This window comes from Vigna umbellata, chromosome 6, assembly GCF_029865625.1.
Source record: "Vigna umbellata cultivar VRB3 chromosome 6, Vumbellata_1.0, whole genome shotgun sequence".
NCBI lineage: Eukaryota > Viridiplantae > Streptophyta > Magnoliopsida > Fabales > Fabaceae > Vigna > Vigna umbellata.
This window is the reverse complement of record NC_142170.1, coordinates 33280890-33351066: the sequence shown is the minus strand read 5'-3', so window position 1 is coordinate 33351066 and position 70177 is coordinate 33280890. Positions and strand designations below refer to the sequence as shown.

The 70177-nt window shown below is 35.8% G+C and overlaps 4 long non-coding RNA genes across 5 annotated transcripts; all 4 read right to left on the bottom strand.

The window, feature by feature from the left end:
• Positions 1-27157: 27157 nt before the first annotated feature.
• On the bottom strand, positions 27158-30302 carry LOC148197293 (uncharacterized). The gene is made up of 3 exons (XR_015780463.1): positions 29728-30302; positions 29462-29549; positions 27158-27421 (listed from the first exon to the last, which is right to left on the bottom strand). It is a non-coding gene; the product is annotated as an uncharacterized LOC148197293 (long non-coding RNA).
• A 457-nt stretch (positions 30303-30759) lies between these two features.
• LOC148197292 (uncharacterized) lies at positions 30760-34058 on the bottom strand. The gene is made up of 3 exons (XR_015780460.1): positions 33484-34058; positions 33218-33305; positions 30760-31202 (listed from the first exon to the last, which is right to left on the bottom strand). It is a non-coding gene; the product is annotated as an uncharacterized LOC148197292 (long non-coding RNA).
• Positions 34059-34515: 457 nt separating this feature from the next.
• On the bottom strand, positions 34516-37770 carry LOC148197291 (uncharacterized). The gene is made up of 3 exons (XR_015780462.1): positions 37264-37770; positions 36998-37085; positions 34516-34958 (listed from the first exon to the last, which is right to left on the bottom strand). It is a non-coding gene; the product is annotated as an uncharacterized LOC148197291 (long non-coding RNA).
• Positions 37771-59609: 21839 nt separating this feature from the next.
• Positions 59610-62095, bottom strand: LOC148197290 (uncharacterized). 2 transcript variants are annotated; one of them, XR_015780432.1, is made up of 3 exons: positions 61551-62095; positions 60127-60272; positions 59610-59956 (listed from the first exon to the last, which is right to left on the bottom strand). It is a non-coding gene; the product is annotated as an uncharacterized LOC148197290 (long non-coding RNA). The 2 variants fall into 2 exon arrangements; XR_015780431.1 differs by lacking the exon at positions 61551-62095 and adding an exon at positions 61450-61537.
• Between the last annotated feature and the right edge of the window lie 8082 nt (positions 62096-70177).

The window sequence follows — 70177 nt, the reverse complement described above, 5'->3', positions numbered from 1 at the left end:
ACTACAAAAGAGAACTCATGGATAAACTCCAAAATTGCAACAACAGTCTATGTCTGTTGAAGAAAGAAACTAAGTAAAATTACCTGGATAAATTCCATCTTCATTTTTCATGAGGAGTTCACACATGCCATAAAACACGATCTAGGATGTTAAGGAGTGAAAACACTGCACAAATAAAAGAAACATCAGAATCAAAAAAATTAGGATAATAATTTCAACCAAAGAAAACATTTACCTAAAAGCAAACAACTCCCAAACTGACTTTGCATTAGGCATCTTTAGGAATGTCTGACGCATATTCTTTGTTAGTCAACAGAATATAATCTTTTTGAATTTCTGCGTGAAATCAAAGGTTAAAAATATTCAAAGGCAAGTTATCTGCAGTATAGTATAGAAAAATATGATAGGAACATACTAAATTTGTATTTTTGGGAGCCTTTCAGCTTCTCAAACAATCGCCCTTCATCCATAGCCTTTGCCCGTAAACTACAAGTCTCATAATTTTCCCATAGATAAAAAAAGAAAGGAAAAGAAAAATCAACCTTAATTATCCCAAATGCATGCAAGCAAGAAGACAGTATTTAAAAATCAAAGTATGCAGACAACAATTGTGACAAATCTCATTCATAGACAGGACATCAAATTGCATACATCATACAAATCCTGAATGGCCCTAAAATGAAGGTGGAAAATTGCATAACCCACCGGTCCCAGGATATGAGGTGTTTCGGTCTCTCTCTATAGTATGTCAATATAAGAATAACCTCAGACTTCAACATCTAGGTGTTTAACTCTCAACACATTATGCAAATTTACCCTATCATAAACTTGGAAAACTTCTAATCGCACCAATTGAATTAGAAATACACTCGAGATCAATAGGACTCCAATCAAGGCTTGTAATGTGGCCAAGGTATAGGTGAGGTAGAAAGAGATAAAAATCAAGTCCAAAATCAAAGAGAGGTGTTATGAAAAATGAATGCATAAATCATTCATGAATGCATAACATAAACAATAAATGTTCTGAAATGTAAATAAACAGCAATGCATCACACTGTGGAATACTTGAATGAAAAGCTGAAAAGATATCTCTACCATAATGTTTTGATTTTATTTGTGCGCCTCATCCTCTTTCGGAAACTTAAATTTCCGTTTCAAAAAAATCTACAAAATACAACAAGTAAGCAATGTTAAAAAGAAAACAACCACAACAACAAAACCATTAGTTGAAGCAATTCAAACTTTGAGAACAAATTTGAACTCAAATGGCAGAGCACTAAGTTCTAACCTTTAAGGCCTAAGTCTTATGTCTTAGTATACTAAGCCCTAATCCCTAATCATACTTTGACCTAAGCCTTTAAGCCCTAAGCCCTATGCCCTATGCCCTATGCCCTATGCCCTATGCCCTATGCCCTATGCCCTATGCCCTATGCCCTATGCCCTATGCCCTATGCCCTATGCCCTATGCCCTATGCCCTATGCCCTATGCCCTATGCCCTATGCCCTATGCCCTATGCCCTATGCCCTATGCCCTATGCCCTATGCCCTATGCCCTATGCCCTATGCCCTATGCCCTATGCCCTATGCCCTATGCCCTATGCCCTATGCCCTACGCCCTACGCCCTACGCCCTACGCCCTACGCCCTACGCCCTACGCCCTATGCCTCCAAATGGTACTCAAACAATGCTAAACAATTCTTGGTTCAAAATAAATAGTGTCATAAGGAGAACATAAGATTTCTTATCTGTCACTGCTACAATTGAAGGAGTAGCTCTTGGGAGTCGAGGGACACAACAGTTCCAATAATGAGGGTGGTAGCGTTGGAAACAACTACGACTTCATCGAGTAGTACATAATTCAAGCCTCCAAGCTACACAATAAAGAAAAATCATGATAAGACAAACAATTTTCAATTGCGGACAATTACTACAACTAATTATATTTGAAGACATAACAAATCAAATGCAATATTGTACCTTATCTTTCATCTTCAACCAAACATTTGTTACATTTTGATCGTTGACAGTTATTGGTGGACCCAAACACTGGGTAACAGTTTCCATTTCAGCAAGTATCTTATTCTTTCTTAAAGCCAATAAAATTCAATTAGTTTTAGAGCAATAATGAACTTGAATAATTTCATAGTGAAAAAGATAAACATAATAACTCATCGGTAGATAACGAAATTTTTTCTAAAATGAACAAGAAATATATGGAATTACAAATTTCAAAGAATACCTTTTATGAAGTCAACTACTTTCTCCGCTCCTAGTTGGGTTGCAAAGTATTTATTGCGAAGACTCCCACAAGATGTACAAATCACTTGTAACAAAACAAATAGAAAGACATAGTAAAATTATCATGGTTAATTGCACAATTGATATTATAGACAAGAAACTCTTCCTTTACAACAAGGGAACAATTATAAAACTGGTTCCATTCTACCTAGTGTTATTTTGAACTGTGACAAACACTCTTTAAAATATTATAACATATGTAATCCTTGGATAAAATAAAATACCAATATTTGTTGATAAAAAATCATTTTCAACTAAGAGCATATGTTTGTGTCACCATCACATGGAAATCAAATTAATGACATTTTTCTTGAAAAGTGGTAGCATGATATAAGTTTGATTCTCATATTTAAAAAGAACATACCATATCCTTGTCGGACATTACAAGAAGTCACAACCCGTAAGTAACCTTCCCCACATGTGCAGATAAACGTGTTGCTCCAGACAAAATAAGACGAACTCTACCTCCTAAACCCTCCTTTGCCCGATGATGATTAGCAAAGCCGTAATCCATTGTATGCACAAAACAGTTGGTACTAATTATCCACCACACCTCATTAAATTGTAGAATTTTGTACATATTATCCACCACACCTTACTAAATTGTAGAATTTTGAAAGCTGGTAAATTAAAGCTCACCAATTCCGGTAGGGATTATGGCTAGGGCATGAGCGTTTCTTTCTTATATCAAGGATGTTTTAGATGAACTATCATTCAACCCCTGCAGCCACGAAAAAGAATGAAGTTTAAGAAAAACATAATCTTAAATAATTGAACCTTCTATTAAGGTTTTACCAGCAAGTCTCAAGTTGTATGCTTATATTTAGAGCTAAGATTAGGGTAAGAGTTATGATTAGGGTTAGAGTAAGGATTATGATTATGGTCAAGGATGCGATTAAGGATTAAATAGAAAAAAAATATTACATGGCCACAAATGTTGCAACTTTTCTCACAACATCAAAGCTTTTGAGATAACAGTTCCTTGATAGCAGCAACTCTTTGTACAATAATAGATGACAAAAGTAAATTTTAATTGCATTTGAGTATAAGCATGAACATGGTGTAGAAACAAGATAACGAAGGGGTGACATACCCAAGGTATCGTATAAAGGTACACAATAAAGTCCGAGTCCATGAGCATTGCAGGCTGGCGATTTTTTTGTCAACATGATAAAGACCATTGGGTGAAAGTAGTTCAGGAGCCAAGGATACCCATAACTGGCACAATATAAGCATAGAGATATAATTAAAGAATTGAAACTCTCTGAATAGAGTAGATATTCAATATATCAAAAACAAAACTTCATTGCAGAAATATCTTATTCTCCTCTCAGCTCAATCAAGATCAAACTCTCCACCAAATAAACAACAAAATAGACATAAAAATTGTAATAAATACTCAAACCCCAAATACAAGTAAATGTCAACACATGAATACTGCAGAAAACTCCCACATGTAGGGTAACTACTTCCAGGCAAGCAGCAAAATTAAGATGGAAAAAGCACAGAAAACAAAAGGCAAGGGAATTAAAAATAAAATTTACCTCCATGCTCATAATTCATTCTGCCGGATTGGCACCCTGCAAACCAGTATATATATGAATTAAGCTCAAAAGAACAAAATGCTAGAAAATAAAAAAATTATCATATCATATGCAAAAAAACAAAATATCAAAACATATAAACAAGGATCCAATATGCAAACTTATGTACAAAAGGGGAATCTGTCATATGCTAAGCACTTCAACACATGAAATCAAGTTTTTGAATCAACTAAAAATTACCTAAAGAAAAAAAGATTAATATAGTACCTGTATTGTTCAACTGAAGATTTAGTCACAATTGGTGCAGATTTCTTCTCGCGATAACCCATGCCAAATTCTTCAGCAATTACCCATGAAGGCTGCCAAAGGAGTTAGAATTAATATGTTGAAACAAAATAAAGGTAAACTTTGTGGACAAAATAAAGGTAAACAAAAATCACGTGCTCCACTTTTGTTGTTTCAGGACAACTTTGTGCTCCTTTAATTCCATTCTTTTGGTCTGATTTTCAATCCTGCACAAATATATCACACAACTTAATATTCTCTTGGCTAAACAGATTGCAAGATACAATGCACAAGATAAAGAATTCTCCCTTTCCCGGTCTTGCACAATTGACGTGGAAAATGGATCCTAGTTGCACTTAATTTACAATCTTGTGCACTAAGCTTCCTATTCTCATCAATCCAAAGCTGCACAGATATTTAAACTTCAATCAGTAGGGTATCCATTCAATACTATCACTTAAGAGCTAAAACCGAAGCAACAATTCAAAACAAGGGTAAGTTAGACAACTTCCCTATTTGGATGGTTGTTTCTAGCCTGCTCCAAGCTCCACACTGAGGTGTTGTTGCTGCTGTCTACTCAGAAATACTTGACTCCAATTAGACTCTAATTGAGATGGAACTAAATGGCAATCAAGAATATACCAAAATCAAACTGACATCTGCACATAAATCAGCAAACAAATTTAAAAAATTGGAAGTGAATGTCGTAGTAGTAAACAATTTTAAAAGTTGAAGTAAATGCAATAGAAATTTTCTCTTTTGTTATCTTGATTGCACTCCAGTTTAAGCAATCTGCACAAGAAACAATTAGCAAGTCAGTTAGGCTTACAGGTTCATCTTAAGTTGTACTACATAGAAACTATAAATTGCACTAATCTATCACATATACAACATAAAAGCTATCTAAACATATTCAAAATGGTCAAACAGTCTAAGAACTACTACAATATCTATTTCTATCACAAACCAAAAATTTGTCTACCTAAAGCCTAACTTACTTGACAGTCTTAAGTTAAAATGCAAGAATTGTAACTACCCTATAATAAAACCTCAAGGTAAGTGCCAAAACAAGTTTTGAATGTTAAAAGGTTACAAAAGACTGAACAAGTTACTAAGAATCATTAGCAAAAAAATATACCTATACTACTAAAAATTACAGCACTAACTAATAAAATTAGGCTAATAAAACTGCACTAGTTCTAAAATATGATTTTAACACTACCTAATAACAAAGTAACTATGCACACAACTTTAAAATCAGTTAACGAACTAACTGAACTCATATTTGCTTCAAAAGGGTGAAAATATACAATCTGACTATATAAATCTAACAAACTGGATTAAATCAACAAAAACAGCACATAACAATAAGTACTCCTACAAACACAACTTAAAAACTAACTAACCTGATTCCTACAGGTTTCAAACAACTAATAAAAGCTAGAAACAAAGTTAACTACTATAATTCATGCTAGATTCGAATTTTGACCTATTCACTAAAATCTATCCACTAAAACTACGCCTTTTTGAAAGCTATGCAGAATTATGACTTACTAAACCAAGGGAAATGTAACAGAAGCTATCTCAACAAGTTCTAATAGGTAAAAATTAATGTAGAAAGCTTAAAAACAATACAAAAAAGTACTATACAAAAATTCACTATGCAAAGCTGAAATTTAAAACTAATCTAATAACTATAAATTAGAATGAACATATAAAATCTGAACAAACCTAATACTACTATAATCAACTAAACAATAACTGAGCAATTTCAAATTCATCTAACTATGTTATGACTACAGGTATTTACAAACATGAAACTAAAAATACAAAAACTAGCTTATGCCTAGACTAATGCTACTGAATAGATCAAAGACCAAAAAGATCCTGCAATTCTTATTAATATCAGATTTTAAATAATGATTTGAGCATAGCAAACACGTAGTATTAAATATCATATATATGAAGATATCCCAAAAGAATGCAGCACCAGAGATTCCAATGCATCACCACCTATGTCAAGTATTCATCAGTATAAATCAGAATAAATGTAAAGTCTCAGCAGCTCAATGAAACATACTAAGGAATTTAATTAAGAAAGCTACCTGCATAGAGATTGGTTCTGTAGGAAATCACACTTATACATTTATTCTACAACTAAATACAAAAGTGATATCTAATAACAAAGTAACTATGCACACGACTTCAAAATTACTTAACTGAACTCATATTTACGTCATTTGGGAGAAAATATAAAATCTTGACTATATAGATATATATATACATATATATATATACATATACATATATATACATATATACATATATATATATACATATATACATATATACATATATACATATATACATATATACATATATACATATATATACATATATACATATATACATATATACATATATACATATATACATATATATATATATATATATATAAGAAACTGAATGAAATCAAGAAAAACAGCACATAACATAAGTACTCATACAAACACCAATTAAAAACTAACTACCTCATTTCTACAAGTTTCACAACTAATGAAAGCTAGAAAAAAAGTTAACTACTAAAATTGATCACAGATTCGAATTTTAACCTATTCACTAAAATCTATCAACTAAAACTATGCCTATTTAAAAGCTATGCAGAATTATGAGTTACTAAACCAAGGGAAATATAACAAAAACTATCTCAACAAGTTCTAATTGGTAAAAATTAATGTAGAAAGCTTAAAAACAATACAAACAAATACTAAACAAAAATTCACTATGCAAAGTTGAATTTAAAACTAATCTACAAAATATAAATTAGAATGAACATATAAAATCTGATCAAACCTAATACTACTATAATACTCTAAACAACAACTAAGCAATTTCCAATTCATCTAACTAAGTTATGACTACAGGTACTTACAAACTTGCAACTAAAAATACAAAAACTAGCTTATGCCTAGAATAATGCTACTGAACATATCAAAGACATTTTAAATAATCAACTGAGCTTAGCAAACACGTGGTAATAAATACAATATATATGAAGATATCCCAAAAAAGATATTCCAATGCATCACCACCGATGCCAAGTATTCATCAATAGAAATCAGAATAAATGTAAGGTCCCAGCTCAATGAAATAAAAATAGACATAAAAATAATAATAAATACTCAAACCCCAAATACAAGCAAATGTCAACACATGAATGATGCAGAAAACTCCCACGTGTAGGGTAACTACTTCCAAGCGAGCAGCAAAATTAAGATGGAAAAAACACAGAAAACAGAAGGCAAGGGAATCCAAAAAAAAATTTACCTCTATGCTCATAATTCATTTTGTTGGATTGGCACCCTGCAAACCAGTATATATGAATTAAGCTCAAAAGAACAAAATGGTAGAAAATAAAAATATTATCATATCATATGCAAAAAAACAAAATATCAAAACATATAAACAAGGATTCAATATGCAAACTTATGTACAAAAGGGGAATCTCTCATATGCTAAGCACTTCAACTCATGACACCAAGCTTTTGAATCAACTAAGAATTACCTAAGGAAAAAAATATTAATATATTACCTGTAGTGTTCAACTGAAGATTTAGTCACAATTGGTGCAGATTTCTTCCCGCGATAACCCATGTCAAATTCTTCATCAATTATCCAAGAAGGCTGCCAAAGGAGTTAGAATTAATATGTTGAAACAAAAGAAAGGTAAACTTTGTGGACAAAATAAAGGTAAACAAAAATCACGTGCTCCACTTTTGTTGTTTCTGGACAACTTTGTGCTCCTTTAATTCAATTCTTTTGGTCTGATTTTCAATCCTGCACACATATATCACACAGCTTAATATTCTCTTGCCTAAACAGATTGCAAGATACAATGCACAAGATAAAGAATTCTCCCTTTCCCGGTCTTGCACAATTGACGTGGAAAATGGATCCTAGTTGCACTCAATTTTAAATCTTGTGCACTAACCTTCCTATTTTCATCAATCCAAAGCTGCACAGATATTTAAACTTCAATAAGTAGGGTATCGATTCAATACTATCACTTAAGACCTAAAACCGAAGCAACAATTCAAAACAAAGGTAAGTTAGACAACTTCCCTATTTGGATGGTTGTTTCTAGCCTGCTCCAAGCTCCACACTGAGGTGTTGTTGCTGTTGTCTACTCAGAAATACTTGAATCCAATTAGACTCTAATTGAGATGGAACTAAATGGAAATGAAGAATATAAATCAGCAAACAAATTTAAAAAATTGGAAGTGAATGTCGTAGTAGTAAACAATTTTAAAAGTTGAAGTAAATGCAATAGAAATTTTCTCTTTTGTTATCTTGATTGCGCTCCAGTTTAAGTAATCTGCACAAGAAACAATTAGCAAGTCAGTTACACTAAACTCTCTCAATTTGCCAATAGACTTAGGCCAAGTTAGCCTCACAAAACATAATAAAAATTTGATCTCCGACTGAACACAACTTTACATTGAACAAAACATTAGTAGGACAAACAATTGATAAAACTACAACTCTGTATATAGCTTATCTCAAACAAACAAAATAAATGACAAAAATAATGAGAGTGCATGATAAAAATGTCAGAGTACTAGCATAGATAGACAATAATCTACCTTGGGAGTTGTAAAACTCGAGTTTCTGCTTGAGTAAATCCAAACTGCTAAACATCCGGAGCAGAGGTTCGAATCCGCATTTGCTTTGACCCAATGTCTGTAATAACATAAGTAACATCAACAAAATCATCAAACCTTTGCAATAGAACAATTGCACAAAAAACATGATACTTGGGCCCAAGCCCATCAAATAATTAAGGTCAAATACTAGAAGCTAGCCAAGGAAAGCATAATTGCAGGCCATGAAGGTGCACCAGTGCAAGGTCTAGGAGTGCTTAGCCCATCTTCACTTTAAAGCACGTGTATATGGTGCTCATTCTAGATCTTTAGCACCCACCTTATGCTTGCACACGTGGCATTAGATCCACATTTGTAGGAATCTTTTAGCACCGTTGATACCCAAAATAGGAGCTGAATTCCTTCTATAAATTCACTCCTAGATCTCCTTTGTAATCACTTTTGAAGAATATTGAGTTTTACTCTGCTCATGCATTTTCAGCACCTTAAACTCTGTCCAAAAGTCATTCCAATGAGCTTCCCTTCTTCATCTAGCTTCCTTCCAGTGGAAGGCCGCCTGAGCTAGCTTTCAACCTCCCAAACAACTCTTCAACCATCACTTATACAACTGATTTTCACTCTGCATCTCCGCTGCCCATCTCTGGTTTCCATTTTCCGCTGCATTCAACCTGTCACTCTTGCTGGAGCAACTCATCAAGTGGTATTCAGAGCCTAGGTTCTGCATCACGCTCCAGCTAAGTGTTCTTCCCATTCCATACTGTCATAAACACTTCCTTCGTGTTTTTCTTGAATCTGTGCACTGTTTCCTTAAGTTTTTCAATTCCAGTAGATTCCATTGTGTTGATTCGTTTGTTCCAGCTTTTAATTGCTTTATTGTTCATCATTTCAATCGGATCAATTCATTGATTTGAGTCTTTTAATTTTTTTTTAAAATCTGCATTGTTTTGTCCAGTCATGTGATTTGCTTGAATTTTGTCAAAAATCCTGAGTAATTTTGGTGCCTGGATAAATCTGTGAAACTGGATGTGTTTTTCAATAGAAGCACATCAGATGAGCAATGATTAAAGAGCTCAAGTGCATCTTGAATTCCATCACAGTGCACTGCCAATTGATGTAGTTTTTGAATCTGCTTTAAATTTTCTGAACTACAACGTGTGGAAATTTGCTTTCTGGTTGTGTTTGAATTCTTGGACTGCGTTGTGTGCATACCATATGAACATTGTATTGTCTAAGACAATAAAAACTGGTTGCACCAGTCAGCAGAATCCAGAATTCATTGCTAGAGCAGTTGGACCGAGCTGCACACACTTTGATTGAGTCTTTTCCTGATTTTTGAATCTGTCCAGCTTAGAACTCACTTCTGGACATCTCTTAATGCATTTCTAGAGTCTTGTTCAAGTTTAATTTGCTGTCCTGGAGTCATAAAAGTTGTTTACAGTTTTGTTTGAATCCTCAGCTGAAGTTTGGTTGGTGAATTGGTAAAATTTGGTGTTAAAAGGCAACTGAACTAGTGAAATTTTGATTTGCTAGCATTTAGCCTCTGCTGGCAGCTTGCACAAGTCATATTTGGTAAACTAAAGTTGCTCGAACCATTAAATTGAAAGTCCAAACACGTTTGTGCAAATTGACCATCTAAACCACCAATTTTCAACACTTTTTCTGATATAAGTTGCAGATTTTGAAAATTCAGAGTTTGGTATGATTAATACATCAGATTCAATGTTAGATTGGTAGCAAAAGCTTGGTTCAATTGAATTAAAAGAAGTGCACAATTCAAATCTTACCATAAACTGCACTGTAAAAAGCTGTTTGAACCTGTACTAAGCAAATTTGAAAACTCTGATGCACATTTTTCAGCCTTCTGCCAGGCATTTTGTCAAACACTTTGCCTAGTTTAAATTTGGGTTCGAATTGATCATAGCTGCAACTTATCTTTGTTTCTTGCTTTTCAAATCCACTCTAGATCCTTTCCTAAGTTCATTTTGAGTGCCACCATTTATTGGAAACATTGATTTAAGTTGTTTGAAAATCCTGCACATAAGCTGTTTGATAAAACTACAGTTGTGCATTCTGGTTTAACAGTTTTCGGGCAGCAGCAGTGTTGATTTTCTGGCTTAATAATTGATTATTGGTGGTTTGTATGAGCTCTATGTTGGGTGCAGAACTATCTCAAAACGTCCCACAACACTGGTAGCATCTTAGGGAGTGGATTGGAGCAAGGAAAGATCAACCTTGGGGCTGATTTTTGGTGCACAGAACCACGTTCTTCACTGGTCTGCATAAAATCTGGTTGCTGCAACAGCAGCATATTTCACTTAGCAGCTGTGAGATTGAAATGATGAACACCACTTTGAGAGAAGCCAGAGCTGCACACCACTTTTACTTTCTATTCTCTTGATTGTTTGATTTCTATTTCTTGCAAAAATACTTGTAATTGGCCATTAAATAAGTGACTTGGAAGAATTCACAAGTGTTCTTCCATCACTTGCAAACTTTGCTTTTAATTGTTCATATAAAATTGGTAGACAGTGAGTGTGTCTTGGATACAAAGTTCCAAGCCTCACTTAGGAGATCTCACTTCTTTCAATTTTTGGAAGCGCATAGGCCAAGTCTTAGAAGTCCGCATTTAGGGTCTAGTTTTCTTTGAGTTTGAGTGTGTCTTTAAACATTTAATGAATTTAGAGGTAATTTTGATTTAAAGAGTTTTAGTAAGTAACTAGGGATATATTTGGCAAGGCAAGACTTCGTATTTAAGCAACCTATACGGTTCACCTCTCTTACCTGGAATATTGTCCTCAAGTGAAAAAATTCTAGTCTTTACTTCAAGAAAACTTTTAAGTTCATCAAAATGTCTGGAAGACAATCCCCTAGAATTAGTGATCCTCCCAAAGATCAATTTTCATTCCAAACTCTCGTCAATCAACTCAATGAGATTGAGAGAAAAATAAGTCAAGAAAAAGTCCAAAGAGAGCTACATAGTGCCATGGTTGAAAATGAGTTGAAACTTTTGAGAAAGGAACAAGTCCGAATTAGGGAGAGAAGTTATAGTGGAGAGTCCCAATATGAACAAGAGGCCTTAAGAGTAGGAGAATATTATCATCAACCTTCTTCATCAAGAAGACATAGGAGGGAATTTGAAAATCCTCCTACCCTTAAGGAAGTTAATGTAGTATTGCCTCATTTTCATGGAAAAGATAATGTTGAGGCTTACCCAGATTGGGAAATGAAGGTAGAGCAAATTTGTGCTTGCCATCAAGTGGGAGAAGAAAGAAAAGTCTCTCTTGCTACCCTAAGTTTTCAAGGATATGCAATGCACTGGTGGACTGCTACAGTCCAAGAGAGACTAAGACAGCGACTTCCTCCAATAAAACATTGGAATGAGCTTACAAATGCCCTTCGGAAAAGGCACATGCCCTCCTACTACAAAAGAGAACTCATGGATAAACTCCAAAATTGCAACAACAGTCTATGTCTGTTGAAGAAAGAAACTAAGTAAAATTACCTGGATAAATTCCATCTTCATTTTTCATGAGGAGTTCACACATGCCATAAAACACGATCTAGGATGTTAAGGAGTGAAAACACTGCACAAATAAAAGAAACATCAGAATCAAAAAAATTAGGATAATAATTTCAACCAAAGAAAACATTTACCTAAAAGCAAACAACTCCCAAACTGACTTTGCATTAGGCATCTTTAGGAATGTCTGACGCATATTCTTTGTTAGTCAACAGAATATAATCTTTTTGAATTTCTGCGTGAAATCAAAGGTTAAAAATATTCAAAGGCAAGTTATCTGCAGTATAGTATAGAAAAATATGATAGGAACATACTAAATTTGTATTTTTGGGAGCCTTTCAGCTTCTCAAACAATCGCCCTTCATCCATAGCCTTTGCCCGTAAACTACAAGTCTCATAATTTTCCCATAGATAAAAAAAGAAAGGAAAAGAAAAATCAACCTTAATTATCCCAAATGCATGCAAGCAAGAAGACAGTATTTAAAAATCAAAGTATGCAGACAACAATTGTGACAAATCTCATTCATAGACAGGACATCAAATTGCATACATCATACAAATCCTGAATGGCCCTAAAATGAAGGTGGAAAATTGCATAACCCACCGGTCCTAGGATATGAGGTGTTTCGGTCTCTCTCTATAGTATGTCAATATAAGAATAACCTCAGACTTCAACATCTAGGTGTTTAACTCTCAACACATTATGCAAATTTACCCTATCATAAACTTGGAAAACTTCTAATCGCACCAATTGAATTAGAAATACACTCGAGATCAATAGGACTGCAATCAAGGCTTGTAATGTGGCCAAGGTATAGGTGAGGTAGAAAGAGATAAAAATCAAGTCCAAAATCAAAGAGAGGTGTTATGAAAAATGAATGCATAAATCATTCATGAATGCATAACATAAACAATAAATGTTCTGAAATGTAAATAAACAGCAATGCATCACACTGTGGAATACTTGAATGAAAAGATGAAAAGATATCTCTACCATAATGTTTTGATTTTATTTGTGCGCCTCATCCTCTTTCGGAAACTTAAATTTCCGTTTCAAAAAAATCTACAAAATACAACAAGTAAGCAATGTTAAAAAGAAAACAACCACAACAACAAAACCATTAGTTGAAGCAATTCAAACTTTGAGAACAAATTTGAACTCAAATGGCAGAGCACTAAGTTCTAACCTTTAAGGCCTAAGTCTTATGTCTTAGTATACTAAGCCCTAATCCCTAATCATACTTTGACCTAAGCCTTTAAGCCCTAAGCCCTATGCCCTATGCCCTATGCCCTATGCCCTATGCCCTATGCCCTATGCCCTATGCCCTATGCCCTATGCCCTATGCCCTATGCCCTATGCCCTATGCCCTATGCCCTATGCCCTATGCCCTATGCCCTATGCCCTATGCCCTATGCCCTATGCCCTATGCCCTATGCCCTATGCCCTATGCCCTATGCCCTATGCCCTATGCCCTATGCCCTATGCCCTATGCCCTATGCCCTATGCCCTATGCCCTATGCCCTATGCCCTATGCCCTATGCCCTACGCCCTACGCCCTACGCCCTACGCCCTACGCCCTACGCCCTACGCCCTATGCCTCCAAATGGTACTCAAACAATGCTAAACAATTCTTGGTTCAAAATAAATAGTGTCATAAGGAGAACATAAGATTTCTTATCTGTCACACTACAATTGAAGGAGTAGCTCTTGGGAGTCGAGGGACACAACAGTGCCAATAATGAGGGTGGTAGCGTTGGAAACAACTACGACTTCATCGAGTAGTACATAATTCAAGCCTCCAAGCTACACAATAAAGAAAAATCATGATAAGACAAACAATTTTCAATTGCGGACAATTACTACAACTAATTATATTTGAAGACATAACAAATCAAATGCAATATTGTACCTTATCTTTCATCTTCAACCAAACATTTGTTACATTTTGATCGTTGACAGTTATTGGTGGACCCAAACACTGGGTAACAGTTTCCATTTCAGCAAGTATCTTATTCTTTCTTAAAGCCAATAAAATTCAATTAGTTTTAGAGCAATAATGAACTTGAATAATTTCATAGTGAAAAAGATAAACATAATAACTCATCGGTAGATAACGAAATTTTTTCTAAAATGAACGAGAAATATATGGAATTACAAATTTCAAAGAATACCTTTTATGAAGTCAACTACTTTCTCCGCTCCTAGTTGGGTTGCAAAGTATTTATTGCGAAGACTCCCACAAGATGTACAAATCACTTGTAACAAAACAAATAGAAAGACATAGTAAAATTATCATGGTTAATTGCACAATTGATATTATAGACAAGAAACTCTTCCTTTACAACAAGGGAACAATTATAAAACTGGTTCCATTCTACCTAGTGTTATTTTGAACTGTGACAAACACTCTTTAAAATATTATAACATATGTAATCCTTGGATAAAAATAAAATACCAATATTTGTTGATAAAAAATCATTTTCAACTAAGAGCATATGTTTGTGTCACCATCACATGGAAATCAAATTAATGACATTTTTCTTGAAAAGTGGTAGCATGATATAAGTTTGATTCTCATATTTAAAAAGAACATACCATATCCTTGTCGGACATTACAAGAAGTCACAACCCGTAAGTAACCTTCCCCACATGTGCAGATAAACGTGTTGCTCCAGACAAAATAAGACGAACTCTACCTCCTAAACCCTCCTTTGCCCGATGATGATTAGCAAAGCCGTAATCCATTGTATGCACAAAACAGTTGGTACTAATTATCCACCACACCTCATTAAATTGTAGAATTTTGTACATATTATCCACCACACCTTACTAAATTGTAGAATTTTGAAAGCTGGTAAATTAAAGCTCACCAATTCCGGTAGGGATTATGGCTAGGGCATGAGCGTTTCTTTCTTATATCAAGGATGTTTTAGATGAACTATCATTCAACCCCTGCAGCCACGAAAAAGAATGAAGTTTAAGAAAAACATAATCTTAAATAATTGAACCTTCTATTAAGGTTTTACCAGCAAGTCTCAAGTTGTATGCTTATATTTAGAGCTAAGATTAGGGTAAGAGTTATGATTAGGGTTAGAGTAAGGATTATGATTATGGTCAAGGATGCGATTAAGGATTAAATAGAAAAAAAATATTACATGGCCACAAATGTTGCAACTTTTCTCACAACATCAAAGCTTTTGAGATAACAGTTCCTTGATAGCAGCAACTCTTTGTACAATAATAGATGACAAAAGTAAATTTTAATTGCATTTGAGTATAAGCATGAACATGGTGTAGAAACAAGATAACGAAGGGGTGACATACCCAAGGTATCGTATAAAGGTACACAATAAAGTCCGAGTCCATGAGCATTGCAGGCTGGCGATTTTTTTGTCAACATGATAAAGACCATTGGGTGAAAGTAGTTCAGGAGCCAAGGATACCCATAACTGGCACAATATAAGCATAGAGATATAATTAAAGAATTGAAACTCTCTGAATAGAGTAGATATTCAATATATCAAAAACAAAACTTCATTGCAGAAATATCTTATTCTCCTTCAGCTCAATCAAGATCAAACTCTCACCAAATAAACAACAAAATAGACATAAAAATTGTAATAAATACTCAAACCCCAAATACAAGTAAATGTCAACACATGAATACTGCAGAAAACTCCCACATGTAGGGTAACTACTTCCAGGCAAGCAGCAAAATTAAGATGGAAAAAGCACAGAAAACAAAAGGCAAGGGAATTAAAAATAAAATTTACCTCCATGCTCATAATTCATTCTGCCGGATTGGCACCCTGCAAACCAGTATATATATGAATTAAGCTCAAAAGAACAAAATGCTAGAAAATAAAAAAATTATCATATCATATGCAAAAAAACAAAATATCAAAACATATAAACAAGGATCCAATATGCAAACTTATGTACAAAAGGGGAATCTGTCATATGCTAAGCACTTCAACACATGAAATCAAGTTTTTGAATCAACTAAAAATTACCTAAAGAAAAAAAGATTAATATAGTACCTGTATTGTTCAACTGAAGATTTAGTCACAATTGGTGCAGATTTCTTCTCGCGATAACCCATGCCAAATTCTTCAGCAATTACCCATGAAGGCTGCCAAAGGAGTTAGAATTAATATGTTGAAACAAAATAAAGGTAAACTTTGTGGAAAAAATAGGTAAACAAAAATCACGTGCTCCACTTTTGTTGTTTCAGGACAACTTTGTGCTCCTTTAATTCCATTCTTTTGGTCTGATTTTCAATCCTGCACAAATATATCACACAACTTAATATTCTCTTGGCTAAACAGATTGCAAGATACAATGCACAAGATAAAGAATTCTCCCTTTCCCGGTCTTGCACAATTGACGTGGAAAATGGATCCTAGTTGCACTTAATTTACAATCTTGTGCACTAAGCTTCCTATTCTCATCAATCCAAAGCTGCACAGATATTTAAACTTCAATCAGTAGGGTATCCATTCAATACTATCACTTAAGAGCTAAAACCGAAGCAACAATTCAAAACAAGGGTAAGTTAGACAACTTCCCTATTTGGATGGTTGTTTCTAGCCTGCTCCAAGCTCCACACTGAGGTGTTGTTGCTGCTGTCTACTCAGAAATACTTGACTCCAATTAGACTCTAATTGAGATGGAACTAAATGGCAATCAAGAATATACCAAAATCAAACTGACATCTGCACATAAATCATCAAACAAATTTAAAAAATTGGAAGTGAATGTCGTAGTAGTAAACAATTTTAAAAGTTGAAGTAAATGCAATAGAAATTTTCTCTTTTGTTATCTTGATTGCACTCCAGTTTAAGCAATCTGCACAAGAAACAATTAGCAAGTCAGTTAGGCTTACAGGTTCATCTTAAGTTGTACTACATAGAAACTATAAATTGCACTAATCTATCACATATACAACATAAAAGCTATCTAAACATATTCAAAATGGTTCAAACAGTCTAAGAACTACTACAATATCTATTTCTATCACAAACCAAAAATTTGTCTACCTAAAGCCTAACTTACTTGACAGTCTTAAGTTAAAATGCAAGAATTGTAACTACCCTATAATAAAACCTCAAGGTAAGTGCCAAAACAAGTTTTGAATGTTAAAAGGTTACAAAAGACTGAACAAGTTACTAAGAATCATTAGCAAATCAAAATATACCTATACTACTAAAAATTACAGCACTAACTAATAAAATTAGGCTAATAAAACTGCACTAGTTCTAAAATATGATTTTAACACTACCTAATAACAAAGTAACTATGCACACAACTTTAAAATCAGTTAACTGAACTAACTGAACTCATATTTGCTTCAAAAGGGTGAAAATATACAATCTGACTATATAAATCTAACAAACTGGATTAAATCAACAAAAACAGCACATAACAATAAGTACTCCTACAAACACAACTTAAAAACTAACTAACCTGATTCCTACAGGTTTCAAACAACTAATAAAAGCTAGAAACAAAGTTAACTACTATAATTCATGCTAGATTCGAATTTTGACCTATTCACTAAAATCTATCCACTAAAACTACGCCTTTTTGAAAGCTATGCAGAATTATGACTTACTAAACCAAGGGAAATGTAACAGAAGCTATCTCAACAAGTTCTAATAGGTAAAAATTAATGTAGAAAGCTTAAAAACAATACAAAAAAGTACTATACAAAAATTCACTATGCAAAGCTGAAATTTAAAACTAATCTAATAACTATAAATTAGAATGAACATATAAAATCTGAACAAACCTAATACTACTATAATCAACTAAACAATAACTGAGCAATTTCAAATTCATCTAACTATGTTATGACTACAGGTATTTACAAACATGAAACTAAAAATACAAAAACTAGCTTATGCCTAGACTAATGCTACTGAATAGATCAAAGACCAAAAAGATCCTGCAATTCTTATTAATATCAGATTTTAAATAATGATTTGAGCATAGCAAACACGTAGTATTAAATATCATATATATGAAGATATCCCAAAAGAATGCAGCACCAGAGATTCCAATGCATCACCACCTATGTCAAGTATTCATCAGTATAAATCAGAATAAATGTAAAGTCTCAGCAGCTCAATGAAACATACTAAGGAATTTAATTAAGAAAGCTACCTGCATAGAGATTGGTTCTGTAGGAAATCACACTTATACATTTATTCTACAACTAAATACAAAAGTGATATCTAATAACAAAGTAACTATGCACACGACTTCAAAATTACTTAACTGAACTCATATTTACGTCATTTGGGAGAAAATATAAAATCTTGACTATATATATATATATAACATATATATATATATACATATATACATATATATACATATATACATATATACATATATACATATATACATATATACATATATATACAATATACATATATACATATATACATATATACATATATACATATATACATATATACATATATACATATATACATATATACATATATACATATATATATATATATAATATATAAGAAACTGAATGAAATCAAGAAAAACAGCACATAACATAAGTACTCATACAAACACCAATTAAAAACTAACTACCTCATTTCTACAAGTTTCACAACTAATGAAAGCTAGAAAAAAAGTTAACTACTAAAATTGATCACAGATTCGAATTTTAACCTATTCACTAAAATCTATCAACTAAAACTATGCCTATTTAAAAGCTATGCAGAATTATGAGTTACTAAACCAAGGGAAATATAACAAAAACTATCTCAACAAGTTCTAATTGGTAAAAATTAATGTAGAAAGCTTAAAAACAATACAAACAAATACTAAACAAAAATTCACTATGCAAAGTTGAATTTAAAACTAATCTACAAAATATAAATTAGAATGAACATATAAAATCTGATCAAACCTAATACTACTATAATACTCTAAACAACAACTAAGCAATTTCAATTCATCTAACTAAGTTATGACTACAGGTACTTACAAACTTGCAACTAAAAATACAAAAACTAGCTTATGCCTAGAATAATGCTACTGAACATATCAAAGACATTTTAAATAATCAACTGAGCTTAGCAAACACGTGGTAATAAATACAATATATATGAAGATATCCCAAAAAAGATATTCCAATGCATCACCACCGATGCCAAGTATTCATCAATAGAAATCAGAATAAATGTAAGGTCCCAGCTCAATGAAATAAAAATAGACATAAAAATAATAATAAATACTCAAACCCCAAATACAAGCAAATGTCAACACATGAATGATGCAGAAAACTCCCACGTGTAGGGTAACTACTTCCAAGCGAGCAGCAAAATTAAGATGGAAAAAACACAGAAAACAGAAGGCAAGGGAATCCAAAAAAAAATTTACCTCTATGCTCATAATTCATTTTGTTGGATTGGCACCCTGCAAACCAGTATATATGAATTAAGCTCAAAAGAACAAAATGGTAGAAAATAAAAATATTATCATATCATATGCAAAAAAACAAAATATCAAAACATATAAACAAGGATTCAATATGCAAACTTATGTACAAAAGGGGAATCTCTCATATGCTAAGCACTTCAACTCATGACACCAAGCTTTTGAATCAACTAAGAATTACCTAAGGAAAAAAATATTAATATATTACCTGTAGTGTTCAACTGAAGATTTAGTCACAATTGGTGCAGATTTCTTCCCGCGATAACCCATGTCAAATTCTTCATCAATTATCCAAGAAGGCTGCCAAAGGAGTTAGAATTAATATGTTGAAACAAAAGAAAGGTAAACTTTGTGGACAAAATAAAGGTAAACAAAAATCACGTGCTCCACTTTTGTTGTTTCTGGACAACTTTGTGCTCCTTTAATTCATTCTTTTGGTCTGATTTTCAATCCTGCACACATATATCACACAGCTTAATATTCTCTTGCCTAAACAGATTGCAAGATACAATGCACAAGATAAAGAATTCTCCCTTTCCCGGTCTTGCACAATTGACGTGGAAAATGGATCCTAGTTGCACTCAATTTTAAATCTTGTGCACTAACCTTCCTATTTTCATCAATCCAAAGCTGCACAGATATTTAAACTTCAATAAGTAGGGTATCGATTCAATACTATCACTTAAGACCTAAAACCGAAGCAACAATTCAAAACAAAGGTAAGTTAGACAACTTCCCTATTTGGATGGTTGTTTCTAGCCTGCTCCAAGCTCCACACTGAGGTGTTGTTGCTGTTGTCTACTCAGAAATACTTGAATCCAATTAGACTCTAATTGAGATGGAACTAAATGGAAATGAAGAATATAAATCAGCAAACAAATTTAAAAAATTGGAAGTGAATGTCGTAGTAGTAAACAATTTTAAAAGTTGAAGTAAATGCAATAGAAATTTTCTCTTTTGTTATCTTGATTGCGCTCCAGTTTAAGTAATCTGCACAAGAAACAATTAGCAAGTCAGTTACACTAAACTCTCTCAATTTGCCAATAGACTTAGGCCAAGTTAGCCTCACAAAACATAATAAAAATTTGATCTCCGACTGAACACAACTTTACATTGAACAAAACATTAGTAGGACAAACAATTGATAAAACTACAACTCTGTATATAGCTTATCTCAAACAAACAAAATAAATGACAAAAATAATGAGAGTGCATGATAAAAATGTCAGAGTACTAGCATAGATAGACAATAATCTACCTTGGGAGTTGTAAAACTCGAGTTTCTGCTTGAGTAAATCCAAACTGCTAAACATCCGGAGCACAGGTTCGAATCCGCATTTGCTTTGACCCAATGTCTGTAATAACATAAGTAACATCAACAAAATCATCAAACCTTTGCAATAGAACAATTGCACAAAAAACATGATACTTGGGCCCAAGCCCATCAAATAATTAAGGTCAAATACTAGAAGCTAGCCAAGGAAAGCATAATTGCAGGCAATGAAGGTGCACCAGTGCAAGGTCTAGGAGTGCTTAGCCCATCTTCACTTTAAAGCACGTGTATATCGTGCTCATTCTAGATCTTTAGCACCCACCTTATGCTTGCACACGTGGCATTAGATCCACATTTGTAGGAATCTTTTAGCACCGTTGATACCCAAAATAGGAGCTGAATTCCTTCTATAAATTCACTCCTAGATCTCCTTTGTAATCACTTTTGAAGAATATTGAGTTTTACTCTGCTCATGCATTTTCAGCACCTTAAACTCTGTCCAAAAGTCATTCCAATGAGCTTCCCTTCTTCATCTAGCTTCCTTCCAGTGGAAGGCCGCCTGAGCTAGCTTTCAACCTCCCAAACAGCTCTTCAACCATCACTTATACAACTGATTTTCACTCTGCATCTCCGCTGCCCATCTCTGGTTTCCATTTTCCGCTGCATTCAACCTGTCACTCTTGCTGGAGCAACTCATCAAGTGGTATTCAGAGCCTAGGTTCTGCATCACGCTCCAGCTAAGTGTTCTTCCCATTCCATACTGTCATAAACACTTCCTTCGTGTTTTTCTTGAATCTGTGCACTGTTTCCTTAAGTTTTTCAATTCCAGTAGATTCCATTGTGTTGATTCGTTTGTTCCCGCTTTTAATTGCTTTATTGTTCATCATTTTAATCGGATCAACTTATTGATTTGAGTCTGTTAATTTTTTTTTAAAATCTGCATTGTTTTGTCCAGTCATGTGATTTGCTTGAATTTTGTCAAAATTCCTGAGTAATTTTGGTGCCTGGATAAATCTGTGAAACTGGATGTGTTTTTCAATAGAAGCACATCAGATGAGCAATGATTAAAGAGCTCAAGTGCATCTTGAATTCCATCACAGTGCACTGCCAATTGATGTAGTTTTTGAATCTGCTTTAAATTTTCTGAACTACAACGTGTGGAAATTTGCTTTCTGGTTGTGTTTGAATTCTTGGACTGCGTTGTGTGCATACCATATGAACATTGTATTGTCTAAGACAATAAAAACTGGTTGCACCAGTCAGCAGAATCCAGAATTCATTGCTAGAGCAGTTGGACCGAGCTGCACACACTTTGATTGAGTCTTTTCCTGATTTTTGAATCTGTCCAGCTTAGAACTCACTTCTGGACATCTCTTAATGCATTTCTAGAGTCTTGTTCAAGTTTAATTTGCTGTCCTGGAGTCATAAAAGTTGTTTACAGTTTTGTTTGAATCCTCAGCTGAAGTTTGGTTGGTGAATTGGTAAAATTTGGTGTTAAAAGGCAACTGAACTAGTGAAATTTTGATTTGCTAGCATTTAGCCTCTGCTGGCAGCTTGCACAAGTCATATTTGGTAAACTAAAGTTGCTCGAACCATTAAATTGAAAGTCCAAACACGTTTGTGCAAATTGACCATCTAAACCACCAATTTTCAACACTTTTTCTGATATAAGTTGCAGATTTTGAAAATTCAGAGTTTGGTATGATTAATGCATCAGATTCAATGTTAGATTGGTAGCAAAAGCTTGGTTCAATTGAATTAAAAGAAGTGCACAATTCAAATCTTACCATAAACTGCACTGTAAAAAGCTGTTTGAACCTGTACTAAGCAAATTTGAAAACTCTGATGCACATTTTTCAGCCTTCTGCCAGGCATTTTGTCAAACACTTTGCCTAGTTTAAATTTGGGTTCGAATTGATCATAGCTGCAACTTATCTTTGTTTCTTGCTTTTCAAATCCACTCTAGATCTTTTCCTAAGTTCATTTTGAGTGCCACCATTTATTGGAAACATTGATTTAAGTTGTTTGAAAATCCTGCACATAAGCTGTTTGATAAAACTACAGTTGTGCATTCTGGTTTAACAGTTTTCGGGCAGCAGCAGTGTTGATTTTCTGGCTTAATAATTGATTATTGGTGGTTTGTATGAGCTCTATGTTGGGTTCAGAACTATCTCAAAACGTCCCACAACACTGGTAGCATCTTAGGGAGTGGATTATAGCAAGGAAAGATCAACATTGGGGCTGATTTTTGGTGCAGCAGAACCACGTTCTTCACTGGTCTGCATAAAATCTGGTTGCTGCAACAGCAGCATATTTCACTTAGCAGCTGTGAGATTAGTGTGAATCAACCAAATTCACTTCCTTTGAGAGAAGCCAGAGCTGCACACCACTTTTACTTTCTATTCTCTTGATTGTTTCATTTCTATTTCTTGCAAAAATACTTGTAATTGGCCATTAAATAAGTGACTTGGAAGAATTCACAAGTGTTCTTCCATCACTTGCAAACTTTGCTTTTAATTGTTCATATAAAATTGGTAGACAGTGAGTGTGTCTTGGATACAAAGTTCCAAGCCTCACTTAGGAGATCTCACTTCTTTCAATTTTTGCAAGCGCATAGGCCAAGTCTTAGAAGTCCGCATTTAGGGTCTAGTTTTCTTTGAGTTTGAGTGTGTCTTTAAACATTTAATGAATTTAGAGGTAATTTTGATTTAAAGACTTTTAGTAAGTAACTAGGGATATATTTGGCAAGGCAAGACTTCGTATTTAAGCAACCTATACGGTTCACCTCTCTTACCTGGAATATTGTCCTCAAGTGAAAAAATTCTAGTCTTTACTTCAAGAAAACTTTTAAGTTCATCAAAATGTCTGGAAGACAATCCCCTAGAATTAGTGATCCTCCCAAAGATCAATTTTCATTCCAAACTCTCGTCAATCAACTCAATGAGATTGAGAGAAAAATAAGTCAAGAAAAAGTCCAAAGAGAGCAACATAATGCCATGGTTGAAAATGAGTTGAAACTTTTGAGAAAGGAACAAGTCCGAAATAGGGAGAGAAGTTATAGTGGAGAGTCCCAATATGAACAAGAGGCCTTAAGAGTAGGAGAATATTATCATCAACCTTCTTCATCAAGAAGACATAGGAGGGAATTCGAAAATCCTCCTACCCCTGAGGAAGTTAATGTAGTATTGCCTCATTTTCATGGAAAAGATAATGTTAAGGCTTCCCTAGATTGGGAAATGAAGGTAGAGCAAATTTGTGCTTGCCATCAAGTGGGAGAAAAAAGAAAAGTCTCTCTTGCTACCCTAAGTTTTCAAGGATATGCAATGCACTGGTGGACTGCTACAGTCCAAGAGAGACTAAGACAGCGACTTCCTCCAATAAAACATTGGAATGAGCTTACAAATGCCCTTCGAAAAAGGCACATGCCCTCCTACTACAAAAGAGAACTCATGGATAAGCTCCAAAGATTGCAACAACAGTCTATGTCTGTTGAAGAAAGAAACTAAGTAAAATTACCTGGATAAATTCCATCTTCATTTTTCATGAGGAGTCACAAATGCCATAAAACACGATCTAGGATATTAAGGAGTGAAAACACTGCACAAATAAAAGAAACATCAGAATCAAAAAAATTAGGATAATAATTTCACCCAAAGAAAACATCTACCTAAAAGAAAACAACTCCCAAACTGACTTTGCATTAGGCATCTTTAGGAATGTCTGACGCATATTCTTTGTTAGTCAACAGAATATAATCTTTTGAATTTCTGCGTGAAATCAAAGGTTAAAAATATTCAAAGGCAAGTTATCTGCAGTATAGTATAGAAAAATATGATAGGAACATACTAAATTTGTATTTTTGGGAGCCTTTCAGCTTCTCAAACAATCGCCCTTCATCCATAGCCTTTGCCCGTAAACTACAAGTCTCATAATTTTCCCATAGATAAAAAAGAAAGGAAAAGAAAAATCAACCTTAATTATCCCAAATGCATGCAAGCAAGAAGACAGTATTTAAAAATCAAAGTATGCAGACAACAATTGTGACAAATCTCATTCATAGACAGGACATCAAATTGCATACATCATACAAATCCTGAATGGCCCTAAAATGAAGGTGGAAAATTGCATAACCCACCGGTCCTAGGATATGAGGTGTTTCGGTCTCTCTCTATAGTATGTCAATATAAGAATAACCTCAGACTTCAACATCTAGGTGTTTAACTCTCAACACATTATGCAAATTTACCCTATCATAAACTTGGAAAACTTCTAATCGCACCAATTGAATTAGAAATACACTCGAGATCAATAGGACTGCAATCAAGGCTTGTAATGTGGCCAAGGTATAGGTGAGGTAGAAAGAGATAAAAATCAAGTCCAAAATCAAAGAGAGGTGTTATGAAAAATGAATGCATAAATCATTCATGAATGCATAACATAAACAATAAATGTTCTGAAATGTAAATAAACAGCAATGCATCACACTGTGGAATACTTGAATGAAAAGATGAAAAGATATCTCTACCATAATGTTTTGATTTTATTTGTGCGCCTCATCCTCTTTCGGAAACTTAAATTTCCGTTTCAAAAAATCTACAAAATACAACAAGTAAGCAATGTTAAAAAGAAAACAACCACAACAACAAAACCATTAGTTGAAGCAATTCAAACTTTGAGAACAAATTTGAACTCAAATGGCAGAGCACTAAGTTCTAACCTTTAAGGCCTAAGTCTTATGTCTTAGTATACTAAGCCCTAATCCCTAATCATACTTTGACCTAAGCCTTTAAGCCCTATGCCCTATGCCCTATGCCCTATGCCCTATGCCCTATGCCCTATGCCCTATGCCCTATGCCCTATGCCCTATGCCCTATGCCCTATGCCCTATGCCCTATGCCTATGCCCTATGCCCTATGCCCTATGCCCTATGCCCTATGCCCTATGCCCTATGCCCTATGCCCTATGCCCTATGCCCTATGCCCTATGCCCTATGCCCTATGCCCTATGCCCTATGCCCTATGCCCTATGCCCTATGCCCTATGCCCTACGCCCTATGCCTCCAAATGGTACTCATACAATGCTAAACAATTCTTGGTTCAAAATAAATAGTGTCATAAGGAGAACATAAGATTTTTTATCTGTCACTACTACAATTGAAGGAGTAGCTCTTGGGAGTCGAGGGACACAACAGTGCCAATAATGAGGGTGGTAGCGTTGGAAACAACTACGACTTCATCGAGTAGTACATAATTCAAGCCTTCAAGCTACACAATAAAGAAAAATCATGATAAGACAAACAATTTTCAATTGCGGACAATTACTACAACTAATTATATTTGAAGACATAACAAATCAAATGCAATATTGTACCTTATCTTTCATCTTCAACCAAACATTTGTTACATTTTGATCGTTGACAGTTATTGGTGGACCCAAACACTGGGTAACAGTTTCCATTTCAGCAAGTATCTTATTCTTTCTTAAAGCCAATAAAATTCAATTAGTTTTAGAGCAATAATGAACTTGAATAATTTCATAGTGAAAAAGATAAACATAATAACTCATCGGTAGATAACGAAATTTTTTCTAAAATGAACGAGAAATATATGGAATTACAAATTTCAAAGAATACCTTTTATGAAGTCAACTACTTTCTCCGCTCCTAGTTGGGTTGCAAAGTATTTATTGCGAAGACTCCCACAAGATGTATAAATCACTTGTAACAAAACAAATAGAAAGACATAGTAAAATTATCATGGTTAATTGCACAATTGATATTGTAGACAAGAAACTCTTCCTTTACAACAAGGGAACAATTATAAAACTGGTTCCATTCTACCTAGTGCTATTTTGAACTGTGACAAACACTCTTTAAAATATTATAACATATGTAATCCTTGGATAAAAATAAAATACCAATATTTGTTGATAAAAAATCATTTTCAACTAAGAGCATATGTTTGTGTCACCATCACATGGAAATCAAATTAATGACATTTTTCTTGAAAAGTGGTAGCATGATATAAGTTTGATTCTCATATTTAAAAAGAACATACCATATCCTTGTCGGACATTACAAGAAGTCACAACCCGTAAGTAACCTTCCCCACATGTGCAGATAAACGTGTTGCTCCAGACAAAATAAGACGAACTCTACCTCCTAAACCCTCCTTTGCCCGATGATGATTAGCAAAGCCGTAATCCATTGTATGCACAAAACAGTTGGTACTAATTATCCACCACACCTCATTAAATTGTAGAATTTTGTACATATTATCCACCACACCTTACTAAATTGTAGAATTTTGTACATATTATATCCATACTTTCTAAAGTACCTCAAAGCCTTTCTATGAAATAGAAAAAGTGTACCACCTGAAATTATGAAGTAAAATTCAAAGCTTTTATGTCTTCGTAAAGTCAAATTAATGATAGAAATATGATTAGAAGGTAAAAGATAGGGTGAAAATAACAAGTTATAAGAAAACAACAAAATACTAATAATAACATCCTAAATCCTAATGAATTGTGATGATTATTGAATAACTACACAAGGTGCGTTTTTGCTACCAAGCTTCATGAATTTTTTTTGAATAATGTGCCTTTATTCCTTAAACTCCTTAAACTGAAATAAAAGACCTATTGGAACATGAATACATTATGTTCAGATAAAGAAAAATTAAAAAACTTCATACAGTTTTAACCTTTTATACACTTCCACTGATTTCCTTTTATACACTTTAAACCTTTTATAAAGAAAATCTTATTCTGCTTTTCTTTAATTTTTTTAAAACTGAAAGGAAAAAAATAAACATTTAAACTATAGAAAGTTATTTATTTTTCAATTAAGTTTTTATTTTCTTAAAAATTCATTCAATTTAATCATGTATTAGTTGATAGTATTTTATACTTATTTATTTATTTACTATTATTCAAGTAAAAAAATAACACATAGTTGTAATACTATGTAGTATGTACCGCATGCAAAAACAAAAACAAAGCTAGAAACTCAGTCAAAATCAAAAGCTCGTTAGTAAAAATTATAAATAAAAGAACTTATTAGTTAAAATCCTTAAATTGAAATGACAGTGAACTAACTCTCAACACAATAAAATCCTAGTTTCTTTTTTAATGGAATAGAATTCACAGAACAATTATTAATCTCCACTGTATCTAGGAATTAAAATGAGAATTATAGTTTTTACTAAGTTAGAATTAATCAAAATTATAATTACCCTAAAATAATAGCTAAAATCATTGTATTAACACATTTACAAAATCAAGAATTTTACTCTGTAAATCAAAAATGTCATAAAAACAATAAATTAGACCCTAAACACAACTTAATAAAAAAAATACAATTAGCTTAGAAAGATCTGAAATTAATTTATTTTTCTCAATTATCACGCTTAAAAACTCTCTGAATTATTTTAAATTTATTTATTTGCCTTGTGTTTACAAGCCAGTAGAACGCATAGAAAACACCATAATTATTTACACCACTTTGAAAAAAAAATAGTGAGAAACATGAATTAGACATTTTGGTGGGAAATAATATAGTAAGTAAAATTAAGTATCGTGGCAGATTGTATAAAATTTAGCACTAGTTGTATAAAATCATGGACATGACATGAGTACAAAGAAACAGTACTTAGTTAGACTTAAAAAGTACATAAACTTTAAAATTCTCAACACCATAACCAATTAACTTCAAAGCTCGAGAATTCATAGTGTCAAACTTTAACTCTTTGCATGATTCATATAACCCTTCAAAAACTTAGCACCTTAGATGTGATGGTCTAAAAGCTCATTATGATTGTTAAAATCAGGCAAATCCAATAACCATCAACTTACAAGATCCCAATGTTGGCACCCTAGATGGTCTAACCTCCGTAGCCTATGTAGACATCCTAATCTCTAATTCTTTCAATTTTCCAGTGTTATAGTGGTGTGTTAAGTATTGTTTGTGAGTGTCCAAAGCTATTGTAATTTTTGTAACTTTCTATAGCATGAATTAAACTTAAACAGTTAAACTTGTTCACCACTTGAGGTTCTTATTATTTTTTTCTGCAAAGTCTTATCTATAAGGGAAGGTCCAAACATTATAATTAGAAGTTGTTTGCACACAGGTGACAACCATAAGTGATTTGTGTACTCACTATAAACAAAAGTGACTTGTGTAATAAACCAGCAACAACAAGGTGAACCAGTGATACGACAACCACTGCATGACAGATAAAAGCAGAAAGAAAGCCAACCCAACCCCAACCCCAACCCCACACATTGGAAAACATTTACCTAAAAGAAAACAACTCCCAAACTGCAAAGAACGGCAAAGTCAACCAAACAGACATCTGAAATTAAAACAAGAACGGTAAAGAAAAGAGAAAAGATAAGAGATAAGCGAGAAAAAACCTGCAAGGCGTTGACGAAACCATGGAGGCCTCGTCGTAGGTCATGGCGGAGTTGAGCGGTGCGGCGGTTGGGCGCTCATACTCCATTGCTGCAACGGAACCGAAAACGCACGCTGAGAAGATACGCGACGAATGAAATTGCGAAAAGGAAAAAGAGAAAATGCATCCGAAATGCCATTGGTGAAGTCAATCAAACAAACACAGACCTCAAATTAAAGCAAGAACGGCAAAGAAGAAAAAATAAGAGATAAGAGAGAGGAAACTTGCAAGGCGTTGACGAAGCTCTTGCTGCGCTCCATGGAGGCCTCGTCGTAGTCATGGCGAGTTGAGCGGTGCGGCGGTTGGGCGCTCAAACTCCATTGCTGCAACGGAAACGCACGCTGAGAAGAACGATGCTCTGATGAGTGCATAATGAATGCGAATTGAGAACTGAAGAGAGAGAAAAGAAAACTCAAAGAGAAAAAGGAAAACAGTTACCGTGAGGTGGCAAGTGATGTGTGAGTGGGAGCTTATTTAATGCACTGCCACGTGACATTATGTTGGCGCCACCTCTATTAACCTTTCACGGTGAAAAGACATCACTACCCTCTCGGTTGCCTTTTAGATTCGCTAGCCTCATTGGTCGACCGTCCAACCCTCTCGGTTGCCTTTTAGATTCGCTAGCCTCATTGGTTGACCGTCCAATGAATTTTTTTTTCTTATACCTTATATTCATTTTAATTTTAAATATTTTACAAACTAAAACAGATTTTATATTTAAACATAAATTTAATCATTCAATTATTTTCTAAATGTGACAGACTATTTTGTGTAAAAAAAATATTTATTATTAAAATGTTAAATTTTATAGTTTGATCACTCATTATTTAAGTTAAATGATTTCATTTATTATTTAATTGTGTATAAAAATTTAAATGGTTGTCTTTATTTTTATTTCTCTAAATTTTATTTTTTGTTTTGAAAACTTGTAACATCCCATAAATACAGTAATAAACCATACAAATAGAATAATCACATTAATTAACATATCAAAGGGAGGTGTTATGAAAAATGAATGCATAAATCATTCACGAATGCATAACATAAACAATACAAGTTCTGAAATGTAAATAAACAGGAACGCATCACACAGTGAAAGAAAGTAAGGCAAGGTTCAAATCTCACAAAGATAAAATCTGTCAAAACTAGTTCGAAACTCACATTTCATGTAAAAACTATTCAATTCTATTAAAAGAAATTGTGTAAAAACTATTCAATTCTATTAAAAGAAATTGTAAAATCTAGCTAGAAACTATGAACTCAAATTAGAAACTCAATAAATCATTCACAATCAAGAACTAAAAATAGTAGACAAGTAATCATGCAAAACCTGGAAAACTCAACTAAGAACCTCAATGTATGGACCTAAACAAGTTTGAAACTATAAAAGGAAGTTAAGAGAAGTGGATAGAAACTCACTATCTAAAAACAACAAATAACTAAGAATCTCACTATCAAATCTGAAACAGAATACTAAAACAGGATAGAAACTAAAACTACTACTCTTGAAACAGCAAAGATATTTTATAAAAGCAAAATAAAACTGAAATCTCTTAAAACAGTAAAAGAAACTAGCTATGAAATAGAATAAGAAACCTCATGAGCTTCTTTCACCGTCTTTCCATCCTTTTTCTTTCTCCAATTATATCCATACTTTCTAAAGTACCTCAAAGCCTTTCTATGAAATAGAAAAAGTGTACCACCTGAAATTATGAAGTAAAATTCAAAGCTTTTATGTCTTCGTAAAGTCAAATTAATGATAGAAATATGATTAGAAGGTAAAAGATAGGGTGAAAATAACAAGTTATAAGAAAACAACAAAATACTAATAATAACATCCTAAATCCTAATGAATTGTGATGATTATGCAATAACTACACAAGGTGCGTTTTTGCTACCAAGCTTCATGAATTTTTTTGAATAATGTGCCTTTATTCCTTAAACTCCTTAAACTGAAATAAAAGACCTATTGGAACATGAATACATTATGTTCAGATAAAGAAAAATTAAAAAACTTCATACAGTTTTAACCTTTTATACACTTTAAACCTTTTATAAAGAAAATCTTATTCTGCTTTTCTTTAATTTTTTTAAAACTGAAAGGAAAAAAATAAACATTTAAACTATAGAAAGTTATTTATTTTTCAATTAAGTTTTTATTTTCTTAAAAATTCATTCAATTTAATCATGTATTAGTTGATAGTATTTTATACTTATTTATTTATTTACTATTATTCAAGTAAAAAAATAACACATAGTTGTAATACTATGTAGTATGTACCGCATGCAAAAACAAAAACAAAGCTAGAAACTCAGTCAAAATCAAAAGCTCGTTAGTAAAAATTATAAATAAAAGAACTTATTAGTTAAAATCCTTAAATTGAAATGACAGTGAACTAACTCTCAACACAATAAAATCCTAGTTTCTTTTTTAATGGAATAGAATTCACAGAACAATTATTAATCTCCACTGTATCTAGGAATTAAAATGAGAATTATAGTTTTTACTAAGTTAGAATTAATCAAAATTATAATTACCCTAAAATAATAGCTAAAATCATTGTATTAACACATTTACAAAATCAAGAATTTTACTCTGTAAATCAAAAATGTCATAAAAACAATAAATTAGACCCTAAACACAACTTAATAAAAAAAATACAATTAGCTTAGAAAGATCTGAAATTAATTTATTTTTCTCAATTATCACGCTTAAAAACTCTCTGAATTATTTTAAATTTATTTATTTGCCTTGTGTTTACAAGCCAGTAGAACGCATAGAAAACACCATAATTATTTACACCACTTTGAAAAAAAAATAGTGAGAAACATGAATTAGACATTTTGGTGGGAAATAATATAGTAAGTAAAATTAAGTATCGTGGCAGATTGTATAAAATTTAGCACTAGTTGTATAAAATCATGGACATGACATGAGTACAAAGAAACAGTACTTAGTTAGACTTAAAAAGTACATAAACTTTAAAATTCTCAACACCATAACCAATTAACTTCAAAGCTCGAGAATTCATAGTGTCAAACTTTAACTCTTTGCATGATTCATATAACCCTTCAAAAACTTAGCACCTTAGATGTGATGGTCTAAAAGCTCATTATGATTGTTAAAATCAGGCAAATCCAATAACCATCAACTTACAAGATCCCAATGTTGGCACCCTAGATGGTCTAACCTCCGTAGCCTATGTAGACATCCTAATCTCTAATTCTTTCAATTTTCCAGTGTTATAGTGGTGTGTTAAGTATTGTTTGTGAGTGTCCAAAGCTATTGTAATTTTTGTAACTTTCTATAGCATGAATTAAACTTAAACAGTTAAACTTGTTCACCACTTGAGGTTCTTATTATTTTTTTCTGCAAAGTCTTATCTATAAGGGAAGGTCCAAACATTATAATTAGAAGTTGTTTGCACACAGGTGACAACCATAAGTGATTTGTGTACTCACTATAAACAAAAGTGACTTGTGTAATAAACCAGCAACAACAAGGTGAACCAGTGATACGACAACCACTGCATGACAGATAAAAGCAGAAAGAAAGCCAACCCAACCCCAACCCCAACCCCACACATTGGAAAACATTTACCTAAAAGAAAACAACTCCCAAACTGCAAAGAACGGCAAAGTCAACCAAACAGACATCTGAAATTAAAACAAGAACGGTAAAGAAAAGAGAAAAGATAAGAGATAAGCGAGAAAAAACCTGCAAGGCGTTGACGAAACCATGGAGGCCTCGTCGTAGGTCATGGCGGAGTTGAGCGGTGCGGCGGTTGGGCGCTCATACTCCATTGCTGCAACGGAACCGAAAACGCACGCTGAGAAGATACGCGACGAATGAAATTGCGAAAAGGAAAAAGAGAAAATGCATCCGAAATGCCATTGGTGAAGTCAATCAAACAAACACAGACCTCAAATTAAAGCAAGAACGGCAAAGAAGAAAAAATAAGAGATAAGAGAGAGGAAACTTGCAAGGCGTTGACGAAGCTCTTGCTGCGCTCCATGGAGGCCTCGTCGTAGTCATGGCGAGTTGAGCGGTGCGGCGGTTGGGCGCTCAAACTCCATTGCTGCAACGGAAACGCACGCTGAGAAGAACGATGCTCTGATGAGTGCATAATGAATGCGAATTGAGAACTGAAGAGAGAGAAAAGAAAACTCAAAGAGAAAAAGGAAAACAGTTACCGTGAGGTGGCAAGTGATGTGTGAGTGGGAGCTTATTTAATGCACTGCCACGTGACATTATGTTGGCGCCACCTCTATTAACCTTTCACGGTGAAAAGACATCACTACCCTCTCGGTTGCCTTTTAGATTCGCTAGCCTCATTGGTCGACCGTCCAACCCTCTCGGTTGCCTTTTAGATTCGCTAGCCTCATTGGTTGACCGTCCAATGAATTTTTTTTTCTTATACCTTATATTCATTTTAATTTTAAATATTTTACAAACTAAAACAGATTTTATATTTAAACATAAATTTAATCATTCAATTATTTTCTAAATGTGACAGACTATTTTGTGTAAAAAAAATATTTATTATTAAAATGTTAAATTTTATAGTTTGATCACTCATTATTTAAGTTAAATGATTTCATTTATTATTTAATTGTGTATAAAAATTTAAATGGTTGTCTTTATTTTTATTTCTCTAAATTTTATTTTTTGTTTTGAAAACTTGTAACATCCCATAAATACAGTAATAAACCATACAAATAGAATAATCACATTAATTAACATATCAAAGGGAGGTGTTATGAAAAATGAATGCATAAATCATTCACGAATGCATAACATAAACAATACAAGTTCTGAAATGTAAATAAACAGGAACGCATCACACAGTGAAAGAAAGTAAGGCAAGGTTCAAATCTCACAAAGATAAAATCTGTCAAAACTAGTTCGAAACTCACATTTCATGTAAAAACTATTCAATTCTATTAAAAGAAATTGTGTAAAAACTATTCAATTCTATTAAAAGAAATTGTAAAATCTAGCTAGAAACTATGAACTCAAATTAGAAACTCAATAAATCATTCACAATCAAGAACTAAAAATAGTAGACAAGTAATCATGCAAAACCTGGAAAACTCAACTAAGAACCTCAATGTATGGACCTAAACAAGTTTGAAACTATAAAAGGAAGTTAAGAGAAGTGGATAGAAACTCACTATCTAAAAACAACAAATAACTAAGAATCTCACTATCAAATCTGAAACAGAATACTAAAACAGGATAGAAACTAAAACTACTACTCTTGAAACAGCAAAGATATTTTATAAAAGCAAAATAAAACTGAAATCTCTTAAAACAGTAAAAGAAACTAGCTATGAAATAGAATAAGAAACCTCATGAGCTTCTTTCACCGTCTTTCCATCCTTTTTCTTTCTCCAATTATATCCATACTTTCTAAAGTACCTCAAAGCCTTTCTATGAAATAGAAAAAGTGTACCACCTGAAATTATGAAGTAAAATTCAAAGCTTTTATGTCTTCGTAAAGTCAAATTAATGATAGAAATATGATTAGAAGGTAAAAGATAGGGTGAAAATAACAAGTTATAAGAAAACAACAAAATACTAATAATAACATCCTAAATCCTAATGAATTGTGATGATTATGCAATAACTACACAAGGTGCGTTTTTGCTACCAAGCTTCATGAATTTTTTTGAATAATGTGCCTTTATTCCTTAAACTCCTTAAACTGAAATAAAAGACCTATTGGAACATGAATACATTATGTTCAGATAAAGAAAAATTAAAAAACTTCATACAGTTTTAACCTTTTATACACTTCCACTGATTTCCTTTTATACACTTTAAACCTTTTATAAAGAAAATCTTATTCTGCTTTTCTTTAATTTTTTTAAAACTGAAAGGAAAAAAATAAACATTTAAACTATAGAAAGTTATTTATTTTTCAATTAAGTTTTTATTTTCTTAAAAATTCATTCAATTTAATCATGTATTAGTTGATAGTATTTTATACTTATTTATTTATTTACTATTATTCAAGTAAAAAAATAACACATAGTTGTAATACTATGTAGTATGTACCGCATGCAAAAACAAAAACAAAGCTAGAAACTCAGTCAAAATCAAAAGCTCGTTAGTAAAAATTATAAATAAAAGAACTTATTAGTTAAAATCCTTAAATTGAAATGACAGTGAACTAACTCTCAACACAATAAAATCCTAGTTTCTTTTTTAATGGAATAGAATTCACAGAACAATTATTAATCTCCACTGTATCTAGGAATTAAAATGAGAATTATAGTTTTTACTAAGTTAGAATTAATCAAAATTATAATTACCCTAAAATAATAGCTAAAATCATTGTATTAACACATTTACAAAATCAAGAATTTTACTCTGTAAATCAAAAATGTCATAAAAACAATAAATTAGACCCTAAACACAACTTAATAAAAAAAATACAATTAGCTTAGAAAGATCTGAAATTAATTTATTTTTCTCAATTATCACGCTTAAAAACTCTCTGAATTATTTTAAATTTATTTATTTGCCTTGTGTTTACAAGCCAGTAGAACGCATAGAAAACACCATAATTATTTACACCACTTTGAAAAAAAAATAGTGAGAAACATGAATTAGACATTTTGGTGGGAAATAATATAGTAAGTAAAATTAAGTATCGTGGCAGATTGTATAAAATTTAGCACTAGTTGTATAAAATCATGGACATGACATGAGTACAAAGAAACAGTACTTAGTTAGACTTAAAAAGTACATAAACTTTAAAATTCTCAACACCATAACCAATTAACTTCAAAGCTCGAGAATTCATAGTGTCAAACTTTAACTCTTTGCATGATTCATATAACCCTTCAAAAACTTAGCACCTTAGATGTGATGGTCTAAAAGCTCATTATGATTGTTAAAATCAGGCAAATCCAATAACCATCAACTTACAAGATCCCAATGTTGGCACCCTAGATGGTCTAACCTCCGTAGCCTATGTAGACATCCTAATCTCTAATTCTTTCAATTTTCCAGTGTTATAGTGGTGTGTTAAGTATTGTTTGTGAGTGTCCAAAGCTATTGTAATTTTTGTAACTTTCTATAGCATGAATTAAACTTAAACAGTTAAACTTGTTCACCACTTGAGGTTCTTATTATTTTTTTCTGCAAAGTCTTATCTATAAGGGAAGGTCCAAACATTATAATTAGAAGTTGTTTGCACACAGGTGACAACCATAAGTGATTTGTGTACTCACTATAAACAAAAGTGACTTGTGTAATAAACCAGCAACAACAAGGTGAACCAGTGATACGACAACCACTGCATGACAGATAAAAGCAGAAAGAAAGCCAACCCAACCCCAACCCCAACCCCACACATTGGAAAACATTTACCTAAAAGAAAACAACTCCCAAACTGCAAAGAACGGCAAAGTCAACCAAACAGACATCTGAAATTAAAACAAGAACGGTAAAGAAAAGAGAAAAGATAAGAGATAAGCGAGAAAAAACCTGCAAGGCGTTGACGAAACCATGGAGGCCTCGTCGTAGGTCATGGCGGAGTTGAGCGGTGCGGCGGTTGGGCGCTCATACTCCATTGCTGCAACGGAACCGAAAACGCACGCTGAGAAGATACGCGACGAATGAAATTGCGAAAAGGAAAAAGAGAAAATGCATCCGAAATGCCATTGGTGAAGTCAATCAAACAAACACAGACCTCAAATTAAAGCAAGAACGGCAAAGAAGAAAAAATAAGAGATAAGAGAGAGGAAACTTGCAAGGCGTTGACGAAGCTCTTGCTGCGCTCCATGGAGGCCTCGTCGTAGTCATGGCGAGTTGAGCGGTGCGGCGGTTGGGCGCTCAAACTCCATTGCTGCAACGGAAACGCACGCTGAGAAGAACGATGCTCTGATGAGTGCATAATGAATGCGAATTGAGAACTGAAGAGAGAGAAAAGAAAACTCAAAGAGAAAAAGGAAAACAGTTACCGTGAGGTGGCAAGTGATGTGTGAGTGGGAGCTTATTTAATGCACTGCCACGTGACATTATGTTGGCGCCACCTCTATTAACCTTTCACGGTGAAAAGACATCACTACCCTCTCGGTTGCCTTTTAGATTCGCTAGCCTCATTGGTCGACCGTCCAACCCTCTCGGTTGCCTTTTAGATTCGCTAGCCTCATTGGTTGACCGTCCAATGAATTTTTTTTTCTTATACCTTATATTCATTTTAATTTTAAATATTTTACAAACTAAAACAGATTTTATATTTAAACATAAATTTAATCATTCAATTATTTTCTAAATGTGACAGACTATTTTGTGTAAAAAAAATATTTATTATTAAAATGTTAAATTTTATAGTTTGATCACTGTAACATCCCAAAATACAGTAATCACTATAATTCAGAATTAATTACAATTAACAGTAATCACAAACAGTCTTTGCATTAAAACAGGATTAAAAGCCTAACGGCATCAGTACATAGGACGCGTATATACGCATACAATGAAACCAAGAGTGAACGCTCTTAAATACATAAACTAACGAGCACCAAAATACATCAGAGATGAATAAGGCGAACGGCCTTACAAAATAGGTGGCCGAACGTTATAACTATGCTAACATATACAGCCTAACTACAACGAGCACTCTAAGGCTCGGCCTTTACTTCAACTTCAACCAGATTGGAGTCGTCCAAATTTTCTTCTTCCAGCATTGCTTCAAGGGATGCACCACCATCTGCTCACATCCACAACGGATGATCATTGCATTTGACAAGACGGAGTATACATGTACAAGAGACAACACAATGGAAATGCAAGGGTAAGCTTATAATATTTAATTTATACAATCAACACATACAGTTACATTTCTAAACACACATACAGCATGTAATTCATCAAATAATAATCATATAAAGGTATATAATAAGACCGACCGTCCGGACTGTATGAACCATGTAGTTACAGGCGTCCTTGCACCCGAGTGGTGTAGTAACTGGGTAACACCAAACAGCTGCCACTCGAGGTAAGTCCGTTCTTACGTCGCCCATGTTAACTTATGGACTAAGGACCTCCTGCCATTCCCACGCATGACTACCCCCTTCTACTTGAAGAGGTGTATCACGGAATATCAGGATGGACCAAGCCAGCATTAACTAACCACAGTCATACCTTACCAATTCAATATTCAATCATATAAGAGACGTTCCTCCCTGGAACGCTCGTAAAAATCCAATTCCAATAATTCGTTCAACATATCATTCGTCCACATTAAACATTTCTCATTTTCACATTTTCATTCTGTGTTCCACTCTCTTAACATTAACGTCATGCATTCTTTACTCAAATAAAACGAACTTATTACAGAACTTTGATTTCACGTTTCTGAACAAAAGAAACGAACTCTTATTCACTGATGGACATTAAGAATTCTTAAAGAATTTAGATGAGATTGAATTTAGAAGTTCAGAATAATACTTAGAAGATGTTGAGTACAAGAACTTTAGGTTGAATCAAAAGAAATAATTATCTTACAGAATAACTTAGATAAATAACCAGAATATTTAAAGTACAGAAACAACTCTTACTGTCAATGAATGAACGTTCAGAAATTTACTTTGGACGAACGTCAATTACGTTCGCTCAGAATTCAATAATAAGGACGAGCGTTCAGTTAGAAACCGAACCCTGCTGTGGACGAACGCTAGGTCAATGACCAAGCACGAATCAGCACTAACGCTGGTTATAACCCAAGCGCTTTATAGGACGAGCGTTTCGGTATAGGACCGAACGCCAACTTTGGACGAACGTTCAGTATAAGGACGAACGCTCTCTAGAACTAACGTTCGACATAAGGTCGAACAACAATAAGGACGAACGCTCGACATGAGGCCGAACGCCATTGAGGACGAACGCTCGACTTAAGACCGAACGTCACTTATTTATAAAGTTTTAAATCTTGATCTATACTGAGCAGAACGAACGCTCATTCACTCAATTGGGGGACGCTCGTTCTCGAGCAGAATTCATTCCAAATGAATGAATTCCAATCTAAGTCATGTTAACCAAAAACCGAACGGTCTAAGACCGTACAGTGACGAACGTCCTTTTAGCAACAGAGAAGGATTAGAAAATTTAGATTTTTCACACTTAGCAGAATTTTTCCAGATTTCCATTTTCCAACTTTATACTTCCATTTCAGGTTTAATTCCCTTCAAACATCATCATCATGCAGATTTCAACATTTAAAATCATTCCAACCACACAATAGCCATTCTCCATTCATCCATAATCAACTCAACATGCATTTAAAACAAATTCAACATCAAATATAATTCATACAAGCCGTATCAGTTCATGACAGATTCATCCAAACCAGAATGCATATCAGATATCAGTGATCATTTCTAACAACTCAACTTCATATTTTTCACACATGCAAAACAAACCAGAAATCATATTCCATATCAGTAAACGTTTCTAAATACTCAAACATCATGCTTTCCATACATGCATCTCAGATCATAAATCAAACAGTATAAATTAAACATATAAACTTCCCTTACCCGGATTGAAATTCAAGCTTGTTCTAGATGTATAAAATGGCTTCGTCCAACTACGTTTTGCTTAGGATTCTTGACTCTTCCAGAACCAAATCTAACCACAGATTACAGAACTCTTAGAATACCAGTTTGCATGCAACTAAAACTCTATTTTTCCAGAACCTAAGGACGAACTACGAAAGGGACTCACCAGTGTCAGTCTTTGAAGCTGTTCGGTCCAATGGATAGCTCTTAGTGCAGTGGTTGTTCCTACGGTGCTGAAAACGCGATTGGAGAAGAAACGTAAGGATTACAGCAGAGAGAAGTTTAGGGTTTTTAGAGAGAAGTTGGAGAAGATGAAAGGGTGAGTTCAGAGGTTGAAGATGAGTTCGTGCAAGTGAGAGAGAGTTTTCGAAAAGTCTGGTTTTGGTTAAACCAACGTTCAATTGGAAGAACGTGTCACAGGTTGCCACATGCACACCAAACTCTGATTTAGAGGATTCCAACGTGACAAGTGGCGTGTGTGCATGCAGAGTTTAGTGCGTTTTAATGTTTCAGAGAATGATGAGCGTGGTGCTTCGTGCACGTCAGACAGAATTTTGATCAGATTAGGAAGTGGGTTTTAAATGGCTGGGAATGAGGTGGCAAGCATTAAGGGTGAGGTGCCAGGATTAATTTAAGCTAATTATTAAGGATCTCACATTCTCCCTATCTACAAAAATTTTCGTCCTCGAAAATTTAGAAATTACCCGTGAATAGGTGTGGATATAAGTTCCTCATTGCACTCTCTACTTCCCACGTTGAATCTCCAGTCTTTTCGTCCCATACAATCTTTACCAAACGGATGTCTTTTCCTTTATGCAGCTTGGTACGTTCATCTTCAATGCGGACTGGTTGTAGTTCCAATGTTCTGTCTTGGCGCAGTTGGATGTTTTCCAGCTCCAAGACATGAGAAGGATTAGATATGTATCTCCTAAGCTGAGACACATGGAAGACCGGATGTAAATTTGATAATTGAGGAGGTAACGCGAGTTCATAGGCTACTGGTCCAATCTTCTTTAAAATCTGATACGGTCCTATGAACTTGGGAGACAGCTTCTTTGGACGAACAACTCTTCCCACTCCAGTGATTGGATTCAGTCTCAAGAATACGTGATCTCCTGCAGCAAACTCCAAAGGCCTCCTTCTTCTATCCGCATAAGATTTCTGCCTGCTCAGGGACGTCTTCAATCTGTCTTGGATCAACTTAACCTTCTCGGTTGTTTGCTGGATGAGTTCAGGTCCAGTTATTACGTTCTCCCCTTCCTGGAACCAGCAAAGTGGCGTTCTGCACTTCCTCCCATAGAGAGCTTCAAACGGCGCCATTCCAATGCTAGATTGGAAACTATTGTTGTATGTGAACTCCACCAGTGGCAAGACCTCATCCCATGCGCCTAAGTGGTCTAGGACGCATGTCCTCAATAAATCTTCTAGTGTCTGGATGGTACGTTCAGATTGGCCGTCAGTTTGCGGATGATATGCTGAACTCATCTGCAGCTTGCTTCCCAATTCGCCTTGCAGTGATTGCCAAAACCGAGATGTAAATCTCGTGTCTCGGTCAGAAATGATGCTTGAGGGCACTCCATGAAGACGAACGATCTCCTTGATATACAACTTAGCCAAATTCGTCATTGACATCTTCAAATTCACTGGTAGGAAGTGAGCGCTCTTCGTTAGTCTGTCCACGATCACCCAAATTGAGTCATGATTCCTCACTGTTCGTGGCAGGTGAGTCACAAAATCCATGGAGATGCTGTCCCACTTCCATTCTGGAATTTCCAGTGATTGAAGCAACCCTCCTGGACGTTGGTGTTCAGCCTTTGCACGTTGACAGGTCAAGCAAGATGCCACAAAGCGTGCAACATCACTCTTCATTCCAGGCCACCAAAACGATTTTCGTAGGTCTTGATACATCTTAGTCATGCCAGGGTGCATGCTAAGACGACTGTGATGAGCTTCCTCCAAAATAATCCGCTTCAGCTCGCCATCGTTGGGAATGCACGTCCTACCAAGGTAACGTAACATACCATCTGTTCCAGCATTAAACTCCTTAGCTTTGTCTGTACCGAGTGCATCAAAGATCTTCACCAATTCTTCATCCTCTCTTTGCTTCTTCCAAATTCTGTCAAACACATCACTGGAAATTCTAAGATTACAGCACCTTATCACATCCGCTCCTAGATCAAATTGTAATCTCAAATCCCTAAAACTCTCCACCAAATTAAACTCTTTCACCATCATAAACGAAACTTGCACTGCCTTCCTGCTCAGAGCGTCTGCCACTACATTGGCTTTCCCAGGGTGATACAGCAGTTCGAAATCATAATCTTTTAAAAACTCCAACCAACGTCTTTGCCTCATATTCAGCTCCCTCTGATCAAACAAATATTTGAGGCTCTTGTGATCACTAAAGACTTGAAATGTTGATCCGTATAGATAGTGCCTCCAAATCTTTAATGCGAACACAACTGCTGCTAACTCCAAATCGTGAGTGGGATAATTCTTTTCATGAATCTTCAACTGGCGAGACGCGTAAGCTACTGCACGTCTCTCTTGCATGAGCACACAGCCTAAACCATGGTGAGAAGCGTCACAGTATACTTCAAATGGCTTGGACGTGTCTGGGATAATTAAAACTGGGGCGCTCGTCAGTTTCGCCTTCAGCTCCTGGAACCGTTCCTCACACTCATCAGTCCAAGCGAATGGATGATCCTTTCTAGTCAACTGAGTAAGTGGAGCCACTATCTTGGCGAACCCCTCTATGAAACGTCTGTAATAGCCTGCTAGTCCCACAAAACTCCTCACTTCTGTGACTGAACGAGGGCTCTTCCAATCCAACACTGCTCTCACCTTAGAGGGATCCACTGAAATGCCTTCAGCCGAGATCACATGTCCCAAAAACTGCACCTCCTTTAACCAGAATTCACACTTTGACAGCTTTGCGTACAACTCTTTCTCCCTCAATACGGTTAGTACTGTTCTCAAATGCTCCTCATGTTCGGCATTGGTTTTGGAGTAGATGAGAATATCATCTATAAACACAACTACAAACTTATCCAAATAGGGTCTGAATATCCGGTTCATGTAATCCATGAAGATGGCTGGAGCGTTCGTTACTCCAAATGGCATGACCACGTACTCATAATGTCCATAACGTGATCTAAATGCTGTCTTCTGGATGTCGTCCTCCTTAACCCTTATTTGGTGATATCCTGAACGCAAATCGATTTTTGAAAATACCGTTGCTCCATGCAGCTGATCCAGCAAATCATCTATCCTTGGCAACGGGTATTTGTTCTTGATGGTCAGCTTATTTAATTTCCTGTAGTCTATACATAACCGAGAGCTACCATCTTTCTTTTTCACCAAGAGTACAGGAGCTCCCCATGGTGATACACTTGGTCTGATGAATTGCTTCTCCATAAGTTCTTCAATCTGTTTCTTAAGCTCGGTCAATTCTACAGGCGCCATCCGGTAAGGTTGAACAGATATAGGTGCAGCTGTTGTCACCAAATCAATGGTGAATTCAATCTCTCTAACAGGAGGCAATCCTGGTATCTCTTCTGGAAATACGTCCAGAAATTCATTCACAACCGTGCTCTCAATACTGCTCCCCTTGTACATCCGTGCTTCTGTCAACCCCCTTAACTCCTTATCTTCATGCGTCATGATGAGAAAACAGCTTGCACCTTCCATTATATCCTCTTTCAATTGACCGAAAGTTACACCCAAGTATTCTTCATCCTCTTCAGGAAACACTAATTCCTTCTTGCCACAATCAATAATAATATGGTTGGCAGCTAGCCAATCCATTCCTAGAATTATCTCCAAGTCCTTCAAAGGTAAACAGATTAAATTCACCTTATAACTATGCCCCTCTACCACAATAGGACATCTAATGCATACGGTAGATGTCCTAAGCTCTCCAGCCGCTGGTGTAGATACCACCAATTCAAACTGCATATCTCTCTCCACTATTCCCAGCTTTTCAACACACGCCTTCGAGATGAAGGAGTGCGTCGCCCCCGAATCAAACAGCACACAACATTGCATTCCATATAACAAGCAAGTACTGGTGATAAGTGTACCTGAACTTGCTGCTTCCGCACCAGTAATTGCGTACACCCGCCCAGTAGCTTGGGCTCGACCACCCCTTCCTTGCTGATTTCTCCCTGCGTTTGGCGGCCTCATGACTGCTCTCCCACCAGAGTTGCACTCATTCGTTCCATGTCCACTTCTTCCGCAACGAGTACAAGATTTTCCTCTCGCCAACTGAGGGCATGATGAACGGTAGTGTGGCCCTCCACACTGAAAACAAGTGATACTACCTTGCTGTCCAGACTGTCCAGCAGGAATCAAGGCTTGAGATCCACTTGTGTTGGCTGCTGGACGAGCGTAAGGGGATCCTCTCTGATTCACATTCCCCCTTGAGACAATTGGCCCCCTTACTGTTTGCTGTTTCTTGTACCGTTCTGCCTCTGCCAAATTCTTCTCTAACACCTTAGCTCTTTCCACCATAGCAGGGAATGTTCGGATACACAAGCTGGAAATTACAACCTTCAAATCACTGCGCAAACCGTTTTCAAATTTTCTGCACTGCCACTCCTCACTAGTGGCCATTGTATTGAATCTGACAAGGTGTTTAAACTTATTGGTGTATTCTGATACAGACATTCCACCTTGAACCAGTTGTAAAAACTCCACCTCCTTTGCAAACTTTACGCTGTCAGGGAAATATTCCTCATAAAACTTATTACGGAATACTTCCCAAGTAACAGGGCGGTGAGCGTCTACCAGTATGGCCCTTGTGCTCGTCCACCAATGGCTTGCTTCTCCAGTTAATAAGTATTCTGTATACGCCAACCTGTTCTCATCCGGACACCTTTTGGCGTTAAAAATCCTCTCCATATCCCTCAGCCACTGATCAGCCTCATCAGGGAGGCACTTCCCACTGAACTTAGCTGGGTGATGTTGCAGAAAGCTCTCCAAACTCCACTCGGCAGTAGGTTGAGCAGCGTTTGAAGAAGATGCTCCAGGCGCACCTCTAGTTGCAGCCAAGATTTCCATCAACTGCCTTTGCGTGTTTTCAGAATTAACACGCGAGGCCTCCAAACCTTGCATAGCAGCTTGGTTTTGCTGCATCAGGGTGGCGTTTTGCTCCAGCAACGTGGTATTTTGTTGATGCAATCTTTCCACCACGGTTTCCAACAATCTAGTGTTGTTGGACGTTTCGGACTCATTCGGTTGAGGAGGAGGAGGAAGTCTAGGTGCCATTTGTTCTCTGGATGCAGAGAAAAACAAACGAGCATTAGTTATGTCCAAGAGTTAAAACAATAATAACTCATTAAACATGCAATAAGCACACAGCAAAACACAGTGCACTCATAACCCTACAGTGTCCTTAGAAGAACAAAACTGCTCTGATACCACTAATGTAACATCCCAAAATACAGTAATCACTATAATTCAGAATTAATTACAATTAACAGTAATCACAAACAGTCTTTGCATTAAAACAGGATTAAAAGCCTAACGGCATCAGTACATAGGACGCGTATATACGCATACAATGAAACCAAGAGTGAACGCTCTTAAATACATAAACTAACGAGCACCAAAATACATCAGAGATGAATAAGGCGAACGGCCTTACAAAATAGGTGGCCGAACGTTATAACTATGCTAACATATACAGCCTAACTACAACGAGCACTCTAAGGCTCGGCCTTTACTTCAACTTCAACCAGATTGGAGTCGTCCAAATTTTCTTCTTCCAGCATTGCTTCAAGGGATGCACCACCATCTGCTCACATCCACAACGGATGATCATTGCATTTGACAAGACGGAGTATACATGTACAAGAGACAACACAATGGAAATGCAAGGGTAAGCTTATAATATTTAATTTATACAATCAACACATACAGTTACATTTCTAAACACACATACAGCATGTAATTCATCAAATAATAATCATATAAAGGTATATAATAAGACCGACCGTCCGGACTGTATGAACCATGTAGTTACAGGCGTCCTTGCACCCGAGTGGTGTAGTAACTGGGTAACACCAAACAGCTGCCACTCGAGGTAAGTCCGTTCTTACGTCGCCCATGTTAACTTATGGACTAAGGACCTCCTGCCATTCCCACGCATGACTACCCCCTTCTACTTGAAGAGGTGTATCACGGAATATCAGGATGGACCAAGCCAGCATTAACTAACCACAGTCATACCTTACCAATTCAATATTCAATCATATAAGAGACGTTCCTCCCTGGAACGCTCGTAAAAATCCAATTCCAATAATTCGTTCAACATATCATTCGTCCACATTAAACATTTCTCATTTTCACATTTTCATTCTGTGTTCCACTCTCTTAACATTAACGTCATGCATTCTTTACTCAAATAAAACGAACTTATTACAGAACTTTGATTTCACGTTTCTGAACAAAAGAAACGAACTCTTATTCACTGATGGACATTAAGAATTCTTAAAGAATTTAGATGAGATTGAATTTAGATGAGATTGAATTTAGAAGTTCAGAATAATACTTAGAAGATGTTGAGTACAAGAACTTTAGGTTGAATCAAAAGAAATAATTATCTTACAGAATAACTTAGATAAATAACCAGAATATTTAAAGTACAGAAACAACTCTTACTGTCAATGAATGAACGTTCAGAAATTTACTTTGGACGAACGTCAATTACGTTCGCTCAGAATTCAATAATAAGGACGAGCGTTCAGTTAGAAACCGAACCCTGCTGTGGACGAACGCTAGGTCAATGACCAAGCACGAATCAGCACTAACGCTGGTTATAACCCAAGCGCTTTATAGGACGAGCGTTTCGGTATAGGACCGAACGCCAACTTTGGACGAACGTTCAGTATAAGGACGAACGCTCTCTAGAACTAACGTTCGACATAAGGTCGAACAACAATAAGGACGAACGCTCGACATGAGGCCGAACGCCATTGAGGACGAACGCTCGACTTAAGACCGAACGTCACTTATTTATAAAGTTTTAAATCTTGATCTATACTGAGCAGAACGAACGCTCATTCACTCAATTGGGGGACGCTCGTTCTCGAGCAGAATTCATTCCAAATGAATGAATTCCAATCTAAGTCATGTTAACCAAAAACCGAACGGTCTAAGACCGTACAGTGACGAACGTCCTTTTAGCAACAGAGAAGGATTAGAAAATTTAGATTTTTCACACTTAGCAGAATTTTTTCCAGATTTCCATTTTCCAACTTTATACTTCCATTTCAGGTTTAATTCCCTTCAAACATCATCATCATGCAGATTTCAACATTTAAAATCATTCCAACCACACAATAGCCATTCTCCATTCATCCATAATCAACTCAACATGCATTTAAAACAAATTCAACATCAAATATAATTCATACAAGCCGTATCAGTTCATGACAGATTCATCCAAACCAGAATGCATATCAGATATCAGTGATCATTTCTAACAACTCAACTTCATATTTTTCACACATGCAAAACAAACCAGAAATCATATTCCATATCAGTAAACGTTTCTAAATACTCAAACATCATGCTTTCCATACATGCATCTCAGATCATAAATCAAACAGTATAAATTAAACATATAAACTTCCCTTACCCGGATTGAAATTCAAGCTTGTTCTAGATGTATAAAATGGCTTCGTCCAACTACGTTTTGCTTAGGATTCTTGACTCTTCCAGAACCAAATCTAACCACAGATTACAGAACTCTTAGAATACCAGTTTGCATGCAACTAAAACTCTATTTTTCCAGAACCTAAGGACGAACTACGAAAGGGACTCACCAGTGTCAGTCTTTGAAGCTGTTCGGTCCAATGGATAGCTCTTAGTGCAGTGGTTGTTCCTACGGTGCTGAAAACGCGATTGGAGAAGAAACGTAAGGATTACAGCAGAGAGAAGTTTAGGGTTTTTAGAGAGAAGTTGGAGAAGATGAAAGGGTGAGTTCAGAGGTTGAAGATGAGTTCGTGCAAGTGAGAGAGAGTTTTCGAAAAGTCTGGTTTTGGTTTAAACCAACGTTCAATTGGAAGAACGTGTCACAGGTTGCCACATGCACACCAAACTCTGATTTAGAGGATTCCAACGTGACAAGTGGCGTGTGTGCATGCAGAGTTTAGTGCGTTTTAATGTTTCAGAGAATGATGAGCGTGGTGCTTCGTGCACGTCAGACAGAATTTTGATCAGATTAGGAAGTGGGTTTTAAATGGCTGGGAATGAGGTGGCAAGCATTAAGGGTGAGGTGCCAGGATTAATTTAAGCTAATTATTAAGGATCTCACATTCTCCCTATCTACAAAAATTTTCGTCCTCGAAAATTTAGAAATTACCCGTGAATAGGTGTGGATATAAGTTCCTCATTGCACTCTCTACTTCCCACGTTGAATCTCCAGTCTTTTCGTCCCATACAATCTTTACCAAACGGATGTCTTTTCCTTTATGCAGCTTGGTACGTTCATCTTCAATGCGGACTGGTTGTAGTTCCAATGTTCTGTCTTGGCGCAGTTGGATGTTTTCCAGCTCCAAGACATGAGAAGGATTAGATATGTATCTCCTAAGCTGAGACACATGGAAGACCGGATGTAAATTTGATAATTGAGGAGGTAACGCGAGTTCATAGGCTACTGGTCCAATCTTCTTTAAAATCTGATACGGTCCTATGAACTTGGGAGACAGCTTCTTTGGACGAACAACTCTTCCCACTCCAGTGATTGGATTCAGTCTCAAGAATACGTGATCTCCTGCAGCAAACTCCAAAGGCCTCCTTCTTCTATCCGCATAAGATTTCTGCCTGCTCAGGGACGTCTTCAATCTGTCTTGGATCAACTTAACCTTCTCGGTTGTTTGCTGGATGAGTTCAGGTCCAGTTATTACGTTCTCCCCTTCCTGGAACCAGCAAAGTGGCGTTCTGCACTTCCTCCCATAGAGAGCTTCAAACGGCGCCATTCCAATGCTAGATTGGAAACTATTGTTGTATGTGAACTCCACCAGTGGCAAGACCTCATCCCATGCGCCTAAGTGGTCTAGGACGCATGTCCTCAATAAATCTTCTAGTGTCTGGATGGTACGTTCAGATTGGCCGTCAGTTTGCGGATGATATGCTGAACTCATCTGCAGCTTGCTTCCCAATTCGCCTTGCAGTGATTGCCAAAACCGAGATGTAAATCTCGTGTCTCGGTCAGAAATGATGCTTGAGGGCACTCCATGAAGACGAACGATCTCCTTGATATACAACTTAGCCAAATTCGTCATTGACATCTTCAAATTCACTGGTAGGAAGTGAGCGCTCTTCGTTAGTCTGTCCACGATCACCCAAATTGAGTCATGATTCCTCACTGTTCGTGGCAGGTGAGTCACAAAATCCATGGAGATGCTGTCCCACTTCCATTCTGGAATTTCCAGTGATTGAAGCAACCCTCCTGGACGTTGGTGTTCAGCCTTTGCACGTTGACAGGTCAAGCAAGATGCCACAAAGCGTGCAACATCACTCTTCATTCCAGGCCACCAAAACGATTTTCGTAGGTCTTGATACATCTTAGTCATGCCAGGGTGCATGCTAAGACGACTGTGATGAGCTTCCTCCAAAATAATCCGCTTCAGCTCGCCATCGTTGGGAATGCACGTCCTACCAAGGTAACGTAACATACCATCTGTTCCAGCATTAAACTCCTTAGCTTTGTCTGTACCGAGTGCATCAAAGATCTTCACCAATTCTTCATCCTCTCTTTGCTTCTTCCAAATTCTGTCAAACACATCACTGGAAATTCTAAGATTACAGCACCTTATCACATCCGCTCCTAGATCAAATTGTAATCTCAAATCCCTAAAACTCTCCACCAAATTAAACTCTTTCACCATCATAAACGAAACTTGCACTGCCTTCCTGCTCAGAGCGTCTGCCACTACATTGGCTTTCCCAGGGTGATACAGCAGTTCGAAATCATAATCTTTTAAAAACTCCAACCAACGTCTTTGCCTCATATTCAGCTCCCTCTGATCAAACAAATATTTGAGGCTCTTGTGATCACTAAAGACTTGAAATGTTGATCCGTATAGATAGTGCCTCCAAATCTTTAATGCGAACACAACTGCTGCTAACTCCAAATCGTGAGTGGGATAATTCTTTTCATGAATCTTCAACTGGCGAGACGCGTAAGCTACTGCACGTCTCTCTTGCATGAGCACACAGCCTAAACCATGGTGAGAAGCGTCACAGTATACTTCAAATGGCTTGGACGTGTCTGGGATAATTAAAACTGGGGCGCTCGTCAGTTTCGCCTTCAGCTCCTGGAACCGTTCCTCACACTCATCAGTCCAAGCGAATGGATGATCCTTTCTAGTCAACTGAGTAAGTGGAGCCACTATCTTGGCGAACCCCTCTATGAAACGTCTGTAATAGCCTGCTAGTCCCACAAAACTCCTCACTTCTGTGACTGAACGAGGGCTCTTCCAATCCAACACTGCTCTCACCTTAGAGGGATCCACTGAAATGCCTTCAGCCGAGATCACATGTCCCAAAAACTGCACCTCCTTTAACCAGAATTCACACTTTGACAGCTTTGCGTACAACTCTTTCTCCCTCAATACGGTTAGTACTGTTCTCAAATGCTCCTCATGTTCGGCATTGGTTTTGGAGTAGATGAGAATATCATCTATAAACACAACTACAAACTTATCCAAATAGGGTCTGAATATCCGGTTCATGTAATCCATGAAGATGGCTGGAGCGTTCGTTACTCCAAATGGCATGACCACGTACTCATAATGTCCATAACGTGATCTAAATGCTGTCTTCTGGATGTCGTCCTCCTTAACCCTTATTTGGTGATATCCTGAACGCAAATCGATTTTTGAAAATACCGTTGCTCCATGCAGCTGATCCAGCAAATCATCTATCCTTGGCAACGGGTATTTGTTCTTGATGGTCAGCTTATTTAATTTCCTGTAGTCTATACATAACCGAGAGCTACCATCTTTCTTTTTCACCAAGAGTACAGGAGCTCCCCATGGTGATACACTTGGTCTGATGAATTGCTTCTCCATAAGTTCTTCAATCTGTTTCTTAAGCTCGGTCAATTCTACAGGCGCCATCCGGTAAGGTTGAACAGATATAGGTGCAGCTGTTGTCACCAAATCAATGAAACAAAACAAGAATCAACAAGAATCAACTCATTTGGAGTTCGGTGGAGAAAGATATGAGCAAAAGAACAAGCAAAGGTGAGAGTTGGCAAAAATATATGAAACGCTAACTTGAAACAATAAACTGTACCAACTCAGATGTCCAAAAATTACAAATTAGTAGTCATTGGAAAGATTTTTGAGTCTAGTTTCTAATAAAAAAAGAATCACATCATTTGGAGGTCGGTGGGAAAACTTATCAGTAAAATAGCCAGCAAAGGTCAAAGTTGACAGCATGTTATCTCACCCAAGTTGCTCACCTCATAAACATTGTTTCTTTCCTCCATCATGGGGTGCCAAAACATCACTTCCCACCACTGAAACACAAGGAACATCCTAAGACAAGTGCAAAAGTGCCTAAAAGTCACTTCTTTTTCCAATGGTGACCCCTGTTCACCTGACTGAGTACCTGTGTTGGACTTTCTGTACAAATTCCAATTTTCTCTCTGGTAATCGTTTACAGTGTCCTTGTAATCGATTACAGTGTCAAAGAAGGTGTAAACTTGATTTCCAAGGCATAATTTGAAAGGTCTTTGAGTCTAGATTCCAACAAAACAAGAATCAACTCATTTGGAGTTCGGTGGAGAAAGATATGAGCAAAAGAACAAGCAAAGGTGAGAGTTGGCAAAAATATATGAAACGCTAACTTGAAACAATAAACTGTACCAACTCAGATATCCAAAAATTACAAATTAGTAGTCATCGGAAAGATTTTTGAGTCTAGTTTCTAATAAAAAAAGAATCACATCATTTGGAGGTCGGTGGGAAAACTTATCAGTAAAATAGCCAGCAAAGGTCAAAGTTGACAGCATGTTATCTCACCCAAGTTGCTCACCTCATAAACATTGTTTCTTTCCTCCATCATGGGGTGCCAAAACATCACTTCCCACCACTGAAACACAAGGAACAGCCTAAGACAAGTGCAAAAGTGCCTAAAAGTCACTTCTTTTTCCAATGGTGACCCCTGTTCACCTGACTGAGTACCTGTGTTGGACTTTCTGTACAAATTCCAATTTTCTCTCGGGTAATCGTTTACAGTGTCCTTGTAATCTATTACAGTGTCAACGAAGGTGTAAACTTGATTTCCAAGGCATAATTTGAAAGGTCTTTGAGTCTAGATTCCAACAAAACAAGAATCAACTCATTTGGAGTTCGGTGGAGAAAGATATGAGCAAAAGAACAAGCAAAGGTGAGAGTTGGCAAAAATATATGAAACGCTAACTTGAAACAATAAACTGTACCAACTCAGATGTCCAAAAATTACAAATTAGTAGTCATTGGAAAGATTTTTGAGTCTAGTTTCTAATAAAAAAAGAATCACATCATTTGGAGGTCGGTGGGAAAAGTTATCAGTAAAATAGCCAGCAAAGGTCAAAGTTGACAGCATGTTATCTCACCCAAGTTGCTCACCTCATAAACATTGTTTCTTTCCTCCATCATGGGGTGCCAAAACATCACTTCCCACCACTGAAACACAAGGAACATCCTAAGACAAGTGCAAAAGTGCCTAAAAGTCACTTCTTTTTCCAATGGTGACCCCTGTTCACCTGACTGAGTACCTGTGTTGGACTTTCTGTACAAATTCCAATTTTCTCTCGGGTAATCGTTTACAGTGTCCTTGTAATCGATTACAGTGTCAAAGAAGGTGTAAACTTGATTTCCAAGGCATAATTTGAAAGGTCTTTGAGTCTAGATTCCAACAAAACAAGAATCAACTCATTTGGAGTTCGGTGGAGAAAGATATGAGCAAAAGAACAAGCAAAGGTGGGAGTTGGCAAAAATATATGAAACGCTAACTTGAAACAATAAACTGTACCAACTCAGATGTCCAAAAATTACAAATTAGTAGTCATGGGAAAGATTTTTGAGTCTAGTTTCTAATAAAAAAAGAATCACATCATTTGGAAGTCGGTGGGAAAACTTATCAGTAAAATAGCCAGCAAAGGTCAAAGTTGACAGCATGTTATCTCACCCAAGTTGCTCACCTCATAAACATTGTTTCTTTCCTCCATCATGGGGTGCCAAAACATCACTTCCCACCACTGAAACACAAGGAACAGCCTAAGACAAGTGCAAAAGTGCCTAAAAGTCACTTCTTTTTCCAATGGTGACCCCTGTTCACCTGACTGAGTACCTGTGTTGGACTTTCTGTACAAATTCCAATTTTCTCTCGGGTAATCGTTTACAGTGTCCTTGTAATCTATTACAGTGTCAACGAAGGTGTAAACTTGATTTCCAAGGCATAATTTGAAAGGTCTTTGAGTCTAGATTCCAACAAAACAAGAATCAACTCATTTGGAGTTCGGTGGAGAAAGATATGAGCAAAAGAACAAGCAAAGGTGAGAGTTGGCAAAAATATATGAAACGCTAACTTGAAACAATAAACTGTACCAACTCAGATGTCCAAAAATTACAAATTAGTAGTCATTGGAAAGATTTTTGAGTCTAGTTTCTAATAAAAAAAGAATCACATCATTTGGAGGTCGGTGGGAAAACTTATCAGTAAAATAGCCAGCAAAGGTCAAAGTTGACAGCATGTTATCTCACCCAAGTTGCTCACCTCATAAACATTGTTTCTTTCCTCCATCATGGGGTGCCAAAACATCACTTCCCACCACTGAAACACAAGGAACATCCTAAGACAAGTGCAAAAGTGCCTAAAAGTCACTTCTTTTTCCAATGGTGACCCCTGTTCACCTGACTGAGTACCTGTGTTGGACTTTCTGTACAAATTCCAATTTTCTCTCGGGTAATCGTTTACAGTGTCCTTGTAATCGATTACAGTGTCAAAGAAGGTGTAAACTTGATTTCCAAGGCATAATTTGAAAGGTCTTTGAGTCTAGATTCCAACAAAACAAGAATCAACTCATTTGGAGTTCGGTGGAGAAAGATATGAGCAAAAGAACAAGCAAAGGTGGGAGTTGGCAAAAATATATGAAACGCTAACTTGAAACAATAAACTGTACCAACTCAGATGTCCAAAAATTACAAATTAGTAGTCATGGGAAAGATTTTTGAGTCTAGTTTCTAATAAAAAAAGAATCACATCATTTGGAGGTCGGTGGGAAAAGTCATCAGTAAAATAGCCAGCAAAGGTCAAAGTTGACAACATGTTATCTCACCCAAGTTGCTCACCTCATAAACATTGTTTCTTTCCTCCATCATGGGGTGCCAAAACATCACTTCCCACCACTGAAACACAAGGAACATCCTAAGACAAGTGCAAAAGTGCCTAAAAGTCACTTCTTTTTCCAATGGTGACCCCTGTTCACCTGACTGAGTACCTGTGTTGGACTTTCTGTACAAATTCCAATTTTCTCTCGGGTAATCGTTTACAGTGTCCTTGTAATCGATTACAGTGTCAAAGAAGGTGTAAACTTGATTTCCAAGGCATAATTTGAAAGGTCTTTGAGTCTAGATTCCAACAAAACAAGAATCAACTCATTTGGAGTTCGGTGGAGAAAGATATGAGCAAAAGAACAAGCAAAGGTGGGAGTTGGCAAAAATACTTGAAACGCTAACTTGAAACAATAAACTGTACCAACTCAGATGTCCAAAAATTACAAATTAGTAGTCATGGGAAAGATTTTTGAGTCTAGTTTCTAATAAAAAAAGAATCACATCATTTGGAGGTCGGTGGGAAAAGTTATCAGTAAAATAGCCAGCAAAGGTCAAAGTTGACAGCATGTTATCTCACCCAAGTTACTCACCTCATAAACATTGTTTCTTTCCTCCATCATGGGGTGCCAAAACATCACTTCCCACCACTGAAACACAAGGAACAACCTAAGACAAGTGCAAAAGTGCCTAAAAGTCACTTCGTTTTCCAATGGTGACCCCTGTTCACCTGACTGAGTACCTGTGTTGGACTTTCTGTACAAATTCCAATTTTCTCTCGGGTCATCGTTTACAATGTCCTTGTAATCGATTACAGTGTCAAAGAAGGTGTAAACTTGATTTCCAAGGCATAATTGGAAAGGTCTTTGAGTCTAGATTCCAACAAAACAAGAATCAACTCATTTGGAGTTCGGTGGAGAAAGATATGAGCAAAAGAACAAGCAAAGGTGAGAGTTGGCAAAATTATATGAAACGCTAACTTGAAACAATAAACTGTACCAACTCAGATGTCCAAAAATTACAAATTAGTAGTCATTGGAAAGATTTTTGAGTCTAGTTTCTAATAAAAAAAGAATCACATCATTTGGAGGTCGGTGGGAAAAGTTATCAGTAAAATAGCCAGCAAAGGTCAAAGTTGACAGCATGTTATCTCACCCAAGTTGCTCACCTCATAAACATTGTTTCTTTCCTCCATCATGGGGTGCCAAAACATCACTTCCCACCACTGAAACACAAGGAACATCCTAAGACAAGTGCAAAAGTGCCTAAAAGTCACTTCTTTTTCCAATGGTGACCCCTGTTCACCTGACTGAGTACCTGTCTTGGACTTTCTGTACAAATTCCAATTTTCTCTCGGGTAATCGTTTACAGTGTCCTTGTAATCGATTACAGTGTCAAAGAAGGTGTAAACTTGATTTCCAAGGCATAATTTGAAAGGTCTTTGAGTCTAGATTCCAACAAAACAAGAATCAACTCATTTGGAGTTCGGTGGAGAAAGATATGAGCAAAAGAACAAGCAAAGGTGAGAGTTGGCAAAAATATATGAAACGCTAACTTGAAACAATAAACTGTACCAACTCAGATGGCCAAAAATTACAAATTAGTAGTCATCGGAAAGATTTTTGAGTCTAGTTTCTAATAAAAAAAGAATCACATCATTTGGAGGTCGGTGGGAAAACTTATCAGTAAAATAGCCAGCAAAGGTCAAAGTTGACAGCATGTTATCTCACCCAAGTTGCTCACCTCATAAACATTGTTTCTTTCCTCCATCATGGGGTGCCAAAACATCACTTCCCACCACTGAAACACGAGGAACAGCCTAAGACAAGTGCAAAAGTGCCTAAAAGTCACTTCTTTTTCCAATGGTGACCCCTGTTCACCTGACTGAGTACCTGTGTTGGACTTTCTGTACAAATTCCAATTTTCTCCCGGGTAATCGTTTGCAGTTTCCTTGTAATCGATTACAGTGTCAAAGAAGGTGTAAACTTGATTTCCAAGGCATAATTTGAAAGGTCTTTGAGTCTAGATTCCAACAAAACAAGAATCAACTCATTTGGAGTTCGGTGGAGAAAGATATGAGCAAAAGAACAAGCAAAGGTGAGAGTTGGCAAAAATATATGAAACGCTAACTTGAAACAATAAACTGTACCAACTCAGATGTCCAAAAATTACAAAATAGTAGTCATCGGAAAGATTTTTGAGTCTAGTTTCTAATAAAAAAAGAATCACATCATTTGGAGGTCGGTGGGAAAAGTTATCAGTAAAATAGCCAGCAAAGGTCAAAGTTGACAGCATGTTATCTCACCCAAGTTGCTCACCTCATAAACATTGTTTCTTTCCTCCATCATGGGGTGCCAAAACATCACTTCCCACCACTGAAACACAAGGAACAGCCTAAGACAAGTGCAAAAGTGCCTAAAAGTCACTTCTTTTTCCAATGGTGACCCCTGTTCACCTGACTGAGTACCTGTGTTGGACTTTCTGTACAAATTCCAATTTTCTCTCGGGTAATCGTTTACAGTGTCCTTGTAATCGATTACAGTGTCAAAGAAGGTGTAAACTTGATTTCCAAGGCATAATTTGAAAGGTCTTTGAGTCTAGATTCCAACAAAACAAGAATCAACTCATTTGGAGTTCGGTGGAGAAAGATATGAGCAAAAGAACAAGCAAAGGTGAGAGTTGGCAAAAATATATGAAACGCTAACTTGAAACAATAAACTGTACCAACTCAGATGTCCAAAAATTACAAATGAGTAGTCATCGGAAAGATTTTTGAGTCTAGTTTCTAATAAAAAAAGAATCACATCATTTGGAGGTCGGTGGAAAAGTTATCAGTAAAATAGCCAGCAAAGGTCAAAGTTGACAGCATGTTATCTCACCCAAGTTGCTCACCTCATAAACATTGTTTCTTTCCTCCATCATGGGGTGCCAAAACATCACTTCCCACCACTGAAACACAAGGAACAGCCTAAGACAAGTGCAAAAGTGCCTAAAAGTCACTTCTTTTTCCAATGGTGACCCCTGTTCACCTGACTGAGTACCTGTGTTGGACTTTCTGTACAAATTCCAATTTTCTCTCGGGTAATCGTTTACAGTGTCCTTGTAATCGATTACAGTGTCAAAGAAGGTGTAAACTTGATTTCCAAGGCATAATTTGAAAGGTCTTTGAGTCTAGATTCCAACAAAACAAGAATCAACTCATTTGGAGTTCGGTGGAGAAAGATATGAGCAAAAGAACAAGCAAAGGTGAGAGTTGGCAAAAATATATGAAACGCTAACTTGAAACAATAAACTGTACCAACTCAGATGTCCAAAAATTACAAATTAGTAGTCATCGGAAAGAACGAACGCTTATACCCACTAATATCTCAATACTGAACACTCAAATCAAACACCATTAATCCGGACATGATAAGGACGGACGTTTTGATACTCAGTCGAACCCCTGAGTCCCTTTGCCGAACGGCATTAAAAGAAGCCTTACCGAACGACATAAATCAGCTGCTAACCGAACGGTGCTTAAATCAAAACTTAACCAAACGCTCAATAGTCACTAATACCCCAAGGCCGATCGCTCAAGATTCAACACTTAAGAATAAGCAACTTAAAAACCGAACGCTCACTTATACCCACAAACGGAACGCTCATTTAGACTCAAAAGCCGAACGCTCAATTATACTTAAAAACGGAACGCTCACTTATAGCCAAAAGCGAACGCTCACTTATAGCCAAAAGCGAACGCTCACTTATACCCTAAACCGAACGCTCACTTATACTCAAAACCGGACGCTCACATATACTTCAAAACCGAACGTTCACTTATACCCAAAACCGAACGCCCAGGATTCGAACCTAAAATTCTATTTTTAAGAACGAACGTTTGCAATCACTAATTCTCAGTACCGAACGACCAAGATTACTTCTTGTGGATGCCAATTTAGGGACGGACGCTCAAGTTGAAACCTGGATTACCAATTGCTAACGAACGCTCACAATCATTTGGACGAACGTCTAGAATCCTGGCCGAGCGATTCAATCGAACAGTGTTAAATTCACACTTAACCGGACACTATTAATTTAGGTTTCAACCGAACGGTATTTAAAATAAGCCCTGACCGAACGCTAATATCACTATTACAAACCAAGGACGAACGTTCTAAGTTGGCTGATTCGGGCGGACGGTCAGAACAATAACCGAACGTTCAGAAATTGGACGACCACTATTTGGTCGAGCACTGTTTGAACGGACGTCCAATTTTGATTCACCAAAATTGGACGTACGCGCTTTCTGCAGAAATTCTGCAGAAACGCACCAAAGTCCAGAAAACCCAGAAAACCTCCATTTTCAGCCCCTTCTTCCCAGATTTGCATCAAATACAGATTATTTCAACAATTAATGAAATAAATCAAACTCCCCTTACCTCTTGAAGACTTCCATGTAAATTTTGGGATCTAACTCCTCCCAGACGTGCAGATCAAGATCTCCTTGCAACCTCAACAATTCTTCACCTCCTCTCACCAGATGCCCAACCCAGATCCACCTCTCAGGCCTTCTGAAGTTGGTACAGTTCCCATGGGTGCTCTTTGGACGGGGTGTTATCCTAAATGTATTATTACAATATTTTAAATTTTGAATTTTAAAGGGTAAGTTTTTGGGATGTTACAGTAAAAGCCAAAAAAATCAATTCGGACGAAATTTAGTATTTACAGCTACCCCTCTTTACTTAGATTTTACTAGGATTTTACTAGATAATATGACGAAATTTAGTATTGACAGCTATCAAATGTTATTTGCTTTCTCATATTTTACGTGATTACAATAAGGGAACAATTATAAAACTGGTTCCATTCTACCTAGTGTTATTTTGAACTGTGACAAACACTCTTTAAAATATTATAACATATGTAATCCTTGGATAAAAATAAAATACCAGTATTTTCTGATGTCGTTTACTTGTAATTCGTCGTCATAACCTGCTCTCAATAACAGGCGACCCGAGCCGTCTTCCATCGCGACTTCAGACCTATCTCCCCGACTCCTCAAGGACTAACGAGTAAAAACATCGATACTACGCGTAACGATGCACTATACTCAACACGAGCCGAAGTCATTTCATTGGGCGAGACATTCACCTCCTCGCGCAGAAGAAGGTGACACTCGAATCTCAGTCTCACACGTGAGACTAGCAAAAATGCTCAAAAGACAGACGAAGTTACAAGTAAATAACATAGTGTATGTACCACCTCCAACAGAATAAACGTGCTCAATCACGAATTCGTACATATTCTCAATAATATGTATAAATAAACCAATATTGGATCAAGGAAATAACCAACAATTCTCAATAATTGTTTCAAAATACTCCCATGGATTCATGCATTATTGCCGAACGCTATTTCCAACTCTGATGCTGTCTGAACGAACGTTCTGGAATCAATCATCATCAAAGGCCGAACGCTGCCGATGAACACCAAACCTTATTAACCGAGCTCCAAGGACGAACGCTCGAGATCAAGTCTAGTCGTACGTTACCTCAGACGAGTACTTCCTGAGGATTAACATCATCGAGAACGAACGCTCACAAACACAATTAAACCAAGGTCGAACGTCCAAAGTCCAGAAAACCCAGAAAACCTCCATTTTCATCCCCTTCTTCCCAGATTTGCATCAAATACAGATTATTTCAACAATTAATGAAATAAATCAAACTCCCCTTACCTCTTGAAGACTTCCATGTAAATTTTTGGGATCTAACTCCTCCCAGACGTGCAGATCAAGATCTCCTTGCAACCTCAACAATTCTTCACTTCCTCTCACCAGATGCCCAAAAGAATGCAGCACCAGAGATTCCAATGCATCACCACCTATGTCAAGTATTCATCAGTAGAAATCAGAATAAATGTAAAGTCTCAGCAGCTCAATGAAACATACCAAGGAATTTAATTAAGAAAGCTACCTGCATAGAGATTGGTTCTGTAGGAAATCACACTTATACATTTATTCTACAACTAAATACAAAAGTGATATCTAATAACAAAGTAACTATGCACACGACTTCAAAACTACTTAACTGAACTCATATTTGCGTCATTTGGGAGAAAATATAAAATCTTGACTATATATATATATATATATATATATATATATATATATATATATATATATATATATATATATATATATATATAAGAAACTGAATGAAATCAAGAAAAACAGGACATAACATAAGTACTCATACAAACACCAATTAAAAACTAACTACCTCATTTCTACAAGTTTCACAACTAATGAAAGCTAGAAAAAAAGTTAACTACTAAAATTGATCACAGATTCGAATTTTAACCTATTCACTAAAATCTATCAACTAAAACTATGCAGAATTATGAGTTACTAAACCAAGGGAAATATAACAAAAACTATCTCAACAAGTTCTAATTGGTAAAAATTAATGTAGAAAGCTTAAAAACAATACAAACAAATACTAAACAAAAATTCACTATGCAAAGTTGAATTTAAAACTAATCTACAAAATATAAATTAGAATGAACATATAAAATCTGATCAAACCTAATACTACTATAATACTCTAAACAACAACTAAGCAATTTCAAATTCATCTAACTAAGTTATGACTACAGGTACTTACAAACTTGCAACTAAAAATACAAAAACTAGCTTATGCCTAGAATAATGCTACTGAACATATCAAAGACATTTTAAATAATCAACTGAGCTTAGCAAACACGTGGTAATAAATACAATATATATGAAGATATCCCAAAAAAGATATTCCAATGCATCACCACCGATGCCAAGTATTCATCAATAGAAATCAGAATAAATGTAAGGTCCCAGCTCAATGAAATAAAAATAGACATAAAAATAATAATAAATACTCAAACCCCAAATACAAGCAAATGTCAACACATGAATGATGCAGAAAACTCCCACGTGTAGGGTAACTACTTCCAAGCGAGCAGCAAAATTAAGATGGAAAAAACACAGAAAACAGAAGGCAAGGGAATCCAAAAAAAAATTTACCTCTATGCTCATAATTCATTTTGTTGGATTGGCACCCTGCAAACCAGTATATATGAATTAAGCTCAAAAGAACAAAATGGTAGAAAATATTAATATATTACCTGTAGTGTTCAACTGAAGATTTAGTCACAATTGGTGCAGATTTCTTCCCGCGATAACCCATGTCAAATTCTTCATCAATTATCCAAGAAGGCTGCCAAAGGAGTTAGAATTAATATGTTGAAACAAAAGAAAGGTAAACTTTGTGGACAAAATAAAGGTAAACAAAAATCACGTGCTCCACTTTTGTTGTTTCTGGACAACTTTGTGCTCCTTTAATTCAATTCTTTTGGTCTGATTTTCAATCCTGCACACATATATCACACAACTTAATATTCTCTTGCCTAAACAGATTGCAAGATACAATGCACAAGATAAAGAATTCTCCCTTTCCCGGTCTTGCACAATTGACGTGGAAAATGGATCCTAGTTGCACTCAATTTTAAATCTTGTGCACTAACCTTCCTATTTTCATCAATCCAAAGCTGCACAGATATTTAAACTTCAATAAGTAGGGTATCGATTCAATACTATCACTTAAGACCTAAAACCGAAGCAACAATTCAAAACAAAGGTAAGTTAGACAACTTCCCTATTTGGATGGTTGTTTCTAGCCTGCTCCAAGCTCCACACTGAGGTGTTGTTGCTGTTGTCTACTCAGAAATACTTGAATCCAATTAGACTCTAATTGAGATGGAACTAAATGGAAATGAAGAATATAAATCAGCAAACAAATTTAAAAAATTGGAAGTGAATGTCGTAGTAGTAAACAATTTTAAAAGTTGAAGTAAATGCAATAGAAATTTTCTCTTTTGTTATCTTGATTGCGCTCCAGTTTAAGTAATCTGCACAAGAAACAATTAGCAAGTCAGTTACACTAAACTCTCTCAATTTGCCAATAGACTTAGGCCAAGTTAGCCTCACAAAACATAATAAAAATTTGATCTCCGACTGAACACAACTTTACATTGAACAAAACATTAGTAGGACAAACAATTGATAAAACTACAACTCTGTATATAGCTTATCTCAAACAAACAAAATAAATGACAAAAATAATGAGAGTGCATGATAAAAATGTCAGAGTACTAGCATAGATAGACAATAATCTACCTTGGGAGTTGTAAAACTCGAGTTTCTGCTTGAGTAAATCCAAACTGCTAAACATCCGGAGCACAGGTTCGAATCCGCATTTGCTTTGACCCAATGTCTGTAATAACATAAGTAACATCAACAAAATCATCAAACCTTTGCAATAGAACAATTGCACAAAAAACATGATACTTGGGCCCAAGCCCATCAAATAATTAAGGTCAAATACTAGAAGCTAGCCAAGGAAAGCATAATTGCAGGCAATGAAGGTGCACCAGTGCAAGGTCTAGGAGTGCTTAGCCCATCTTCACTTTAAAGCACGTGTATATCGTGCTCATTCTAGATCTTTAGCACCCACCTTATGCTTGCACACGTGGCATTAGATCCACATTTGTAGGAATCTTTTAGCACCGTTGATACCCAAAATAGGAGCTGAATTCCTTCTATAAATTCACTCCTAGATCTCCTTTGTAATCACTTTTGAAGAATATTGAGTTTTACTCTGCTCATGCATTTTCAGCACCTTAAACTCTGTCCAAAAGTCATTCCAATGAGCTTCCCTTCTTCATCTAGCTTCCTTCCAGTGGAAGGCCGCCTGAGCTAGCTTTCAACCTCCCAAACAACTCTTCAACCATCACTTATACAACTGATTTTCACTCTGCATCTCCGCTGCCCATCTCTGGTTTCCATTTTCCGCTGCATTCAACCTGTCACTCTTGCTGGAGCAACTCATCAAGTGGTATTCAGAGCCTAGGTTCTGCATCACGCTCCAGCTAAGTGTTCTTCCCATTCCATACTGTCATAAACACTTCCTTCGTGTTTTTCTTGAATCTGTGCACTGTTTCCTTAAGTTTTTCAATTCCAGTAGATTCCATTGTGTTGATTCGTTTGTTCCAGCTTTTAATTGCTTATTGTTCATCATTTCAATCGGATCAATTCATTGATTTGAGTCTTTTAATTTTTTTTTAAAATCTGCATTGTTTTGTCCAGTCATGTGATTTGCTTGAATTTTGTCAAAAATCCTGAGTAATTTTGGTGCCTGGATAAATCTGTGAAACTGGATGTGTTTTTCAATAGAAGCACATCAGATGAGCAATGATTAAAGAGCTCAAGTGCATCTTGAATTCCATCACAGTGCACTGCCAATTGATGTAGTTTTTGAATCTGCTTTAAATTTTCTGAACTACAACGTGTGGAAATTTGCTTTCTGGTTGTGTTTGAATTCTTGGACTGCGTTGTGTGCATACCATATGAACATTGTATTGTCTAAGACAATAAAAACTGGTTGCACCAGTCAGCAGAATCCAGAATTCATTGCTAGAGCAGTTGGACCGAGCTGCACACACTTTGATTGAGTCTTTTCCTGATTTTTGAATCTGTCCAGCTTAGAACTCACTTCTGGACATCTCTTAATGCATTTCTAGAGTCTTGTTCAAGTTTAATTTGCTGTCCTGGAGTCATAAAAGTTGTTTACAGTTTTGTTTGAATCCTCAGCTGAAGTTTGGTTGGTGAATTGGTAAAATTTGGTGTTAAAAGGCAACTGAACTAGTGAAATTTTGATTTGCTAGCATTTAGCCTCTGCTGGCAGCTTGCACAAGTCATATTTGGTAAACTAAAGTTGCTCGAACCATTAAATTGAAAGTCCAAACACGTTTGTGCAAATTGACCATCTAAACCACCAATTTTCAACACTTTTTCTGATATAAGTTGCAGATTTTGAAAATTCAGAGTTTGGTATGATTAATGCATCAGATTCAATGTTAGATTGGTAGCAAAAGCTTGGTTCAATTGAATTAAAAGAAGTGCACAATTCAAATCTTACCATAAACTGCACTGTAAAAAGCTGTTTGAACCTGTACTAAGCAAATTTGAAAACTCTGATGCACATTTTTCAGCCTTCTGCCAGGCATTTTGTCAAACACTTTGCCTAGTTTAAATTTGGGTTCGAATTGATCATAGCTGCAACTTATCTTTGTTTCTTGCTTTTCAAATCCACTCTAGATCCTTTCCTAAGTTCATTTTGAGTGCCACCATTTATTGGAAACATTGATTTAAGTTGTTTGAAAATCCTGCACATAAGCTGTTTGATAAAACTACAGTTGTGCATTCTGGTTTAACAGTTTTCGGGCAGCAGCAGTGTTGATTTTCTGGCTTAATAATTGATTATTGGTGGTTTGTATGAGCTCTATGTTGGGTGCAGAACTATCTCAAAACGTCCCACAACACTGGTAGCATCTTAGGGAGTGGATTGGAGCAAGGAAAGATCAACCTTGGGGCTGATTTTTGGTGCACAGAACCACGTTCTTCACTGGTCTGCATAAAATCTGGTTGCTGCAACAGCAGCATATTTCACTTAGCAGCTGTGAGATTAGTGTGAATCAACCAAATTCACTTCCTTTGAGAGAAGCCAGAGCTGTACACCACTTTTACTTTCTATTCTCTTGATTGTTTGATTTCTATTTCTTGCAAAAATACTTGTAATTGGCCATTAAATAAGTGACTTGGAAGAATTCACAAGTGTTCTTCCATCACTTGCAAACTTTGCTTTTAATTGTTCATATAAAATTGGTAGACAGTGAGTGTGTCTTGGATACAAAGTTCCAAGCCTCACTTAGGAGATCTCACTTCTTTCAATTTTTGGAAGCGCATAGGCCAAGTCTTAGAAGTCCGCATTTAGGGTCTAGTTTTCTTTGAGTTTGAGTGTGTCTTTAAACATTTAATGAATTTAGAGGTAATTTTGATTTAAAGAGTTTTAGTAAGTAACTAGGGATATATTTGGCAAGGCAAGACTTCGTATTTAAGCAACCTATACGGTTCACCTCTCTTACCTGGAATATTGTCCTCAAGTGAAAAAATTCTAGTCTTTACTTCAAGAAAACTTTTAAGTTCATCAAAATGTCTGGAAGACAATCCCCTAGAATTAGTGATCCTCCCAAAGATCAATTTTCATTCCAAACTCTCGTCAATCAACTCAATGAGATTGAGAGAAAAATAAGTCAAGAAAAAGTCCAAAGAGAGCTACATAGTGCCATGGTTGAAAATGAGTTGAAACTTTTGAGAAAGGAACAAGTCCGAATTAGGGAGAGAAGTTATAGTGGAGAGTCCCAATATGAACAAGAGGCCTTAAGAGTAGGAGAATATTATCATCAACCTTCTTCATCAAGAAGACATAGGAGGGAATTTGAAAATCCTCCTACCCTTAAGGAAGTTAATGTAGTATTGCCTCATTTTCATGGAAAAGATAATGTTGAGGCTTACCCAGATTGGGAAATGAAGGTAGAGCAAATTTGTGCTTGCCATCAAGTGGGAGAAGAAAGAAAAGTCTCTCTTGCTACCCTAAGTTTTCAAGGATATGCAATGCACTGGTGGACTGCTACAGTCCAAGAGAGACTAAGACAGCGACTTCCTCCAATAAAACATTGGAATGAGCTTACAAATGCCCTTCGGAAAAGGCACATGCCCTCCTACTACAAAAGAGAACTCATGGATAAACTCCAAAATTGCAACAACAGTCTATGTCTGTTGAAGAAAGAAACTAAGTAAAATTACCTGGATAAATTCCATCTTCATTTTTCATGAGGAGTTCACACATGCCATAAAACACGATCTAGGATGTTAAGGAGTGAAAACACTGCACAAATAAAAGAAACATCAGAATCAAAAAAATTAGGATAATAATTTCAACCAAAGAAAACATTTACCTAAAAGCAAACAACTCCCAAACTGACTTTGCATTAGGCATCTTTAGGAATGTCTGACGCATATTCTTTGTTAGTCAACAGAATATAATCTTTTTGAATTTCTGCGTGAAATCAAAGGTTAAAAATATTCAAAGGCAAGTTATCTGCAGTATAGTATAGAAAAATATGATAGGAACATACTAAATTTGTATTTTTGGGAGCCTTTCAGCTTCTCAAACAATCGCCCTTCATCCATAGCCTTTGCCCGTAAACTACAAGTCTCATAATTTTCCCATAGATAAAAAAAGAAAGGAAAAGAAAAATCAACCTTAATTATCCCAAATGCATGCAAGCAAGAAGACAGTATTTAAAAATCAAAGTATGCAGACAACAATTGTGACAAATCTCATTCATAGACAGGACATCAAATTGCATACATCATACAAATCCTGAATGGCCCTAAAATGAAGGTGGAAAATTGCATAACCCACCGGTCCTAGGATATGAGGTGTTTCGGTCTCTCTCTATAGTATGTCAATATAAGAATAACCTCAGACTTCAACATCTAGGTGTTTAACTCTCAACACATTATGCAAATTTACCCTATCATAAACTTGGAAAACTTCTAATCGCACCAATTGAATTAGAAATACACTCGAGATCAATAGGACTGCAATCAAGGCTTGTAATGTGGCCAAGGTATAGGTGAGGTAGAAAGAGATAAAAATCAAGTCCAAAATCAAAGAGAGGTGTTATGAAAAATGAATGCATAAATCATTCATGAATGCATAACATAAACAATAAATGTTCTGAAATGTAAATAAACAGCAATGCATCACACTGTGGAATACTTGAATGAAAAGATGAAAAGATATCTCTACCATAATGTTTTGATTTTATTTGTGCGCCTCATCCTCTTTCGGAAACTTAAATTTCCGTTTCAAAAAAATCTACAAAATACAACAAGTAAGCAATGTTAAAAAGAAAACAACCACAACAACAAAACCATTAGTTGAAGCAATTCAAACTTTGAGAACAAATTTGAACTCAAATGGCAGAGCACTAAGTTCTAACCTTTAAGGCCTAAGTCTTATGTCTTAGTATACTAAGCCCTAATCCCTAATCATACTTTGACCTAAGCCTTTAAGCCCTATGCCCTATGCCCTATGCCCTATGCCCTATGCCCTATGCCCTATGCCCTATGCCCTATGCCCTATGCCCTATGCCCTATGCCCTATGCCCTATGCCCTATGCCCTATGCCCTATGCCCTATGCCCTATGCCCTATGCCCTATGCCCTATGCCCTATGCCCTACGCCCTACGCCCTACGCCCTATGCCCTACGCCCTATGCCTCCAAATGGTACTCAAACAATGCTAAACAATTCTTGGTTCAAAATAAATAGTGTCATAAGGAGAACATAAGATTTCTTATCTGTCACTACTACAATTGAAGGAGTAGCTCTTGGGAGTCGAGGGACACAACAGTGCCAATAATGAGGGTGGTAGCGTTGGAAACAACTACGACTTCATCGACTAGTACATAATTCAAGCCTCCAAGCTACACAATAAAGAAAAATCATGATAAGACAAACAATTTTCAATTGCGGACAATTACTACAACTAATTATATTTGAAGACATAACAAATCAAATGCAATATTGTACCTTATCTTTCATCTTCAACCAAACATTTGTTACATTTTGATCGTTGACAGTTATTGGTGGACCCAAACACTGGGTAACAGTTTCCATTTCAGCAAGTATCTTATTCTTTCTTAAAGCCAATAAAATTCAATTAGTTTTAGAGCAATAATGAACTTGAATAATTTCATAGTGAAAAAGATAAACATAATAACTCATCGGTAGATAACGAAATTTTTTCTAAAATGAACGAGAAATATATGGAATTACAAATTTCAAAGAATACCTTTTATGAAGTCAACTACTTTCTCCGCTCCTAGTTGGGTTGCAAAGTATTTATTGCGAAGACTCCCACAAGATGTACAAATCACTTGTAACAAAACAAATAGAAAGACATAGTAAAATTATCATGGTTAATTGCACAATTGATATTATAGACAAGAAACTCTTCCTTTACAACAAGGGAACAATTATAAAACTGGTTCCACTCTACCTAGTGTTATTTTGAACTGTGACAAACACTCTTTAAAATATTATAACATATGTAATCCTTGGATAAAAATAAAATACCAATATTTGGTGATAAAAAATCATTTTCAACTAAGAGCATATGTTTGTGTCACCATCACATGGAAATCAAATTAATGACATTTTTCTTGAAAAGTGGTAGCATGATATAAGTTTGATTCTCATATTTAAAAAGAACATACCATATCCTTGTCGGACATTACAAGAAGTCACAACCCGTAAGTAACCTTCCCCACATGTGCAGATAAACGTGTTGCTCCAGACAAAATAAGACGAACTCTACCTCCTAAACCCTCCTTTGCCCGATGATGATTAGCAAAGCCGTAATCCATTGTATGCACAAAACAGTTGGTACTAATTATCCACCACACCTCATTAAATTGTAGAATTTTGTACATATTATCCACCACACCTTACTAAATTGTAGAATTTTGAAAGCTGGTAAATTAAAGCTCACCAATTCCGGTAGGGATTATGGCTAGGGCATGAGCGTTTCTTTCTTATATCAAGGATGTTTTAGATGAACTATCATTCAACCCCTGCAGCCACGAAAAAGAATGAAGTTTAAGAAAAACATAATCTTAAATAATTGAACTTCTATTAAGGTTTTACCACAAGTCTCAAGTTGTATGCTTATTTTAGAGCTAAGATTAGGGTAAGAGTTATGATTAGGGTTAGAGTAAGGATTATGATTATGGTCAAGGATGCGATTAAGGATTAAATAGAAAAAAAATATTACATGGCCACAAATGTTGCAACTTTTCTCACAACATCAAAGCTTTTGAGATAACAGTTCCTTGATAGCAGCAACTCTTTGTACAATAATAGATGACAAAAGTAAATTTTAATTGCATTTGAGTATAAGCATGAACATGGTGTAGAAACAAGATAACGAAGGGGTGACATACCCAAGGTATCGTATAAAGGTACACAATAAAGTCCGAGTCCATGAGCATTGCAGGCTGGCGATTTTTTTGTCAACACATGATAAAGACCATTGGGTGAAAGTAGTTCAGGAGCCAAGGATACCCATAACTGGCACAATATAAGCATAGAGATATAATTAAAGAATTGAAACTCTCTGAATAGAGTAGATATTCAATATATCAAAAACAAAACTTCATTGCAGAAATATCTTATTCTCTTTCAGCTCAATCAAGATCAAACTCTCACCAAATAAACAACAAAATAGACATAAAAATTGTAATAAATACTCAAACCCCAAATACAAGTAAATGTCAACACATGAATACTGCAGAAAACTCCCACATGTAGGGTAACTACTTCCAGGCAAGCAGCAAAATTAAGATGGAAAAAGCACAGAAAACAAAAGGCAAGGGAATTAAAAAAAAATTTACCTCCATGCTCATAATTCATTCTGCCGGATTGGCACCCTGCAAACCAGTATATATATGAATTAAGCTCAAAAGAACAAAATGCTAGAAAATAAAAAAATTATCATATCATATGCAAAAAAACAAAATATCAAAACATATAAACAAGGATCCAATATGCAAACTTATGTACAAAAGGGGAATCTGTCATATGCTAAGCACTTCAACACATGAAATCAAGTTTTTGAATCAACTAAAAATTACCTAAAGAAAAAAAGATTAATATAGTACCTGTATTGTTCAACTGAAGATTTAGTCACAATTGGTGCAGATTTCTTCTCGCGATAACCCATGCCAAATTCTTCAGCAATTACCCATGAAGGCTGCCAAAGGAGTTAGAATTAATATGTTGAA